This window comes from Leucopleurus acutus (assembly GCF_964270905.1).
Source record: "Leucopleurus acutus genome assembly, chromosome: 16".
In the NCBI taxonomy this organism is placed as follows: Eukaryota; Metazoa; Chordata; class Mammalia; order Artiodactyla; family Delphinidae; genus Leucopleurus; species Leucopleurus acutus.
The window spans coordinates 48,557,212-48,629,300 of NC_139158.1; positions in this window are offsets into that span (position 1 = coordinate 48,557,212).

Below are 72,089 nucleotides of genomic sequence, written 5' to 3' on the forward strand. Positions count from 1 at the left end.
GCAGAAAGGCTTAGGATGTGAATACAGGGAGAAGTGGGAATTTAGGGACAATTTTTCAATCAATCTATCAGAGCAGTGAAATGGAGGGACTGGTCAAACATCACGTGGACCGTTAGAGGCTAAGGAAAGACCAGCTAAGTGTCCTGAGAAGCAGCCATACTTCTTCCACGTACTGAGTGTTTTGTGACCTGCAGGTCACCTCTTTTCTAGCTCCTGTTTCCTTCCTGGTTCAGACTCCCATTACTCACCAATGACTCTTCCTGCCCCTTTTCCTCTTCCACCACTCAAACCTCTTCCTAAGTGTAAATTCTGATAGCCCGATCCTCTTGCTCAGAAGACCTCAACAGTGGTTGTTCACTGTATCCAGAGATTCAAGATTTCCCAGATTGGCATGAAGTCCTCCATGGTGTGACCTCAGCTACACTCCTTGCCACCCTCACTCTCTCCCTGTAATGTTCTACCACGTGGGCATGCGTGTGTTCCCTGACCGTGACTCTCACTTTCTTAGCCTCAGCTGTTGTTATTCCCTCAGTGGTGAATGTTCTTTATTGATGTTTCTACCATTCAAAATCCTTCTTGTGTTCTTCAGGAAACATTTAACAATTTTTCCTCATATAGGAAGCTGTTTTCTCCCCCATCAACACTTATTATTAAAACTTTCTAACATATAGAGAAGTTGAAAGAATTGTATAATGAATCCTCTTATATCACACCTAGTGTCTACCATTAACACTTTACTGTATTTGATTTATCATATATCTAGCATCCATCCATCCATCCTCTCTCCATCCATCAATGCATCTTATTCTTTAAGCATTTTAAAGAGAATTGCAGACATTAGCACATTTCTCCCTCAGTACTGCAGAGGCATGTCATTAACCAGAGTTCCATATTTATTCATAGTTTTTTCAGGTAAAATTTGCATGCAATGGAATGCACACGTATAAAGTATACCTTGTGATGAGCTTAACAAATGCATATACCTGTGTAACCCAAACCCTTTCCAAGATAGAAAACACAAAATGCCTTCGTGCCTTTAAGCAGTCACTTCTGCACCACGGAGGACACCACTGCTCTCATTTTTTTTTCACTATAGATTAGTTTTGCCTGTTCCAGAACACCGTATTAATGGAATTATATAACAGAAAACACTTTTAAGTCAGTCTTCTTTTGCTCAGAAAAATGTTTTGTCTAATGGCCTTGAATAGGAGTAACATGAGCTCTTGTCTTGTTCCTCCTACTGACTGGCTGACTCTCTAAGGCTGAGGTTCTGCCATGCACATCTCTGAATGCACTGCAGCTGGAGCACCTTGCCTTACTCATAATAGGGATTCAATTTGCATTTGATGAAGTGGAAGACAGAGTTCCTAAGAGAATCTGAAATATCAGAAGAAAACATACTTTATGTGTTGTGCTATGTTGGGTTGAACTTAAAGGCAGAGTAAACATTTCTAAATTTCTACATTTGGTGAGAGGTATGTAACAAGTACCTGCTTTTCACAGTTGCCTTTTCTTGTTTTGAAGAGCAGGGAGCTGGGTAAGCTCCTACACACATCCTCAGAGTGGCTACACTTTTGTGGCAAAGAACAGCCAACTCCTGACATCCTTCAGAATCCCCAATAACAAGGTGAGTAGAGAACGTTCATGGTCAGGCTCAGGATCTTAAATAGAAATCTTGAATGAAAACTATGAGTGCGGGAGTTTAGGATTGACATGTCCACACTGCTATATTTAAGATAGATAACCAACAAGGACCTACTGTGTAGCACAGGGAATGCTGCTCAGTATTCTGTAATAACCTAAATGGGAAAAGAATTTGAAAGAGAATAGATACATGTATATGTATAACTGAATCCCTTTGCTGTACACTTGAAACTAACACACTATTGTTAATCAACTATACTCCAATATAAAATAAAAATAAAAGAAAAAGACTGTGAGTACAGGTGGAAAAAAAGAGGACTTAATAAATGCTCAACCATTAAAAATCTGATTTATGTTTCTTACAATTCCTGTGGAAATATCATGATGACAGTAATTCTGTTAGACTTATTTGGGAGGATTAACTTCATGCATTGCAATGCGCTGGGAGGTTTGAAGGATATAAAAACATGGTAGATGGTTTTCTCACCTTCATCTCCCAGGAGCTTAGGGTCTCGTGGGGTGTAAAGGTCATCGGGGAATGCACAACCCCACTCTGGGCTCAGCCTGGTGACCTACAAGAACTGATCTACCTTCCAAAAGGTGCCAATTCAAGTATGTTAGTTCTTTCTCGTGTAACGGATGGTTATTTGAAATTATTAAGGAAAAAGTTAACTACTTTTTATTCCCAAAAGAGTCATATATTTATTGACCATAAAATTACTACTGCAGCAGCTGCCTCATTTCCCTTGTAGAATTCAGGGGCTAGAATTAAACATTAGCCTCATCATTTGATAATCACAAAGCACATTGGGAGCCAGCAAACCAAGAGTGATCAATTTTCATCTTTGGTACTTAAAAGAGCTCTGTATTTCTGTTTGAATAGTTAAACTGGCTAATTTTTTCCCCCAAAAGAATTGACCTTTCTAACCTCCTTTTCACTTTGCTTCAGGCCTTCTTCTAATTATTATTTATCAACAGTGTGGTTTTCTTTTTGTAGCTGTTTGCACTTACACGGAGAGCGACTTTCCCAAAGCAAGCCCACACTGTAGCTACTGTTAGTATATATTCTGGAGGTTGGCCTGTATATTATGTTCTTTGGAAATACAGAAAATCATCCACTGTGTTCCAAGAAAATCATTCACAAGGGCCTCCACAGAGCGATCTCAGAGGGAAGCATGCTTTTTCTCTCTGGGCTCTAATGCTGTTTTGAATTCTTCATGTTTGGGCATTCATATTCATTAGGAGCTACAGTGATGTGCCACCCTGGTTAATTTCTCCATGCAGAAAGCAACAGAGGTTTCTATGACATTGCCTGTGGTGGGCAGTGAGAAATCCCTAGCTCAACTCGGTACTTTTCCCCACTGGGTAAACGATTCCTCAGAATAGTTAATAGGGCATTGAAATTCTGCACAGACAGAAATACTAATGTCTCTGCCAAATACCTATGATTATCAGCTCATTCTTTAGCAGGTGGAATCTGACATAAATCCTCCGAATGTATTAAAGTCAGCTGTGGTAGCTGGCAGAGAGGCTTGTTATGCTGACTTTGGGCAAACCCTTACCTGACAGCAATTCAATAGACAGATGGGTGCCAAGGCACTCTATTTGTATAAAGAAGAGAATAAAGAGGCTGTTTAAGTTAAGCGTCTGCCGTCAGACACCATAAAAGCGAGATTTGGGCTCCCGTGTATGAGCCATATTCCAATGAGACCCGGAGAGAGTGAGACTCCAACGAGAGGGTCATTAAGCCAAGATCAGAGACCGAGGGACATCTAACTTCCCATTATCGCCCGCTTCGCTGTGGGGACTAAAAGTGCCTAATGACTTTGTGTTCCCCCCAGCAGAGTTTTATTGCTGCAAACTGCGATACTTTGGTACTATATGGGCAGAAGATCTTGCCTCTGAATCTGGATGTAGGAATACATTGAAAAAAAATCAATAGAGGTTTTCCAATGAGGATTAACTGGTAGAACTGAAATCCCCTGTATAAAATTGAAATTCCCTGCATGAAGGGAAAAGGGTATCATTTATAAAGTAGCTAAAGACCTATTTCTCTTTCAAAAACCAGTTAAAATTTGTCAAGGCCCAACTTCATAATAATGTTGAAATAAAAATGTTTTGGAAATATTGGATTGAATATAATTAAAATTAATTTTACCTGTTTCTCTTTGCTTTTTTAATGTGATTACTAGGAAAGTTACAATTACACACGTGGCCTACATTGGACATCCTTCCAATGGCTTCTTAGCCTATTCAGATTGAAAGGGCACTCCCTCCCCATGGCTTACAAGGCTCCATGTGACTGACACCTTGACTGTCTCTTCAACCACCTCTCCTAGTATCCTTCACATGTGCACTCCTCTCTAGCCACACTAGCTTTGCTATTTCTGAATACTCAAAGCTTACCTCTCCCTCAGGGCCTTTGCACATGCTGTTCTCTTCACGTGGAATGCACTTCTCTGGATTTTCTCATTTGCTACTCTCTTCCTCATTTAGGTGAAGGATTGCCACTCTTCTGAGAAGACTTTCTTGTTCACTCTACCTAAAATAAACTCTCATCTTCCTGATGCTCAATATCTCCTTATCCTGATTATTTTTCTTCATAATATCTATTACCAGCAAATATATTTTTTAGTAAGAATCATGTATTTATTAATTATTCTTTAACTGAGATATAATTGACATATAACATTATATTAGTTTCATGCGTACCATCAGATCTTTTAATACATATTTTATATTATTTGTTGTTTTAATTATTTAATATTTTGTTTATCTGTTTATTTAAAATATCTTCTTTTAGAAGGTATGTACCATTAGAGAAGAGGCAGTGGTATGCTGTATCCAGCTTGTACTGGGTCATCAGAGCCAACTGTTAAATTTTCAGGAATTTTCAGAGCTGGTTTTGAAACACAGCCATTATTAAAATCAAAGTATATGAACTTATAATTAAATGAATTACATTGAAAACAAAGGTAACAAATGCTTCGTCCTTATCATTTTCTATTTACATTTTTACATTTTATTCTTATCCATGCTCTAGGTGTTATTTATATTTATTGTATCTTTAGGGTGAAAATACTACTACCCATCTTTTGCCAACTTATGTTGGTAGTTTTAAATTGGCCATAGTCTATGTCTTTACACCATGAAAACTGACAAATGTTGCAAATCAGGGCTTCTTTTGCAGAGGTTGGAGGAAGTCCTTAAACACCACCAGAACTCCATTGGGAAGAACCTTGTATTTTTGCTACTGTTCTCCCAGTGTCTGCAGAAGCAGGATCTAACACATACGTATTTCTGAAGAAATATTAATTTAATGGATGGGACTTCATGAAAAGGGCAGAATGCTGTAGGCTGAAGTTATTTAAGAAGATTTGAAGAAGGTGAAATATTTCTTAAAAGATTTGGAAGATTTAGAAATCAGAGAGGAGTGGGATGTGTGTGTGTGTGTGTGTGTGTGTGCACATTTTTGGTCAAAGCAACCACATGAATAAAGGAATGAAAAATGAGACATTTAAAATGAATTTGGGGGCTTCCCTGGTGGCTCAGAGTTTAAGAATCCACCTGCCAATGCAGGGGACATGGGTTTGAGCCCTGGTCCAGGAAGATCCCACCTGCCATAGAGCAACTAAGCCTGTGAGCCACAACTACTGAGCCTGTGCTCTAATGTCCGTGAGCCCCAACTACTGAGCCCACATGACACCACTACTGAAGCCCGCGTGCCACAACTACTGAACCCCACTTTCCTATAGCCCGTGCGCCGCAACAAGAGAAGCCACCACAATAAGAAGCCCACACACCGCAACGAAGAGTAGCCACTGCTCACCGCAACTACAGAAAGCCCGCATGCATCAATGAAGACCCAACACAGCCAAAACTAAATAAATAAAATAAATAAAATGAATTTGGCCCTGCAAATGGAACCATTTGTAGTTCAGAAAGGTAGAGAGGGATGAGATTGATTTCTGCAGGCTGATGTTGGGATTTCAGCACAGCTCTGGGTTTCTGAGCAGATTAATGCATAAGGACCCACATATGTCTTACTGGCGCCATGATCCTTGAATTGACCAGAGGCGGCTTAGCAGCCTCTTCTTCTCCCCATCCTGAGACCATCTGAGTATCTACATGCCTTCTGAAGGTCATTACAGCCCACAATTATGCCCCCCTAGGTGAGCGCTCAGGCCCAGGGCCTTGCCATTCCTTGTAGGTTATTTCTTTTTAACTCATCAGTATGTACTCCGCCCACCTGCCGATTTGTGCAGAAATTTTAGATGCTGTGAAATATTATTCTTCAAGACTTGAAGGAATAGAAGCCCAGGCAGCTCTGTGTTGTACTCAAAAGCCCACATCCCTCCCGTACCATCTTTCAGGCGCTGTAGTTCGACACAGTGTGGAAGGACAACTCCAGCCTTTCTTTTCTAGGCTTTGGTCCACTGAGTCACACAGAGCACAGAGCCCATCCAGAATTAGTCAAAGCCCCACCACAGAGAAAAAACCAGCTGCTAAGACTCAGGGTTAAATTTTCAGAAAACCCAAATCAAGCTAACTTAAGAGAAAGAGAATGTCATAGAAAAGAGCTGGCTTTAGGCACAGCTTGATCTGTGCCTTAAATGATACCAGCAGGACCAGTTTTCACTCTCTTCATGCCTCTTAACTTCTCTTAAATAACAAAACTCCATGTTGGTTTTATTTGCAGACAATTGCTTCCCTAAGTTGACTATGGCACTTCCAGACCTTATATTTTCTGGGCTTCAAATTCCATGGAAAAGAAGGAGAATTTCTTTCCTAAAAGTCTCAGGGAGGGAAAAATGATAATAATAAACAATACTTGAATGGGCTTTTAATTTACTACTTAACATGTTAGTACTTTACATATGGTAACTCCTTTCATCTTTACATCTTCAGTGTGGGCCATGTATTTAGATCATTCCTATTTTAGAAATAAAGAGGCTGAGGTCAAGACCTGTTAAATAACGCATCAAGGCCAAAGAGTAATTAACTGTTTGGGTATTTGAACCCCGGTAACAGCTTCCCGAGGTGTCTGTCTTGAGTGTGTTGGGGGGGGGGGGCGGCAGGCCTTTCTACACCACGTGACCTCCCAGAGGCCCTTTATGTGGGTCTCACTGGCTCTGACTGAGCACCTGCAACAATCCCTGAGCCAATCCCCGAGCCAATCCCCATGGCTATTGGTTGCTTAGTCCCCAGTCATGTGTGGTATGCTGAAGTTGCAGGGTGGTGCCGTGTCCACCTGACATGGACTAAAAATCGGGGATAGGTGGGTCTCCGCAGGGCTACGACTTGAGTACAGTGAAAGCTGCAGTGTTGACTACCGAGGAATCTCAAGCCACATAGGGCTCTAGTCTCCCTTGGTGGTTTTCACTGGGGCAGAATACTTCCCACCCACACACACAGCACACAGTGGGGTTTCCTGAAGCTCTGGGTGGTGGGGATGGACCAGTCTGTCACAGAAGAGGTTGAATCCTCCGTGACCCTGGGGTGGGGGACACTTCCTGCCCCACTGTGAATAGAACCTTGATACCATTGTAGGTCATGATTGGGTCTTCCTGCCAGGCTTCCCTACAGGGCTTTCTTGTTCCAAGCCACGGTTCAGGCATTCGAGAACTCCTTGAACGAAGCCACTTGTGCTGGGCTTTTGAGGGATGCATAGCAATAAACTAGAAGTGGAAATTGCCACTCTGAGAAATGAGGGTGTCACGTTTTCATCAAATATGGCTCCCGTGGTGAGGGTGGAGGACAGACACGACCTCTCTGGCTGTCCAGACCTTTCCACCTTGTCAGCTTAATGAATTTGAGCACCAAAGCCTGCTGACAACTGTCCATGCTTGGAGTGAGACAGTGATGTAATCCTTATTAAAATAGTTAATAAGGAATTAATGAGAGGTTATCTCCTTGTCTTCAATCATTTCCTGGTGAGAAGAAGATTCTCGAGCAGAACTCATTAGGGCTGTTCCTTTGCAGCTACTGAAATTACCCTGTTTTGAAATTACTCAGGGTTTTCAAGAAGCAAACTCATTTCAAGTCATTGCTTCCAAATGTTATAAGATTGTAGTGTGAAAAAATTGTTTTATTCTTTTTTTTTAAGCCAAAGCTCTAGTCCAATCAGGTGGGTTTGAACACTTATTCTGTTGTCTAAATTCCACTCACACTTTATTTTAGTTTATGTTCTGATGGAATTTTTTGCAGGCACATGAAGGAAGGCAGAGGCCATTTGGGTCTCCATCAAAGATAGTAGACTAAGACAAATTTATTCTAATGCGGATGGGAGAAGAACTCAGTTCAATCCAGTTAAACAAATATTCACTGTGTACCTTCTGTATTGTGATAAATGGAGTGTTTAAGATACAACAACAAAAGAGCACTGTTGGTAGAGTCTAGCTGTAATGAGCACAGCCTCTGGGATCCCACTGGAAGCTCCAAATCTCAGCCCCAATATTTACCATCTTTGTAATCCTGGGAAACTAAAGTCTCTAGTTTTCACCTTTTTAATATGCAAAATGGGCATAAATGTAATACTTTCCTTACAGGGTTAATATAAGGAGTAAAAGAAAAAATCTATTAAAAAATATTTAGAAGTGTGTTTGGTGCATATAAGGGTCCAATGGGTGTCTCATCAAGGAGCTCAAATTAGTGCAAAACTTCAAGTAAGAGAACTTTCTGCTTGGAAGTTTGACAAAGTACGTGGACCACTACCTGGTCAGGTTCTGTCAGCAAAACACATTTTATTTCAAGTGATCTTAATGGCTTTCAGGGAAGCTGTTTTCATCAGAGCACCTGGGAAAAAAAACAGAAATTGCATCCAGGAAATTTGGGAATCATGTGACCATGATTGCATTTTAATTCAAGATAGTTTATTGACTATATCTTACTGTAGTAATTGCTACGTATATGGAAGAACATGTGACATCCCTTTCTGACTCCACACACAGATGTCAATTCCAGACGCATTAAAGACATAAATAAAAACATGATCATCTTGGAACAAATTATAGAATATTTTCATAACTTTGAGACGATGGAGCATCCTTAAACAAGGCAGGAATCTCAGAAACCATCATAAAATAGAGATGTTTGATTATATAAATATTTTAAAAAGTGTGTGGTAAATATAACACTAGTAAAATGAAAATCGAACTATATAGATTGTTAACATAATTACAACAGAAATTCCAAGAAAAGAGTATGGTCTCTACTGTTCAAAGAACTCTTTCAGTTGATAAAATTAAAACCAAAGACAAATCATTCTAGTAAATAAGAATAGACAATTCAGAGAAGAAGATCTGGAAAAAGTCAGCAAATTTAGAAAAAGATACTCAAAACACATGCAGGAAAAGTGCAATTAAAAATTGAAGTACCATTTTTTCAGTCATCACATTATCAACCTAATGTGATGAGATATTTTTGTGGGGAGGTGGGAGGCAAGAGAGGAGACACATACGTCTCTGGTGGGAGAGTAAATTGCTACCACATTTAGCGAAATCATCTAGAAACACTGCTGAAAAATAATATTGACACCTTTGCCCAAGAAATCCCACTTCAGGGACTCTTGCCTACAGAAATAAAAGCACAAGAAGATAATGATATTATGTAGCAAAGTGTTTACTGCAGCTTTGCAGAGGAAGAAAATGGAAAGTAAGCTGAAAAATGCATCAACAATGTAAATATTGTATGTACATTCTATTGCACATTATGCAACTTTTTAAAGAAAATGAGTTAGGGATGTTTATTTTTCCCATCTCCCAAATAAGTTTTTCCAACTCTCTCTTCCTTTTATTGCTGGCAGTTCTCAGCCTCAAAAGGAAGGCTTTACTGTAGCGTTGTTTACATTATCTTCCACATCAGTAATAAGAGAACTGTACCCTGGATGGAAATTCACCTGTTAGATTCATATTCTATGTGGCATGAAATTGCTACCTGGGACATAGTTGAGGAAGCAAGAGGGATGGAATCTCAGGGAAAGCATATCAGCACTATCATGGAGAAGAACACAGGTAGCATATAAATAATTCATTTAACCTGGTTGCTTCATAATGATTTTTAAGGCATGGCTCTTTCTACTGGTCGGGGACTTGGCTCTTTACAACACAATGGAAGATTTAGCCACACAACCTGTTATTCTCCGTTCGTGACATCAAGGTTAATCTCTGTCCCCTGGGACCTGCCAGCTGAGGTCATGACTACCTTCTGCATCATTAAAGTCAATTAGTCACTTTTCTAACAGCTACATCCAGGTGCCCTTTGATGACTTCTAATATCTGAAATAATTCCTTCATGCTGTCATTTCTACAACAGGTATTTATTAAACACTGATATGTATCATGCACTATTCTGGACATCAGGGATAGAGTAATGAATCAAGTAGACCAAGTCTATGCTCTTACGAAGTTTGTATTCTAACTGGGGCAGGAGTTGGGGAACAGATAATAGAAAAATAAATGAATGATATACAGAAGGTGATAATAAGTATATGAAGAAAAATTAAACAGGTAAGGAGATGGAGTGTAAATACACATTGTGTGCATGTATGTAGGCAGGCATAAGTGTGCATGCATGTATCCACACTATTTTAATTAGGTTTCCACCTCTCTGTAAAGGTGAAATTTCAGCAAGACTAGCTAAAGGAGGACGTGGACTCTTGAGGCTTCCCAGGAAAGAGTGTTTCTGGTAGAGGAAACAGTGAGAAAAACTGTTCCAAGGTGTTACCGAGTCCAAGTTCATACTGCTTGCCACGCTACAGGCCAATAAATCAAGAGATGAGTTGTTGGAGCAAGGAATAGTTACTTTATTCGGTAAGCCAGCAGACCAAGGAGATGGTGGACTAGTGTCCCAAAGAACCATCTTACCAGTATTAGAATTCAGCCTTCTTTTATACTAAAAGGGGAGGGGGTGTTGTTGGTTGGTGTAAACTTCTTGGTGTCAGATTCCTTTGTTCTTGCAGCTGTCCACGTAGGTCATGTCACAATGTTCCTGTAAACCTCCAACAAGAGAAATGTTATTTTCTGTTCTGCAACTTTTTTATCTCTATATGAACGGAAAACTGCTATACCTTTAAAGGTCAGAGCCTTGAGAATGGACTATCCTGTGTATTTCAGGCTACAGGCAACATTCTTGTAGCAAAAGCAATAGAATACGAAGGTGAAAGCAAAAGAAACAGATCAAATATGGAGTCAGATTTGTTCTTCCCTATTACGAAGGCAGGAGCATATGTGTGCACATGTTCCCAGGAAGAGCGAGGCAGCCAGTGCCCCTGGAACAGAGGGAGTGGGGGTGGTAGAGAGTGAAGAAGATGCACTCACCGAGGCAGCGTGGGACCAGGTCACCAAGGTCCCTCTGGCTGTGATGAGAATTTCGGATTTACTCTGCCTGAAGCCACTGGGGTTTTTGAGCAGGAAGCTGATGAGCTCCCTATTAACATTTTAACAATGATGGCTCTGGCTGCCATGAAGAGGACAGAGAGGAAGAAGCAACAGTATAAGCAGGAAGCTTATTCAAAGGCTCTTCAGAGGTGCAGGGAGAGATTATGGTACCTTACACTGGAATGGAAGCTGTGGAGGCAGCGAACAGTGATCTAATTTGGGACCTTCTGAGGATGGAGCTGACCACATTTACAGACAGCCCAGATGTGAGGCAAGAGAGAGGAGTCTAAGGTGACTCCCCTGGTTTGGGATGGGCCCCTGAAAGAGCTCCCTTCACAGTTATTTCTAACCTCCTGATCTACATCCTGAGGTCTCATTAATGAGAAGGAGGAAGAAAGTATGCACTCTAGACTCCTGGGTGAGCTCTGAAGAAGGCTGGCCTCCTGGTGTTTGCACCTGGCACCAGACCTCTCTCCTCCAGCTTTGCTCTAAGGTAATCGCCAAACACATTTGTATTTCACTTTAGAATTGAACAAGAGTGGACCACATTCAAATAATTCATTTACTATTCAGAAGGATCCCCATGTGGACTTCTTTTTATCCTGAAACTTCTTGTTATCCTGATTCTGTAGATGAAACATCTCTAGGTCAAGGGCTAACATGGTTTCCCCAGTGTAACAGTGCTCTGATTTAAACCCCTCTGATTTCTGTCCCTCACCATGCAGTGTCTTGTGAGAACTTGGCAAATCATTTCCTGTGTCCTGCCTCATCCATGCTTCCCAATGACCTTAACGGTATGTGGGGCAAATGCAAACAGCTCTATAGTGTGAACAGGAAACTGAAGCTCAGAAGTATCTCCTGAGATGCCCAGAGACCACACTCCTCTGGTCATGGTGAGGTTCTGGTCTTCTGGCACTCAGTACAGTGCCTCATGTCCTCGTCCAAGGACCTGGGGGACTGCTAACAACCATAAAAATGAACAGGCAATGCTTCATTTTTTGTTATTTTCCATCTAGCTTGTTCAACCACTAAGTTCCTTTAAAAACAGGACTTTCTGAGAAACAAACTTCAGTGAGGCTGTTTGTTCTTGTGGAATCGGTTGGCTGACACCTCTCAGAGTACATTCTGGAAGAGTCCAGCTCAGAGCTGAAAACTTCCCACTGTCAGGAAGGGTCAGCCCAGGAAGCAGAATCACAGTCTAAAGAAAGGAAAGTTCCCAAGTCTTCTCTGCACTAAAACTCGGAAGCTGTTGCTGTGACCCATCTGAGGCAGGCTGATCAGAGGAGGCACATCATCCAGACAGCAAAATCCTATCCCTTTCAAGGCATCACTGCTCCGTGTCAGCCGGAAACTCAGAAGGCACATAGGCCTGGGGAAGGCGCCGAAACCTTTCATTGCTGCTGCCTCCTCGTGCTGCCTCTAGCCTACTGTGGGAGATGAAGCTGGCTGGCGCTGCTCTGAGACGCTCGGCAGCCCTGTCTGCTTAATTTCCAGTGGACCCTCAGTGCCCACGGAGAACGCGGGGTTTGCTTGTGATGTTGATAATGAACAGCCGCTGGGAACAAATTAATGAGTGTGTCAGAAACTGCAGTGAAACTATATTATGATTCATAAACACCATGATGAAAATGCCAGTTAAGCTCTGGTGTAAATACAGACTCTGAAGAAGCAAACTCCTTTTTCTTCTAATGAGAGAAAAATTTTAAATAACATCATTCTGCCTTGAGCAGTATTGCCAGGGCAGAATTCCTTAGTGGATAGATAGTTTCTCTCATTTCATATTTAACACATAGAGAAACATAGGGGAGTTTAATTTTACTTTTTATATTTGAGTGCACATGTACTATACTTTGAAATACATACAGTTTACATACCATGTATGGATGTAAAATATACAAAAATGTAAATAGTGTCATCTTTCTAGGTGCTGTATCATGTTTGTTAAATGAGATCTTTCTTTTTTCTTTTCATAAAATTTTTATTTTATATTGGCATATAGTTGATTAACAATGTTGTGTTAGTCTGAGGTGTACAGCAAAATATGATTCAATTATACATATACATATACCTATTCTTTTTCAGATTCTTTTCCCATTTAGATGATTACAGAATATTGAGTAGAGTTCCCTGTGCTATACATTAGGTCCTTGTTGATTATCTATTTTATGTATAGTAGTATGTATATGTTAATCCCAACCTCCTAATTTAACCCTCCCCTATCTTTCCCCTTTGGTAACCATAAGTTTGTTTTCTAAGTCTGTGAGTCTGTTTCCCTTTTGTAAATAAGTTCATTTGTATCATTTTTTCAGATTCCACATGTAAGTGATATCATATGATATTTGCCTTTGCCTGTCTGGCTTACTTCACTTAGTATGATAATCTCTAAGTCCATCCATGTTGCTGCAAATGGCATTATTTCATTCTTTTTTATGGCTGAGTAATATTCCATTGTGTATATGTACCACATCTTCTTCACCCATTCATGGACATTTAGGTTGCTTCCATGTCCTGGCTACTGTAAATAGTGCTGCAGTGAACATTGGGATGCAAGTATCTTTTTGAATTATGGTTTTCTCTGGGTATATGCCCAGGAGTGGGATTGCAGTATCATATGGCAACTCTTTTTAGTTTTTTAAGGAACCTCATACTGTTCTCCATAGTGGCTGCACCAATTTACACTCCCACCAACAGTGAAGGAGGGACTATTGTGTTTACATGGCCTTTCATTAATATTCTTCTTTACCATTCTGAGTTTGGAATTTGGAATCAAAAATTAAAACTCAAAAAAACATAAAAAACAAAAGAACAACATATTGGTCCACAGAGACTTATGACTTTAAAACTCATGGCAGGAGGAGAAAAAGAAACTTCCATTTACTTTAAAGTTGTAGAGGCATTGTGTTGGGAGCACCTATAGGCATCTGAGTTTTTGATCTGATCCCTGATATGCATAAGGAAGCTCACGTTTATGGTGGGGATGTTGCTGATAGACCTAACACAGTGCTTCCACAGAGCCCTGACTTCCCATGAAAGCACTGGGGGCTTCTGCAGAGAGGGTGGGAAATGGGGAAGGGATCTCATTAGTAAGGTTCCAGGCTTTCTCTTCCCAGTTCAACTGGAACAACCCCATTTTTTATCTGCTTTGCGTATTAGGGCTCCAGATAAATTTCATTTCATTAAAGTGTGCTATAAATTAAAGCTAGAACACTAAAAGTTAATAGTAGATTGAGTATGGGCTTGAGAACCAATAAGACTTGACTTCATATATTGATGCCAATATTTATTAGCTATTAGATATGGAGCACATGTAACCTCTTGGAGCTCTGATTTCTATCCAAGAGAGTGATAATAATACCTACTTGATCATTGCCATGAGGATTAGAGGTAGTGAATTAGAATGTCTTGAATTTAATTGATTTTTACAAAAGATTATGATTATTGTAACAGATTCTAGCTGGTAACTAAGTGGTTTCTTTTCCTCCTCTGACAACTGCAGAACATGAAGCCGCCTTCCTCCAGCTGCTCTAATGGCAAGGCTAACAGAAGGTAATTTTGCCTTGAGTCAGAGACTATTTAGCTACTCACAATCTAAAATGTTAGACAGATTTTTTAAAAAGAGAACAAAACTGGTTCAAAAGTATTGCTTGTTTGTCATAAGTGACCAGTTTGAAGTTAGAACAATTGTGGGAAATGATTTACTATGACTTGAAGCAATAATATTTCAGTTTTTTTGGCCACCTCATTTTCAGTTATATATTCTTAGATGTTTCTTTAGTAGCTTAACATCATAACCTGTGACTTCCCATCTAAAACAGTATGCAAAAGAGAAAGCACAATGACTAAATCAGGATTAGGTGTCAAACCAACTTTTCAGAAGTAAAAAAAAAAAAAAAGCACATCTGGTTAGACTCCAGTTTAGTCCCTTTGTGTCTAACTTTAGAAGCTGGGTTTTTAGTAGGGGCCATGTTAGGGCCCTATTCCTTTGTCCGCATCAAGTTTGGCATATCATATCACTTGTTTTACTCTATTTACTCATTCAACAAAGTGACTCCTTATTGATACAGAAATCTTTCATTTGAATGGAGATTCAGGTCAGTAGTTAATGATTTGATCAGTGGTCAATAAAGTGGAAAAAGTGACAAGACATGCATTTGTTTTGACTGGAGTTTTAGTCTTTACATCTAGATGAAAAAGGTTATATATTGGAAATTATAGGAGAAAATCCAAACTGAATGATACTGCCAAGATAAAAGGGAAGATTTGCTCTTTTTCCCCCTCTCTTTTGGGAATTCTATTACTCTAGTTGAACAATCTCACATTTATTTTATGTAGTTCAAATCCAGAGAAGATGAGGTATTACAAGATCTTTTCAAACTTACCAACCCAAGGTGAAATTTTGATGAATGGGTCCAGTTTCACGTAGACAAAAGATCTTAAATGTGCCATTCACAAAACAACAGTGAATGTTAACAAGGGCATCACAATTTACGTTCTTACATAACCAAGTATTTCCAGAGATGAGACACCCATTGAGCTCGTTTAGAGCAGAAAAATTGATGTTTTAGATCAAAATGGCTTCTATCTATCATGAAAATTCATCCTTGAAGTACAGTGAATCAAGGCTTAGGTAAGGGCTTTTATGAAGCACTCCACAAAGAATTACTAGAAAAATTTTAAGGACTCATTCATATTCACAGTTTCTGAGGTACTTATGACTATAAGGGACCATCTTAGCAGAGCTGCGGTGTTTCATACTAGCCAACACATTGTCTTAACTCAATATTCTCAAACTGCTTCTTTCTGTAATGCCTGAAATGAAACAACAATGAGGGGCAATGGTAAGTTACTTAGCAAAGAGCAGTGATTTGTAGGTAGCTGCCCGAAGGCCAAGGTGAGTGCCAGCCTGTTTTGTAGACTCCTGTTCAGTCTCCCGGCAAGGTAGTTTCTTTTTTTTTACAAAGTTGTTTTGCTATGGCGTTCATTTTCTCCAGATGCTATTTTAGCAATGACTAAAATCACTATGAAATAAATGAAGATAGTATATAGTATCTTAGTTTGGCTTCCTCCAGAAGCACATTCTGAGAAAAGGATTCAAGAACAAGAGGTTTATTGGGAAGGTAGTCCAGGAAAAACTGAGGCATGGGGAGAAGGAAACTGATCAAACATGGATCGTAAAATAAGTTACCTCTGGAGGCAACTGGAACTCACACTCACTGGGAAGTTTGGGGAAATGGTGTGGAATATGCCTCAGCATTACCCCACATGAGGGACAAGGAGGGTCAGAGAAGAGGCAAATAGGAGGCAGAGACAAGGTTAGGTACAGATGGCGACATTGTGACGAAGGTACAGTGAGTCCCCTACATATGAACGAGTTCCGTTCCGAGGGTGCATTTGTAAGTTCAATTGTTCGTAAGTCCAACAAAGTTAGCCTAAGTACCCAGCTAACACAATTGATTATGTAGTACTATACTGTAATAGCTTTATAATACTTTTCATACAAATAATCATAAAAAACAAACAAAAAATAAAGAAAACATTTCAATCTTACAGTACAGTAACTTGAAAAGTACAGTAGTAGAATACAACAGCTAGCATACAGGTGCACATTCGCACCTTTGAAAGTTCACACTTGAAAGTTCGTATGTAGGGCACTAACTGTACTGATTTCAGGAAAGTTATTTGGAAATTGGGATGAGTTCGAGAAGGGTGGGAGGAAATCCTGCACATAGGAAGAGAAAGCAGAGTGAGCCAAAAGGATATCACAGGGAAAACATTGGATACATTAATTCTCTAGTGAGGAAGGGTACTTTTGTTCATACTGACTTTCCACCTTGATATCCACAGAATGATTACTCGGCATGTAGGTTTTCCAGGCACTGATCCTTTGTTTCTTCCTGTTGGCCTTTATTTGACCATATCCTTAATGACCATCACTGGTGGACAAGCAAAGAAGTAGGAGGAGGAGACATGGAGGAGAGAGAAGAGGAAGCATATTAGGAAGGCAGAGGAGAACAAAAGGCAATGTAAATTACATAACCTAGATCAGAAATTTTGGAAAATGGATGTATGGATCAATGCTAAATTGTGGTAACTTTTTTTTTCTAGTCCACAAAGGAAAGAGAAATAAAAGGACAATGAAGTCAAGTGTTGATAAAGTTTAATCTACTCTGAGATTATATCTTTCCAAAATTTTGTTATTAAAATTTTCTCTTTTATGCAACAATAGTGATAATAGATGAGTATTTTTAAAAATACTCTCTCAAAGCAAGATCATCAGAAACCTCATGCTCTCAGTTTTAAAAAGGTGCATATATTTTGCTGGTATGAGAAACCCAGAGTCCTGGAACCATTAGCCTCATCCACTGAGATATTCTTTACATCATTCAATGTACAGTCAACCAGTAATAATGACTATAGGTCACTGCTTAGCAAGGCTGCATTTGAAAGAGTATATTCAAGTGGATCAGAGCACAGGCTGGGGCTAGAGACTGGGTCTATCAGCAAGGTCACTTACTCTCCATGAGAACTTTTATGGGTTGTTCAAACCTTTGTGCCTCAGTATACTCATCTGTAGAATGGGCAAAGTAGTAATAGCACCTACCTCAACAGGTTGATGCAAAATTAACAAAATAATAAATGTACAATGCATAGGATACTAAGCAAACGGTAAATGCTACCAGTTACAGTGAACTATAGGTCCTACTGTGAGTTAAATGAAACACGCTAATACAGCTGGAAAGTTCCAAATCGAATTTCTTTCTGAAGCAATGCTTTCAAATTAAATTACTTGCTCTATATGCATTACAAGGTGGAAAAGCATTTTCTAAATAAAGCAGCCAAAGAGCTAAACATAATTTTAGACATCAAGGACAGATACATTACTCACTGTAGATAATAACTTTTTCCATTTTCACCTTATGTTAATGAATATTCAGATGGACTCTACTACAAAGAATTTACATTTGTATGAAAGCATTTGTAAAGCTTTTAAGCTTTAGCACTAGTAGCTCTTGACCACTTGTTTTACTCACATTCTTTGCAAGTGTTTCTTATAATTGGTGTGGAAAACAATGGCATTTTCTTCCTAAGTAAGACTCCCTTTGGAAATGTGTAATTGTCTATAGTAACTATATAATAAATACTGTAATATATCATAGCAACTGCATTATAAAATAATAAAGTGAAAGAGGTCATTTTCTGTTTTTAGGTTTTTTCCTAAAGTTTTAATAGCGTTTTACCAGACAAGGTAGTACACGAGAAAGGATTTAGGAGACGGCACTGGTTCTATTATACCACGAGTATAAATTTTGGGTGACGCTCTATGAGAAACACAGAATAAGAAGATAACTCTGCCTTTTTTAGGCAGAGTTCTTTCCCAATATGAAAGCAGCCTGGTGGACAAAAAGAAGAGACATTTTGTCTGAACTCAGCACCTGAAGCAATAAATGCTGACTGTTTTCCCGTTACCATAAGGGAATCTTGGCCAGGACAGCAGGGAGAGTGATGGGAAGAGGAAGACAAATGTGTTTAAGATACATTAGCTTCTTATCTCCTAATGGACAGACTAAAATTTGATTTTATTTCCAAGCAAAATCGCATTAGCTGAGCTCAGCAGAACTACTGAGAGACAGTTATTGGCCATTCCTTCATCGCTTCTCAAGTGGCCACTTGGCTGGGCTTTTAGCAGTCAGCTGGTTTCCAGAGGTGACGGTTACAGCACCTGAAGACAACTACACCATGGTTAGCTTCTCTTTCTTCTGTGATGTCCTTACGTTTAGTGAAGCCACATGCAGCTGCTTGTGGATGTCTACTGTAATTTGTTGGGAAAAATGCAACTCACAGTTATGCTTTGCAAAGTGTCATTCTCCAGTCTGACAAAATACACTTCTGTCTTTATGTAACCGAATTGGTCACCCAGACCCGTGCTGGGGTCCTAACCCTGGCCGAGACCCCCTCTCTCAGCCAAGGAGATGTTTTTTCTGATCAGATTTGCAAAGCCAGTAATGAAATCTATACTAAGAGTGGAACAGCACAAGCTTTGTTGCATGGCCAAAGAATGGGGAAGCAGGATCCCAGCTTGTAAATCAACTTCTCAACCCAATTCGTGTAGAGACACCAAATATATAGGAGGGTCGAGATAAAAGGGAGGGAATTGGAAAGAGTGGGAGGAATATTCACTACAATAGGCCTGTGATTTGAACCTGAAACTGATGCAACTCTCCTTGTCGGTCCTTGTAGGGGCTTTTCTGGTTGTTATGGCAATCATCAACTGCCATGGCGTTGGTGGGTGTGTCATTTAGCATGCTAATGTTTTACAATGAGCGTATAATGAGGCTCAAGGTCTACTGGAAGTCAACTTTTCCACCATCTTGGGCCTAGTTGGTTTTAACCTATTCTTATTTTTTTCTCTTTGCAGTTTCTTCCTGAAACTTAGATAAGAGGGAGGAGCAGGGGTATGATTCTGGGGCAGCAGCTTTTGCAACATTTATTCCTGTTTAGGAATTTGGAAATTGACTTGGCTAGTCCCTGAGTAGCCCTCTCCTCATTACAGATAATTGATAGTGTCAAAGTGTCTACCCTGGATGGCTAATTCTCGATCCAGATGGTTTTATGTATTTAACTCAATACGACTACAGTATCTAATTTTACTAGGAGCACCATGTGCTTCATTTTTTAAACTTATTAAATTCCTACTATGTGCAAAAGATCCCTTTTATGGGGGCTGAGAAGAATGCCAATGAAGTACAGGGCACAATCCACACACACATGTGAAAACATGCTCACATAGCAGGGATATTTGATTAAGTAAATCTGCCCTGAAGAGTGGATTTACAAATTTTGAAAAATGGTGATTAAAATCGGGGCCTGCAAAAATGGCTGAACTTAATTTTGGTAGATCCTAAGATGACAGTGCTGAATGCACATTTTAAAAAGATGATCTGCAAAAACATAATTTGTAGAACTCAGCAGTTTCAACCAAAAAGTGAATATTATGATGTAGACTGAAAGATAGAAAATTAGAGGTAAATAAAATTTCCTCTTGTAGGTTTTTCACATCTAAAATTCCCAGGTTGGTTTTGCTGTGGTGACTAAAAAATGGTCATATAATCTCTCTCTCTCTCTCTCTCTCTCTTCTATGTCATGCTGATACTAGTTCCAGAATTTAAAGCTGATGTAACTTTAGGCTGGAGGGGTATGCACATGTCAGATAGTTTCAGAAAGGCAGTGACCCCTGAGCACAGGCTAATCTGGGGAACAGTGAACCCCTGCCATTTTTCTCACCGCCTTGTAGTAGGACAGGAAGAAAAGAAGACCCCACAAGCTCCCTTAATTTCTGTTATAGGTGGTGCAGACCTGACCAGAGATTCCCGTCTGGTCCCGCCTCCTCTCTGACCTCACATCTTCCTACTTCTGTATAAGCTCCCTATGCCTCTGCCCAACTGAACAATCAAAGAGCTCTCTCTGTAGTTGTTTAGCTGTGGCCCAAGATGCTTCTCTATATCATACATCTCCTCTTCTAAGTCCAGCTTATCTATTTTATCTTCTGGGAAGATTTCCCTCACCACCCCCAGGCAGCAGACTCCAATACACTCCCCTTGGTGCCGTCATCATGCCCAGATAGACCATAGTAGGCACAATTCCATGTGGTGAATGCTCAAAAGATGTTTATTATTAGAGGAAGTAGGATAAAGGAAGACAGTTATTTGAAACACTGGCACCAAGGCTCTTGAAGTCAATCCAAGATTTATCAGCTCCACTGGTGTTTTGTCTTCTTGTTTTTCCAGTTGGTGGAGAGTATAGCCACTTCTGACATGCTTCCCATCTACAATGAATACGTTATGAACACTGGAACTAACAGCAGCATAGAATGGAAAGGAGAAGAGACGCCACCTCATCTGCCCATTTTCTCAGTCCTCACCTGCAATACCAAACCTGAGGCCATTAGCATTTGATGTAGAATCAGAAGAGCTGACTTTGCTCTATTTTGCTCTCAGCTTCCTTGTGTGACTCCGGAATTCAAGCCAATGGGAGGATTATGTGGTAGCAATTGGAAAACCTTTAAACTCAGAGTGAATTTTTTCCCCTCTAATTTTCTGATTGGCAATCTACATCACAATACTCACTCTTTGGTTGAAAATGTTGAGTTCTACAACTTTTCAAATTGACTTAAGAAGTCTGCTTGGAGCGTTTCCACAGAACATAACAATCCATAAAATGCTGTTTGTCTTGTATATATATATAAAGCAAATGTATAATTATTTGCTGAGGAAACTAAGCCAAATACTAAGAAAGTATAGAGCCAGGGAACTGAAACTTAATGGCTATATTGGATATCTCATTGGACCATGGATTTTCTTCCAAAATGTAGGCATTATGAAGGCAACTTACTAATTTCACAACTTACTAATTTCACAACTTACTAATTTCACAACTTACTAATTTCACAACTTACTAATTTCACAACAAGGTATTCAAGGAAGACCCAGTAGTAAATGAACTGACAATAAAAAGAGTAAAGTTCCTAAAGTAATAGTGGTAGAACTGGGGATTGCATTTCCTATCAAAGGCTCAGCATTAACTCTAAAAACCATCAAAATTGGTGTTAATAGCAAATACGTAACAACCACAAGCCATGGAAATAATTAATAATAGTCAAATTGTACTTTAGGCTCAGTAGCCATAAATGTAGGGTAACTAATTATCTAAAAGTGACTCCATGGGGCTATAAACAGCAGGGACAGTGTTTCAATGGGTCTTCAACACTTGGTTGATGCAGAAGCCATTTTTATTGAAATCTTCCACTCAGAACACCAATAGGTAAACCTGAAGAAAACACTCTTGTTAAAGTGCAAACAAGAATGAATTTCACAGACCATCCCACCCTTCCTCTTCTCTGTCTTGCATGGTGGATACCATTTAAGGACTTCCCTAGATCATAACTGTGACCAAAATTTAGGCAGCCTTATTAAGTAAAATTAAACATTTGACTTTTGCTCATTTTGTTTTTGTAAAAATTATTTTTACTTATTTTTGATAATTGATAAGATGTATATGGTTAAAAATTCAAAAGGCTTAAAAGGGAATAGACATTTCTGGTTTGAAAATGATAGCATAAAGCTGCCATTTACCCTCCCTCTTTTCATAAATCACCCCCAAACAAGAATGAAAAACAAGAGGGAAAAACAGAAAAGCAAAGTCCATATTAGACACACTTGGGGTAATTGAAATGGCAAATAGAAGTGGATGGAAAGGGCTTCAAAGACAGTCGAGAGGATCTGGTATAAGTCACCTTCCTTCTTTGTTCTGAAGCTGCAGCTTGCCCTCCCTGGAGGCGATAACAAATACCAGTCAATTGTGTATCCTTTTGGAGATTATCCCTATTATTTTTCTGTAATCACACAAATAGTACACATTTTACATGCAGTTCTGCACTTTGATATTTTTAAAGGTATCTTTCTATATCAGTTCAAATAGATCTATCTTTTAATGACTGTGTAGTATTTTATTTTAATAAATTGCTCATAATTTGTTAATTGGTCCTTGTTAATAGACATGTAGGTTGTTTATAATATTTTGCAGCTACTAGCAATGCTCTAAGGAATGAAGCTGCATGTCCATCATTTGACACATGCTTATCTATAGAATAAACTCCTAGAAGGTGAATTGTTATTTCAAAGGGCATATGCATTTTGAATTTTGATACATCTTTCTAAGTAGCTCTGCATAGAGCTTGTTCCAATTTATACCTTTACTGGAAATCAAAGATATTTACTTTCTTCACAATGATACCAATAAAGTGTGTTTTCAAACTTTATGATCTCTCCTAATCTGTTAATGTTAATATCAAAGTTTAATATGCACCTATTCTATTGTAAGTGAAGTTAACATTTTTACTATTTTTGAAACTTTTTAATGAACTCTATGTCACATGCTTTGCACTTTTTCTATTGGGTTTTTCAAAAATTGATTTGCAGAAATTTGTTATTTGATAAGGGAATTAATTTTCTGTGATATGAGTCAAAATATTTTTTACAAATTTATTGTTTGACTTTTGACTTTGTATATAGTGCTTTTGAGCACAATTAAAGGAAAAAATTAATATTGTTTAATTTACCAACCTTTCTTTATATGCCCTCTACCTATTTTATCACACCAAAGTCTTGTCTGCTCAAAATTATACAAAAATTTTTTCATGTGGTTTTTTTTTTGGCCATTTTCTGTTTTATTTGCCATAAATTTTTTTTTAAATCAGTCTGAAATGTGTTTTACACATTAAATTTTACAGTTAAATTATGGAGTTTAAGGTATATATACATTTTTTTTCCAGAAGGCTATTAAGCTGTTCCAATATATTTGTTGAATAAGCCTTCTTCTCTCCACTCCTGAAATTGAAATGTTATCTTCATGACATATTTAATTGCCATGTATATATAGATATTTCTGGACTTCTACTATTCATCTCTTATTCATGCATAAGCTCCACACTATTTAAATTTCTGTGGCCTTATAACATGCTTCAGTATTTATAGCTCTAGTCCTCTCCCCTTATTGCTCTCCCTGAATATCCAAGTTTATTTTTGCTTGCTTATTTTTCTGTATGAAATTTAAAGTGAGTTTGTCTAGTTCCAAATAAAATACTATTCACTTTTTTTGGATCATGGCCTTCAGTTTAAAACCAACACAAGAGTGCTTAATAATATAAAAATGCTACGAACACGGGAATTTTTTCCCATTTTCTTCTCCTTTTTTACATCTCACTAGTGTTGCAAAATATTTTTTTTTTACAGATTGTGCATATTTTTGTTAAATTCATGTATGTATCATTCTTTTGGTTGCTACTCTAAATGGTGTCTCTTATTCCATTATATCTTCTGACCATTTGAATGCATGAAAGCTACTGATTTCTGTGCATTCGTTTTGTGCCTAGATACTTTTTGAATTCTAGAATTGTCTGTGGTAGCTTTTAATTAGATTCTTTCAAATTTTCCATATTTACATCTGCACATGATCATTTCATTTCTTGGTTCCTCACTAAAATCTTTTTTCTTTATTTTGTTTAATTATACTGGTTGGTATTTCTAGAGCAACATTAAATGATAATGGTGATAGTAGCACCCTTATTTTATTTCTAACACTAATGAAAATGCTTTTTAGTGCTTCCCTAATAAACATAGTGCTGACTTTGGATTGTGATCATTTATATTTCAGAACATTATATTATTTCTACTTTATGGGTTTTTTATTTTGAAATCAAGAGTGGATTTTGATTGTTATTAAAGACCTTTATAGCAAATATGATGATGAATGTCCAATTCTGGTCTGTTTATATGGTGAATCATATTAATAAATTTCCTAATATTGATACATTCTTTCATTTTTGTATTAAATCCCACCTGGTATTCTGTCTTTTTTTTTTTTTTAACATATTGCTCCATTTTCCCTTACACTATTTTGTTGGGCTTTTTGTATCACTTCTCATTATGGGATTAACCTGGAAGTTTTGCATGTTTCTTTTGGTTTTTTTAAACTGTACTAATTTTGTCGGGGTTTGGTAGCAATGTTGTAGTATTTCCAAAGAAAAATGTAGTTTGAAGTTTATTTTTTTTTGTGCTTCAGACAAATTTAAAATAATGAATATTAGAATGATCTGTTCTTTAAAGGTTTAGTTGAAATCCCCTGGGAAACCATCTGTGCTTGATGCTTTCTGGGGAAGATAGTTCTTTGAAGTATTTTGTTTTTCCCCTATAGCAGTTGGATTGCTTAGATTCTCTATCTCTCCTAGAATTGGTTCTGGTCAAGTTTTGCTCAGCAATGGCTACTGAGAGTCAGTTAACTATAGAAAAAATCATATTTCTGGAAGCATGTGGAGAGCTATTTGGGCAGTATCCATTTCTTTGGTGAGATTTTATAGCATTAGAGATATAAACATTTAAGTTCAAAACAAATTGATAAAATAAGCAGAGCCTTTGACTATATATGTTCTGCAGCCTTCCAATCATGGAAACTGGCAGGAATATCTGAGTGACAAGAAAAGGCAGGGAAGGTGTTCAGATTGTAGAAATCCTTTAAGATGCCTCATAGCTCCCCCAAATAGAGTGTCATCTGTGAGAATGTTGCTTGGTAGAAACCAATCTCCCCACAATCTACTGCTCTACAACTCATCCTTGGGGATCACTAATTTCTGATCTCCTTCACAAAACTTTGGTACATCCTTGTCAATGTAGAAAACTGACCCCCTATAGCCACAGCTGCCTCTGCTTATCATCTCAGATATACCCATGTGTCGTTTGTGTGTGTGTGTGTGTGTGTGTGTGTTAAAGCGTGTTGTGTTGCACAGGCCTTGAACTGAGAGTTAATTAGGCAACAGGAAAGGAAAGGAAGAAAGCAAAAAAAAAAAAAATCGATTTTAATCGCCTGCTATGTATATGACCTGATAACAGCTCTACATATGCTATGATATTTAACTTTTACGTGTCACTTTATTTTATTTCAGTTTCACCAAAGAACTAAGTGAGGTCCAGGAAAGTTAAATGACTTTCCTAAAGTCACATAATTAATGCATAACCGAGTTGCAACATGAACCGGTGTTCTTTCCTCTACACTATCCTGAAACTCCAATGATAAAACGAAGAGCTGCGAAGAAATAAAAGTGTAGTTGGTAGAGTATAATGTTAGTGACCCCAAGGTAAGGGGTTAAGAAATCCCATAAGCAACAAAAACTGAGGTCACCAAAACTTCACATCTTAGCTAATCATTTTGATTACTCTTTTATCAAGCCTTTTATCACACCGGGGCGGGGGGGAATAACATTCTTAGTAGTTTCTATTTTGAAGTTGTCAGAAACATTAAAAAAAAAAAAAGGAAGGAAAATTATGACTTTGTTCTTAGCAACTTCCTGTCAGAGAGGTAATTTTCTAAGTAGGCAGTAAGTTCCTGAGTGCAGGTGCTGCTATTTTGGTCTGACCTAAATTTCCACCCACCATCCATAAGAAATTGGCAGACACCTCTCAGAAGGTGTTCCTGTGAAAAGGTAGGCTTTACAGCAATGTCAATGTCCAACAGGCACTTAACCCAGGATGGTTTCAAGAACTAAACTTCAACATGGAAACAATTCCCACTTGTACCACACTAACCAGAGCCCACTGCTGGCTGGACTAAAAGAAGGTTGATGTTTTAGCCTTCTCATTAGTCCGTGTATATTCCTGTAATTTTCTTAGAACTCAGATTTTATTCCATAAGCTAAATGTGTGTTTCCAAGAGAGTTTTATGGAAAACACTGTAAACACTATTCCCTTAAGATAAACTTGCAAATGTTATTTCTAAAGTTAAGAATGTGTTTAGGAAACGTAGGACACCGCATCCATCTCTTGGTGATTTGCGATACACATTCATATAGTAAAGGATCTGAGAGGTTCTGCAACAAGAAACTTGCTTAACTTTGCTTAATCCAGCATTTTCAAAATAATATTTGACCGACACTATATTTTTTAATTCATGTCACATTCCTGTGCATACAATTTTTTTCTAAATCAGTGGTTGGCAAATTATAGCACATAAACCAAGTACAGTAAATCCCCTACATACAAACGAGTTCCATTCCAAGCTGTTCCAAGAGCACGTTCGTAAGGCCCATTTGTTTGTTAAGTCCAACAAAGTTAGCCTAGGTACCCCACTAACACAATCGGCTATACAGTACTGTACTGTAATAGGTTTATAATACTTTTCACACAAATAATACATAAAAAACAAACACAAAAAATAAAGAAAACATTTTTCATCTTACAATACAGTATCTTGAAAAGTACAGTAGTACAGTACAACAGCTGGCATACAGGGGCTGACATCGAGTGAACAGGCAAGAAGAGTTACTGACTGGAGGAGGGAGAAGAGGTAGGAGATAGTAGAGCTGAAGGATCATCAGCAATAGGAGATGGAGGGCAAACTGCAATTTCACTCATGCCTGACATTGATGGAAAGCACGTTCACGTCTTTGAAAATTCTCAACTTGAAGGTTAGTATGTAGGGGACTTACTGTACATCCACAAGTTTCCTTTTGTACACCCTAGAGATAAGTATGTTTAAACAAAACAAACAAACCAAAAAAAGGTTGTATAATAAGGGTCTTACATGACCCTCAAACCCTAAAAATATTTATTCTCTGGTGCTTTCCAGAAAAGTTTTCCTACCCATGTCATTCTAAACCAAAAATATTAACACATTTTAAGTAAATAAAGATACACCACTTATTAAAAATTATATAAAGAAATGAGGTAATCATTTTTCATTTAAAATTCCTCTTCTAAATAAATCAAAATTGAAATATTCAAATGAAAAGCATGGCAATGAAAAGATTAGAAGGTTCAGGCAGCTCCTACAGATTTAAACCCTCAAATTTACAGTCAATACCAAGAGGCAACATTTTATGGGATAAAATAAAGATTTGTTTTAATTAAATAAAATAACTCAAAAAATAACTTTTGTGTCATACTAACTGAATACTTTCTATCCTCATAGAATCACATACCCTCTCTTGTAGTCTCTTATTTATATATATTAAATAAAGCAGATTGGGTTCACTATTCTTAGCTTAAGGAGAGAGTTTCAGAATTATATGGTAAATTATATACTTAAGGTTTGCAAGCTGCAAAACTGTCTCATATTAAGTGGGTCATGTCAAAACCTCACTGAATCTTGGAAAGCTTTTCAAAACACACATTACTCCATTAGATCCTCCCTCTTGAGATGCAAATTTTGTAGGTGTGAGGTGGGTCCTTTATATGTAATTTGATAAATCTTCCAGAAACTTCTTTTTTGCTTTCTTCCTTCCTCTTCCCTCCTTACTGTTGTGTAACAAACCACCCCAAAATGTAATGGCTTAAAATAATGTAAGATGACCACATGTTAGTATGCATTATGGTTATACGGGTTGACAGAGCTCAGTTGGGGGGTTCTCACTTTAGATCTTTTACCAAGTTGTGGTCAGATGGCTCTTCAGTATACAGACGTCTGAAGGCTTGGTTGGGCTGGACATCCAAGATGGCTCGTCACATGGCTGGCAGTCGATGCTTGCTGTTAACTGGAGCTCATCTGGGACCATCAGCTGGAATACCTACAAGTGGTCTCTCCATGTGGTTTGGGTTTCTCACAGCATGAAAACTGAGTTCAGAGGAGGGAACATCCCAGAAACCCAGCTGAAGTCTTTGAAAGACCTAGCCTCGGAAGCTCAGAGCCTCCCTTCTGCAGCATTCTATTGGTCAAACAAGTCACTAAGGCTAGCTCAGTTTCAAAGGGAGGGGAATTAGGTCTTATTTTTTGATGTGAGGTACAGCATGAGCAAGAAGGAATTGGTACCCATTAGTTTTGGAGTCTATCTACCATACTCTACAGCTAGATGATACCTAGTCATTTAAGAAGTTCTTCTATTCCAAACCTATGGTGAATAAAAGGATGGTACTTTCTCTATTTAATATCTCATTGGCAAGACATTGGTGCTACTCACTGTTTCTGAGGAAAAGTGAAAACTACGAACTTGGATGTATTCTGGTAGCCTTTTAAGAGGAGCTACATTTAGGGTGGGCTAAGGTTGTAATTGTTTTATTCTTCTGTGGCATTTTCTTGTCAAGTAACTCAATGTCTTATGTAACCTCATCCCCTGTGGTTTATCATACAGTCTGGATGATATGATGTAGAGTGTTTCCTTAGTTTGAAATTGATGTGATTCTGCAAATGCATGCAGTATACACAGCAAGCCATGTACTTATTGGGGAGGTTTCAGGGGTTATTTGTTTACACAATTGAATAAAAGCAATAATTGGACAAAGTGATTCATTGGTTAGGGGCAATCCTGAAAGCAACTGAGCTGTTTAACATGTCTTTCCATTTATTTAGTCGGGTTGTATATTTTCCCCTTAATGCTGTCTTTTATGTATGTCTTCCCATCTCTTCATTGTTATATATGTAAGAGATGCTTTTACTCAAATAAGAATAGGTTTTGATGCTTGGGCTGATACATACCCAAGGCACATTATAATGAGTTAGGTAGGGGAGAAGAAGGCCCACTTAGCACTACACATTCATAGAGAGCCTGAAAGTTAGAAATGATATTTTCTCAAATTAGGTCATACTTATACTCAGAAAGATACGCTGGCCCCAATGAAAAGATAGTCATCATACACCTTTAAAACTGAATTCATGATCTGACCACTCCAAAAACTTGTAGTACATGACAATTTTTATAACTTAAATAAATCCTATGACTGTCATGTGAATAGCATCATTATATCGTGATGCATTTGTTTGTATACGTATACGTATGTTAAAGGTGCTGAGGTTTTTTTCATTACAATCACATCCCATTGACCACAATTTTTGGACACTGTTTTGATCTTTCTTTACTTTGCTTCATATATGGAGCGTCTCAGGAGGTAGCAGGACCTTCTGTTGGCTTCAAGAAGCCATATGTCTCCCTCATCTGCATTTTCTGGGGGTGAGGAGGATAGTATAAATGCTGCTCTGTTTCCCCAGTTGAGCTCTCCTTAACATTACATAAGGAACGTAGGAAAAATGTTTATCTTCTTAGCAACAGATGCAAGAAATTCATTTGTGGCAAAAGGCTAGCTCTTCTGAAAAAAGCCTTTGATATGTGACTATAGTCTGGAACTCAGCTTCAGACCGGCTTCCACATTTATACAGCAGACCAAGGAGGACTTTAATAATTTTTTGGGAAGAAGGGGGAACAGCCAGTTGAGCAGTGAGTGTGGGGAGAGTTCAAGAACAGAGAAGCCCCCAACACCTATTACATTGTTTCCTGTATAATTGCTGCTAAGATACTTGCTTCATTAAATTCTATGTTGCCCCAAAATGCTTTTGCACAAGCGTTCTTTTTGAGAATCTCAGAAAATAAGAACAAAACAGCTGGTTGTTTGGACTACGTGCAAGAATAATGCAATTGGGTGAGAGCGAGTTACTGAGCAGGGTCCCAATGGGGCAGAAAATAGACGGCCTGAGCTCCAAGCTGTTTCAGCAAGGCCGGGGGCTTAATAACAGGAGACAAGAGGCAGGACTGAACTGAGTTTAAGGAGTTTTCAACTACTGGGGAAAGATACCGAGGCCTTAGTTTTGTCCCATCAATGGCAGGAAGCCCACTCTTCCCTATGGGGAGACACAGTCAGCAGTGGGATTAGAACTAGTTTTTGGTACCAAATGGGAGCCCATAGCCTGGCTCTTCAAAATGGTAGCAGTGTGTCTTTGGGCAAATTCCTTAACTCTCATTGCCTGTTTCCCCCAAAGTGCATTGGAGTGAATGATACTCACCTAAAAGTGTTTCTCTGAGACGTAGATGATATTGCATAGAACATTCCTGTCAGAGACCCACATCTAGTAAGTGCTTGATAAACTGCTGCTATCGTTGTCTTTAGTGGCTGTGGTTCCACAACTCTGAATGACATTCAGATGTGGGCTAAGGAAGCTACAGGGGAACGATTTGCTTTGAAGAAACATCATGCTTCTGGCAGTTCCACATTTGCATGGAACTTGGCAGTAACAATTCAGAGCAGAAATAGCTAAAGAAATAGATGCAGACTTGGTGATTTTTCAGAACTGAACTCTGAGGCTTGGAGATGCAATGTCATCTGGAATTAGAACACAGGCTCTGGATCAAAATTAAACACTAAGACATCAAATAGTAAGGATGAGCGTGGGGCAGGGCCCATTGGAGCTTCATAGTAGGGTAGGGAAGGAAAAAGATGGAATCCATGATATTTAGAGCTAGCTGGAGAGTTCCTTAGCTCAGGTCTTTGAGAGTCAGACCCTCAGGTCAGGATTCATGTCCTCCCAGAAGAAATTGGTGAGAATGAGGGGGAAGCAAGACAGAGGAAGGGACAGGCAAAGCCAAACAATAGCCCAGTATTAGAAATCCCAGCCTCAGCCGATCCCATGGAAGTTCTGAAGCTGCTTCCCTTGAGATAAAGAGGCTGGTTTTTGGTACTCAACCCCTATCAGTCTTGGCACTTTCCAGCTTTCATCATATAGCAGCAACCAGGAGCAGAGCGGAGAGCATTGGCTGGAGGCCAGTCACTCTGGTCAGAGCAGGATATGGCCTTACTTGTGGCATAATATTCAGTTGGTACCCACAGCGATGGTAAAACTAGTCATTAAATATTGAAATCCTTCTGTATAGTAACAGTGTGATAAAGAGCCATTTCTCTGATGCCCCTGAGTGCCCCATGACCACTCCTAGGAACCTTCAGATTTCCCCACAGGCTGTGGCTACTAATATGATTGTTCGGTGTTCTACCATAGAAGGAGAAGATTGAGATTAGCCCCCATGGATAGGAGTCTCCCAGATCATCAGTATATAGTTTTGTAAGTTATTAGTTAATCCTTTAATGAAATTGTATATAGTTTCTTAAACTCTTCCTTCCAGGGAATAAATTCCAAAGCACTGTGGGAAGCAGCAAAGACAGTACGTTGTGGGACTTTCTTGGTTAATTTCTTTTCCTTATCTAAGAAGCCTCAGACATTTTTAATAATGTCTTTGGCCTGAGTTAGTAAAGTGAATTTAATGGCAAGTAGGCTTACTTCTCTTCTAAACCCAGGGAACCTTTAGAGAAATAGTCTATGAATCACTGTAAATTTCCACATCCTGACAAAGGTGAGAGAGGTAGTGTGTCTCTATTTAGTACAAGGTTTGTTGTTACATTTACTACTGTGAGTTCCATTGAGGCTCCTATAATGACTATTTTGACAAGCTAAATCTGTCTTCCATCCAATTGTAAATAGAGCTGTTTCACTGTACACTGGGAAGAGGATAAACCTGTAAGGGGTGATGGAATAAACAAAGATGGATGGATGGGCTTAACTCGTACCATGAGGCATTTGCCTCCTAGTCATATTCCCATGGAGCTTGGTTCAAGACAGGGTCCTGTTCAGTCATACTCAAGAATAGATAAGACATTTGTTCTCCAGTTGGCTTCTGGATTACTTCTAACTGAGGTATTAATGCATGATAACACAACTTCTGGTCTTAGGGGTGTGTGTGTGTGTGTGTGTGTGTGTGTGTGTGTGTGTGTGTGTATGTATGAAGGGGTTGTCATACACTGGGTTTCCTCAGAAGCAGACCCCTAAATCAAAGTCATGAGTGCCAGCAGCTTATTTGGGAAGTGATCCCAGGAAGCGCTGGAAGGGAAGTAAGGAAGTGAGTAAGGGAAGGAAGAGGGGTGTCAGTGAACAGGTTATCACTGTGGGCTCCTGGAGCTCAAGGTTGCTGGGAAAGTTAGGTAGTGTAGAGCCAGTGTAGACATGCAGCTCAGGGTAATCCTCACCAAGGCACTAGTAACATTACCCTATATCCAGGCCACTTCATGCCTGTATTTAGCTGTTTTCTCAGGACATGTGTGAGTTTGGAAACCTGCGATTAGTTGATGAGTCAGATCAAATGGAGGATGGGTGTAATTACTTGGTGCCTCGACTTCCTTGACACTGGGCATTAAGAGGGATATCTTTGTAACTCAAACCATAGAAACATGAGAGGTTTTGCTAACTGCCACATTCTATCTTTACAAAGTCTTCAATGTTATCTTTTTGTTAACAAACTCATAGCAGCCATTTTGACATTTCTGGGTTAATATTCGTATTAATGGCTCTTCTAGGGAGGACTCAACTTTGCAAAGCTTTAGACATCTTCACAGCTGTGTCCAAAGCAAAGGAAAGATATGAGAAAAGAAGATCTTTGCATAATCTCTCCAAATTCCTTTTCTTTAACTTCCATTATCAAAGAATGAATCCAAGGAGGCAATCTAAGGAATACCAAGCAGTAGGAGTCAGGACATTAAATCAACTGCAATACTGTTACTTTAAGGAAATCTCAGGGACTTGGTGTGATAAAATGAACCTTAGATTGGGGTTTTGAAAACTTATTTTTGAGTCAAAAACTTATTTTTGTGTCTAAAAATAAGTCTAAAACCTATTTTGGGGGGTTAGAAAACTTATTTATTTCATCTAGAGAAATAACCATGGTTTACTCTTCACCTATTCTGGTGTCAGTTTTAGCATGTAAATGAGGAGAAGCCTGAATTATGTGATCTCTCCTTTTGCCAAATATTCAGCAAATTTATTTGTTTCTCTTTCTACTTACATTTTTTTCCGAAGGAAAGATGACATTTTCTTTTTCATTTTTATACCCTTTTCCCCCATTACCTAAACAATTTCACAAACTTAGAAAACATTTGGAAAACATAGAAAAGAAATAAAGATTATGCTTATCATTCTATTTTAGTGTCTCTTTAATTCTTTCTCATGAGAACTATTTTTATGCAGTCAAAATTATAATGTGTATATATATATATATATATATATATATATATATATATATATATATATATTGTACAGCAGCAATGGGGAAATAAAAACACCAGAAAGGAAGGCAGTATAGCTCTTTTCAAATACTTAAAATATTGCCATATAGAAGAGATGACAGACTTGTTCTGTGAAAATTCAGATTATCAGTGAGAGGAAGGAACAGCATCCATTTTGGCTTATTACAGGGAAAAGCGTTCCTTTTCTGTGTCCCTGGAGGATTAGTGGTACTTAATGGGCGTGCAGCAGGGAAGAACCAGAGAGGTGTTAGCACAAGGTGATGTCACTCCATTTTGGGGAAAATGCAGTTCTAACGTCTTACTATTTAAGGTCATTTTCTGATACCCTACTTGGCACTTTCCATCTTTGTAAAGTCTTCATTGTAATCATTCCATTAGCAAACTCATAGCAGCCCTTTGGCCATTTCTACATTTCTGGGTCTACGCTCTTACTAATGAATGATTCTTCCAAGGAGGATGCAGATTGTAAAATCCTTTAGATCCCCGCATCTGTGCCCAAGGCAAAGGAGAGGTGTAGGAAAACAGAATCTTTTCATTAACTCCCCAAATTCCATTTCTTTAATTTCTATTCCCAGCTACCTTAAATTGTACTAACTTTGCCTTGTACATTTCTCCTAATTGGTTAATTTCACCCCCTTTTCATATTCTGTTTTCGTAAAATTATATTTCAGACTCCTAACATTCTGTTGGATTAATCACTGATGATTTGGCTCATATTAACTGTGAGTAACACAAGTGGCAAAAGTAGCAAGGCAAGGAATGTCACATCCATTAAACCTTGCTCATAAAAGCAAATTTGAATTCTTGAGAAATGGGTGAAAATAAGAACTCTAATTCTTACAGATTTTCTCCATTCCTTTTGTTCCCCCTACTTCTTTTTTTTTTTTTCTATTTTAGTACAGTTCTTAAAAATACATTTTAGTGTGCGTGGGAGTTAAATTGATCATCAGCTGGAAGTTAACTCTGTTCTGCTTGAGGAGCCTTCCAGAAGGGGACATTTGGATATTCAACATCCTTGTAAGATGAGAGAAGCATACGCAGGAGGAATTAAAACCTCTAGACATATCATTGCAGAAGGCATTTAGCTAAAATATTTTTCTACCAAATTGCTTCCTGAAGGCTTTATTGAGATTTACAACTGAGAGATTTTAGAAGGCAAGTAGAGAAAGGTGGAAATTCAGGCATGATCTGGAATAGATATGCTTAGGCAGGAGGCCCATTTTTTATTGGATGTCTGGTGCTTTAATTTCTCTCAATTGCAACAATTATTAATGATAGATGTATCTTACTTTTGGTGCCTTTAAATCTTCAAGTTGCATCTATTTGTTTTATTTCATATGCTCTTAAAACAAGAACTCTAACAATAGGAAATGAAGACATGAACCCCACTCAAAAAGCCCAGGTGTCTGAAAGATAATGGACTTTTATTAAAGTCTTACAAATGTTAATAATAGTAATGAGACTTTGTTCCAGGTGTTCTGCTGTTCATTTCTTTTGTTTGTGTCCTGTACATCAGGGTATGGATGATTATACATATACTTTACCTGTTTATTTTTAAATAAATTATTCTTAAATGTGAGGCAGTAGAAATTGAAATAAGGTTGACACAACAATGGTATATGACCTACTCTTGCCTCTGGAGAGAGACAGAATGGTATATATATTTTCTATATATAGAAAATATATACTTTCTATATTTCTATAGAAAGAGCATATGAATAAAGACAGAAACTGGGCTCAAATCTTAGCTTCCTGCTACTTTGATTGAGATGGGTAAGCTGACTATTTCCACATTTCTTCTGAAACATATTTCCTTAAATTCTATTTTGAAATAAATATGTTTAGTAAAAACCATTTCTCTTTTGGATCTTCCTTTTATTGTCCATCTGAGCCTCAATGTCTACATATTTCTAAATTCTTTCCAATATGATCCTTACTTAGATGGTACCAGCTAGCAGTTCCCAATAGCTTGGAATGGCTAATAGCTGTCCTGTGGCTGCCAAGCATGGTGTCTACTTTTCTGTAAAGTGGGTTTTTCTAATATTCCATGAAAGAAGGAAATGTGGAAAATACCTATAATGTATACAGTTACTGAATCCCTGTTAAGTACTGAATTTCAGTTACAATCTCTGTAAGTTGTCTCTAGGTTGGTTATTAGATTCACATCATCATTTTGTGTGGCTACCCTGTAGTTTCAATGATGTCTAAATTCCCTAAATTCATTACTTCTAAAGAGAAACTGCGTTGTCTACTTTCCAAGTTTTGGATATTTTCCCGTTATCTTTCTGTTACTGATTTCTAGTTTGATTCCATTTTGCTCAGAGAATACACTCTGCATCTTTTCAATTATCTGAAACTTGTTGAGGTCTGTTCTTATGGCCCAAGATATGGTCTATATTTGTATGTGTTCTGTGAATGTCTGAGACAATATGTATTCTGCTGTTGTTGGGTGATTTGTTCTATAAACGTCAGTTAGACCCTGTTGGTTGATGGAGCAGGAAAGTCCACTGTGCTTACCCACATTTGTGCTTACTGTGTTTCCCCAAGATTTCTTTTTTTATCATTTCCTTTCTGTATATAGAATTTTTTTTATTTTAGGAAATGTCTCCTGGCAACAGATCTCTTAGTTTCCCTTCATCTGAGAAGGCCTTGGTGTTCCCTTCATTACTGAAGGATATTTTCACTTGGTACAGAATTATGGGTTATCAGTTCTTTTCTTTCAACACTTGAAAATTGTTGCAACTGTTCCATATGACTTACATCATTTCTGATGAGATATCCATTGTCATTCAAGTGTTTTTTTCCCCTATAGGTAAGGTATAGAGTTTTGGGGGTTGTTTTTTGGTTTCTTTTGTCTTCAGTTTTCAGATGTTTAGTTGTGATATGTCTCAGTGTGCATTTACTGAGTTTATCCTGTTTAAGATTCACTCTGCTTCTTGACTCAGTAGGTTTATGTCTCTTGTCAAATTTGGGAAGTTTTCAGCCATTATTTATTTTTCAATTTTGCCCTCTTTCTCTTCTCCTTCCAGGAGTCTAATGACACAAATATTAGGTATTTATTTTAGTGCCACAGGTCCCAGGGGCTTTGTTCATCTTTATTTTATTGTCTTTCTTAGTTCGGTTTTAGATTTTCCTGGTCTTTAGTATGACAAATGATTTTTTGATTGAAACCTGCATATGTTTGTATTATGTTCAAATAAGACTCTGGATCTTATTTAAATCTCCTGTTTCAGTTGGCTTTCTCTTACACAGTTCCAGCAGTGCAAGGGGCTAGGAGGACCACCTCATTACTGTTAGATGGAGATTGAATTCCCAGTTCTCCACTTGGCCTCTGTTGACTACTGAGGTGAGGATACTCCTCGTTATTACTGGACAGGTGTGGGAATTCTAGCTCCCCTCGAGGAGTTCACTGACACCGCACTGGGGGTGACACTCATTTGCATGGATAAAAGATAGAATATATAATAGTTCCTTCTGGAGTATTCTGGCACTGCTTCCTTGACTAGACATTATGCTCTAACTTAACTGTCCAGGATACATGCAAAAGATACTAATGATTATTAACAAGTAATTCTCATCAATATCCTGATATTTAAATAAAGTGGTTTATTGACTTTATCTTAACACCAAAGAAAGAGGTGCTTTAAAGCTAAAGCCTCAGTAGCCTCTGAAATTCTGGTGACACAGAAAAACAGATATTGTAATAATGTTGTGTATATCTTACTTTGTCTAAATAGAAGTTTCTCAGTTTTTATTAAGTACCTAAAGGGTTCTATGTACACCAAATTAAATACAATTACCAGTTTAGAGAATTTAAACCAGTGAAGAAACTTCTGCACTTCAGCAACTGGCACTGGTTTAGTAAAGCCTAGCTGTTAGACATTTTTTCAAATCATGTCCTCACAAGGAGCAGAGTAGAATCCTCACGAATTATCCATGGTCAGAAGCCACGTTTTAGCTTTCTTAGGCAAACCGAGTGAGCAAATCCTTTTACGATGCTACCTTCCCCAGGAAGAATTTTTCATTGTCATTCTGCCTTATGTTGGGATTTTTACAGTTCAGTCTCCCCTCCACACAGTAGCTTCTCGAAGTAACATCCACATCTGACTAACTTCTATCTCTCATTCCTAGCAGAGAAAAAAATTGTTATGTGTCAGGGTTCTCTTCTTGAGTAACCTGGTGCATTGTACACCCTCTTATAGCCAGTGGTGTGATCCAAATACCAGCCAGCTATCTTTGTAAATGTCTGTCACTGATCACAAAGGAGGGCTTGAAAGGGAACAGGATAAGGTTGTGTGGTATAGAGATTAAGAGGCAGGGTCTGCCTCAGACCAGTCAAGAAATCTTGGAGAAGTTGCCTTATGTCCCTGAGCCTCGGTTTTTTCACCTATAAAATGCGGATATTAATAGCACCCATCTTACAGAATTTTTCTAAGATAATGAATTGTTTCATATAAAATTCTTAGCACTGTGCCTGTCATATAGTAAACAATCAGTAGTTTCTTTCTGTCTTTCTGTTTTTTTTTTTTCCACTGGTGCAAATCCATGCTGCATATTTGTGGTAGGCAGCCTATAAGATGGAATCTAATGGTTCTTGCCTCCTGGTATCCATGCCTTTATATGGTCCCCTCCCGTTATGTGGACTGGACCTGGTGACTGACTTCTAACAAACAGAATATGGCAAAAATAATGAGATGTCACATCCATGATTTAAGTTACAAAAACCCCATCTTCCATCTTGCTTGCCCTCTCTCGCCCTCTCAAAGGCTTGTTCATAGGGAGGTCAGCTGATGTGTTGTAAGCTACCCTATGGAGATGCCAAGGGGGGAGGATTCTGCCCAAAATCTAATCTGCAGACGAACAGCCTGTGAGAAACTGAATCCTGCCAATAGCCACAAGAGTGAGCTTGGAAGTGAATCCTACCTTAGTTGGGTCTTGAGATGACTACAGTTCTAGCCAACCTCTTGACTGCAACCTTTGAGACACCCAAAGCCTGAGGACCCACTAAGCCACTCTCATACTTCTGACTCACAAAATAAATGTGTGTTGTTTGAAAACTCTATATTTTCGGGTAATTTGTTACATGGCAGTAAATAACTAATAGAGTATTGGAAAAAGGACTAAGATCGTAAGACCTGTTGGTGATGATTCATGAGAATCTTTATATTCAGAAAGCTGCCCATTTATTGCCACATTTGTACATTTAGCCATGAGAGAAATATGGATGGTAAACACGTATGCCTCCCGTGCTATGCCCCTTACCTGATACCCTACCTGATGTTTACCTGGTTGAACATCATTTATAATAAGCACAATATCTGAGGCTGAAGAGCAAAATAGTAGTGATGCGGGGCAGAGAAAAGGAGGGAAAAGAATTAGGACTGACATTTTATGTCTCTTAAAAAATCTGACCTTTTGGAAATATCACTGTGTACATTTAAAATATTAATAAAGGCTCTTGCTGTTAGTAGGCGAAGGGGGTTGTTGTCATGTGTGACCTTTTATTGAAGTAAAAGAAAATTGACAGTTTTATTAGCAGTAGAATATCACACGAGAAAATGCATAGGAGGAAGAAAAGCTGCCACAGTAGTATTTAGTTACACAAGGTGAATATCGTTAAGCAGCTGTGATTTTATACAAGGGAAGCCTCAATGTGACTTTTGAGCCTCCTCCATTGAAGCCAGCATAAATTATGGCTAGAGTGGAAAGGCACTATTCCTATTCTAGTCTTTCTGGAAGGATATATAAGTGTTTTTATATTTCCTTTCTTAAAAAAAATTTTCAACCAAGTCATTCTCCCCGAGATGAACTTATATATAGAACAGACATAGACCCACGGACATACAAAACAACTTATGGTTGCCAAAAGGGAAAGAAGAAGGACATTAAATTAGCAGTTTGGGATTAATATATACACAGTACTATATATAAAATAGATAAGCAACAGGACTTATTGTATAGCACAGGGAACTATACTCAATATTTTGTAATAACTCATAAGAGAAAAGAATCTGAGAAAAATAGGTATATATGTATGTATAACTGAATCACTTTGCTGTACACCTGAAACTAACACAACATTGTAAATCAACTATACTTCAAGTTTTAAAAAAGGAAATGATAAAAATAATTTTCTTTTTAATTTTTAAAAAGCAACATCTGTCCAAGTCAGGAAATGTGGACTTAAAATCCAAAGCAATTTCTGTCCCAAATAAACTTAAATTTTCTTGGCAAAAAAGAAAAAAGAAATAAAATAAAATCGTGTACAAAATTTCCTAATCCCCTATGTCCAGCTACCCACTTGTACATTCAATCAACAAATATTTATTAAGAACTCACAACGTGCTTGGCATTTTTCTAGGCTCCGAGGAATCAATGATAAAAAAAGAGATAAGGTCCTTGCCCTTGGGGAGCTTATGTTCCAATGGAGAACGTAGGAAATCAGCAAGCACAGAAATATGTGTAACTGATGTGTTGAAAGAACAAGCTCTAGAAGGAACAATCATAAAATAACACTATTTTTTCTCTCTGCAACTTAGTACAATTCTCTGTGAAATTAGTTCTTTCTTCTGGATGAAATGTTGGTCCAATTCCAGCACTTCTTCAACTCATATCATCATTCCAACAATAAAAAATTTCTCCAATCACTTTTAGGCACAAAACAGTTTCATTTAAGTAGTAAAAGTATCCAGTCCCAGGCACTACTCAAAACTCTTACTTACATTTATAGCTAAAGCTTCTCACTTTACCAACTAGTAGGGGTCGCCACAGTCTGTTTATCTCCATGGGATTTTCCCACTGAGTATTTTGCACTGCATAGGGGACATAGTCTCCAAAAGCCTCCATCAGACTGGGGACAAACCCTGGATGAGGGAGGGGAAATTCACAGCAAACCAACAACTCTCCCAAATTCTCTTTCTGAGATGTTTTAACCTTTTCTTACACTTGAGGTGAGTGTTGGGCTCAAGCCACAAAACTTCTTATTCCCAGGGTCTTCTGCATGTTGTAGCCTAACCTACCTCTCCTTTCTAAAGGTGCAAGTACCTACCACCTACTGTTTTCTTCCCAGCTTTTTATGACCTTAACCAAATTAGAGACAGAAAGAGCCCCAATTAAATGTCTATCTATCTATCACTTAATGTATTTTCAAGGTCATAATAAAGTAATCATAGCAATAATTAAAAATAATAAAGCAAGTTATGACATAGTGTATTATTGGTATGATAGGAAAGGCTTTTAAGGAGGGAACCCTGCTCCACTGAAGGGATTTTACACAAAGGAAATAAGGAGGAACAGTGGCTCAAGGTGACCTTGGGCTTATTTACCAAATACAATTTAAGCAATTTGATGGAAGGGATCATGACTTACGTTCCTGCAGCACTATCTATTGTTCCTCACCCAGCACTGCACGGTAGAAAATGTTAAATAATTTTTGGTTTATTGACTAAAAGATTAGAGAGATAAAAACCAAGAGGTCCCTTGTTGATATTCTCAACCATGTGGACTCATGCCCATTAAATATGCCATTAATGTTGGTCAGGTTGGTAGGTCCAGTTTTGGGGTCTACCAGCCACTGAGAATTCTTCCTTTGGCTCTCATTTCCCCTCCTTTCAGACCCTGAATTTCTTTGTCCAGAAAATCATTTTTAAAACTGTGACTTGTATTTTAGAGATTGTTGACTTCAAAGAGAATCGCAGGCTAAAGTTTGAACCTATCTTGGCTTGATATATGATTCTTCTTTTACTGATATATTTACAGATATAGAAAGTAAACTCAGGCATTTACAGAAAACTTTATGAATATTTGAAGGGCTCCCCATCAAGGGGAGTTAAGAGTCTAAGTGCTTTTATAGCAGGAAAAAAATAGCTGTCATAGGGCTCAGAGTCAAATGGGAGCTGTAAGTGTAAACTACATGAAATCCATTTACTGGAAAATAAATATATGTTCCTATGAAGGACCCTGAGGCAGCCAAGGACTGTTCTTACAATGCTTTCTAGGTTGTCTCTCTAACACTAGTCTAAACATCAGACTTACTCCATGTCTAAGGAATTTGTGTCATCTGATAATCTATTAAGTGGAACTCAGGGACAATGTAAGTTGTTCATGTAATTGAAGGATTAAGGGTACATGATTAAAATAGTTGGGATGGCCTAGACACAGAGCATGCAGACAGGACCACGACATACTTTATGCCCTCAAAGGCCAAACGAGTGTCACACTTTATTGACAATCTAATATTTGGGATACACAGAGTTAAGAAATATATCCTTAAAGTTAATTTCACCTATTCCTTTTTACCTTTAAAATGTGACTACAAGCATACCTTGGAGATATTGTGGGCTCATTTCCAAACCACCTCAATATAAGCAAATATCACAATAAAGTGAGTCACATGAATTTTTTGGCTTCCTAGTGCATATAAAAGTTACATGTATACTGTATTGTAGTCTATTAAGTATGCAACAGCACTATGTCTAGAAAACAATGTATACACCTTAATTAAAAATAAGTATTGCTAAAAAATGCTAACCATCATCTGAGCCTTCAGCAGGTTGCAGTAGTAACACCAACCCTGGTCACAGATTCTCATACCAACTATAATAATAATGAAAGATCTGAAATATTTCGAGAATTACCAAAATGTGACACAGAGACATGAAGTGAGAAAATGCTGTTGGGAAAAGGATGCCGAGGGATTTGCTCCACACAGTGTTGCCACAAACCTTCAATTTTTAAAAATGTAATATATGTGATGTGCAATAAAGCAAAGCACAATAAAACAAGGTATGCCCATACTAGAAAACTTAAAATTCTGCAGGTGGCTCACATTGTTCTGCTATTGGACAACACCCGTCTAGGAGGATCTGCCCACACATGCCCACAAGCCTGCATTTCAGCCCCCCACTGGTGAAAGTCCACAAGGGAGTTTCACTACTGATGCAGCCCAAGTCCGTGGCCAGGATGTCTCATAAGTAGCATTTAGCCTCCCTGTTTGGACATGTAAGACCCTCAAGTCCTTATCCAAGCTTGCATCTTAAGTGCAGTACTGTTTATAAAAACATTTTATAAATTTTTTTTCTTAGACAAGTGTGTGCCGAACTTTATGGATGGTGTCCCATAGGGGAGCATATAGGTCTTTTATTAAACCCTTAGAGTTGTAAAACTTCCCCATCCAGGTCAAATATCACAAACATTTGCCACGTACATCAACTATCAACTATCAGAGTAAAGTTTTATACAGCAATCACCAGCAATCGCCCATTAAGTTTTTCTTGTCTTTTTTTTCAAGAAAACCAGAGAAGGTGGAAGAGATCAGGTGTGACTAGAACAGGGACAGGACTGAGTAAGTAAGTGGAAAATCTCTTCCAAGAGAAACAACAGTGAGTAACTTTTTATTAATTGATAACAATTATGGATGACGACCCTATTGTTTTCCCTCAGGAATTTCCTGGGTAAATTTTCCACCTACTCTTGTGGGATTTAATTACTTCGAAGTAGGAAAATGTCTTTGTGGTAGATTGCTTGCAAAAATGGCCACAAGTGTTCCTGTCCATGTGTCCATGCCCCTTTGCCATGTGGCTTTGAAGTTCTTCCTCAGAGAGGTGGAACCTATTTCTCCATCCTTTGAATTTGGTCTGACCTGAGACTTGCTTGGACAAATGCAGCAGAAGTGACACTGTGTCAGTTCTGAGTCTGGATCTCAAGAGACATTTCGTGCTTCTGCCTTTCTTGTGGAACCCTGCAACCGCCATGAAAACAAGTCCGGGCTACCCTGGGCTTTATTTCCTTCCCACACGATAGAATATAAGTTTCTGAGGTTGGATGACTACCAATTAGCTCCTCTGTAACGTCTAAGTAACAAGCCTATTTGAATATTGAAATCATACCTCTGATCCAGAAAATGTCTTAATTTTAGATGATACTGCAAATTTAGAAGACAGTTAAGAATGTAGGAGGCTATAAGTAGTCTGGTTCTACATGTTTTTAATAACGTCAGATGATTTTCAAGATTCTAAAACAATTGTATCACCAGACAAGTTCTCACGGAAAAGACCTGTTGTATTTTTTGAAATCACATCTTCAGTGATTCTGATCATTTCAGAATGTTTTCCACTGTTCTATTATGCCCTCTGAAGATTTGAGTTCAGTCATTGAACTCCATCCCCTGGCAAACAAATTGCCAATATCATTTCCTTTTGAGTGGGATAATACCATAATCAGGGTGCTCTTTGGAGGCACATTTCTCTTCAGGGAAATTGTGCTGGCTTTAATGTAGCTAAGCTTAAATGTGAAGGTGATGTGCTCTGTGACACTTGGCTATGCTAGTGACTCAAAATAAGCATCCTACTTCAAATACGGACAAAAGAAAGAAGGTTCTTACAGAAATAGTTCCTTTAAAAAATATCTGATTCAATGAAAGGAGTTACAGTCATGCAAACTGGCTCTTGGCTGGACTACATTTTTTCTCCTAAAACAAAAACAAATGTGAAGTAGGAGTTTTGGACAAGAGTCCCCACGGAATGGTGCTTGGGGGGAAGGCCACAGGGAAAGAGTATAGGTCTTTGGAAGTTCGCAGAGAATGGGCAGAAAGGAGGGGGTGGAGAGCTGAGCCCACTGCTACAGAATTCCAATCCTTCCGTGACACCACGAAGCCCCACAAGAACCTCCTGAAACATAAGCAGGTTTGATTGTATTTCTTGAGGAGGCTAGAGAGGGTGTTGTTTTATGCCAGTGAATCTAAATGACTGATGTGGTCATGGGTGTGGACAGATAAAAGAAAACAATGGGATGGTAACATTGGGGAGTTTGTGAAATTGTTGGGAGAGACTAGAACTACCTACAATGTAAAATTAAATGTTCCAATTAAGAATTGTAAATTTCAGACAGGCAGGAGGGCGTCAAGTTATTTACAAGGCATTATGTTGTAGAGGGTTTCCCAGGTATGGGTCATAAGGAGCAACATACAGCTGCATCATCCAATCACTCTTCTTAAGCTGAATTATGTATGCCAAATCCAGACCACCAAAGTGCAACTCATTGTACAGGAAGTGAACATTGATCACAGGGGGCATGATGGTCCTTACTGGGGCAGAAATGTGGAAACCACTCTGACACTGACATCAGAACCTCTGGGGAAGCCCTTTTAAGACTACATGTTTCAGAGAGATCCAGGCTCATGAGCCAGCTAAGCGAATGATGTGAAATGACCAAAGTGACTTTCTCATGAAACTTCAGACTGCAAGTTGGTGAGTATGATGTTTAAGTTTTTTTCTTTTCTTTTCCCTGCAGACCACTCTAGAAGGGAAAGGAGCTCCAGCTACATAGTGGGCTCTGATTTGTTGAGATCATGTTCCCTGCACACTAGACACTAGAATGTGTTGATCCCAGGGCTGGCTGTCAGCACAGTTGGAACCCTGGTTGAGGCTACTCACTTCCTGAAATTGAAGATTTTTGTAGTGTAGTGCCAGGAAGTAGGACATTTTTTAAAGTGATGTTAGAACAGTATCTATCAAACTGGAGTTTATGAATTCTCTAGGAGAAAATTTGTTTTTAGGATTTTCATTGGATGAATGGAATAAAAGAACAATATTTTAAAGCCTGTTCGGGTCCCTTAGATGATCCCTTATAAGCCTTGTCCTGCAAGTTTAGGACCTGCTTTTTTGTTCATGGAGTCACACAAAGACTCTACAATGTAATTACCTGGGACAAATACAGGTTTTGTGGGTGTTTAATAATGGAAAAGTGGTGGGAAAATTGAGCCATCATGGATCACATAGTACCAAAGGCAAATCAAATTCAGAGGCAGTACTAGGGTCCAAGAATTTTTTCTTTTAAACAATACCTATGCATTACTCATATTTGGAAATATTGAGTTAGAATCTGCCACTGGAATGCTGCGAGAGTGGCAGGCTTCTGGGGAGAAGGTGTTAGAAAAGCTGTGTGGTCTCATTTGTGAAAGCTCCATGTGGGCTGCACTGTCCAACACAGCAGCCCCTAGCCACATGGCCATTTAAACACATATGTAAATGAATTAAACCTTTATTTAAGTAAAACTTCAGTTCCTCAGCCCCACATTTCAGATGTTTCAATTGCCACATTTCATTAGCGTGGCAAACCCAAGCATTATATAGTAATTCATTCAATTCATAGTTATTGAATGTTTATGTATGCAAGGTACATCCTAACAATTACGTTAAGAATCAGCCAAGCAGAAGGAGAACATGGACCCAAATAAAATACAAATATTCCTGAGTCTCCAATTTTTGTCAGTAACTTCAAAATCCATTCCTATATAGCCTTTGACCAGGTATATTAAAAAGTGGCCAAACTGATGACTCTGAATTTTATTACCTCTTGGTATCTCTCTTCTGACATGATGAGAAATGAAATGGCCAAATTGTGGATGAGTGAAAAGAGAAGTAAGAAAAGGGCAGGATCCACCAGCTAGTTAATTGCTACTTGAAAAAGTGTGAGCTGAAGATATGCCCCTTATCTTGCTATCTATCTTACATTCTAGCAGCAGCTAAAAATGTAGAAAATTGTCAGTGCTTCAAGTTGGGGATGGATACCTTTTGAATGTCTACTGACACCAAGCAGTTATGAATAAACATAGTGCATCACCCGCATGACTATTTTTCTAAGAAAAAATAAGCATGAAAATGTTTCTATTCATTGTGATGACAAGAGAGAAAATGTTTCTTTAGTTAGAGTATGTAATTTAGAGTTATGAACCGAATACTGCTCTGGAAACCATGTCCATCTTCTTTTTGAGGAAACATATCCTTATGCTGTGAAGCTTTCTTTACAGAGACCATGGATTTCTGTGGTATTTAGTAATCATGGAAAAGAATTCCTCCCGTTTTCTCTCTTAAGACTGAATCTGTTGACTCTGTTGAATCTTACATACAGCGTTTTATCCAGAATGACGTTCGAATTTGGAGTGTTACCCTGGGTGAGGGATGGAACTACTGACTACTATTCTCTCCTCCAAAGAGAACAGAATACCTCTTCTTTGTGTGTAATTGCCTGATGGGGCAAAAGTCTTGAGTTTCTTGTTTGATAGAACATATCATCAGACCATGCTGTTTTGGGGCATGGTCACCATATAATTCATATAATATAAATTCATACAATTCACATAATTCATCTGTACATATTTCACCACCTGGCTATTCCTTTTGGGTAAGTTTTGGTGAGGAGGGATTTGAATGAAAAGACCAATATAAGACCAGTGCTGCTTACAGCCAGGAATGTATACTCAAGAGACAGAGAAAATGTACATATGTACACCATATGTAGTGTGGATTATATCCAGGTTATTAGCAAATGAAAATGTGCACAACTGGGACAATGCTCTGTCAGAGGTTAAATTTCTCTTTTTATTGAGTGTGTTCTAGATGGAGATGATGGCTCACTTTGGGACACAAAATCTATTTCTTTACATCACATGTGGCAGGAGGGGGAAATGTATGTGTGTGTGTGTGTGTGTGTGTGTGTGTGTGTGTGTGTGTGTGTGTGTAATCTGTCTTTGTGGGTCAAAGGAGGAAAGTGTTCAGGGATGCAACTTCAGAGATCTAATAGGAGGACTGTGGCATCCTAAGAAGGGAATAGAGGCATTGATAAGTATTGAGAAGGCTGGGGTCATTGAACCAAATGAAGGGTACTGGATGATGGGCAGCCTGTCAGAGCCTGATAGCAGCGCCTAGCTGAGAGGCCCCATCCCAGAACTCAGCTCTGAACATGGCTCAACAGGCAGTAAGACAGGTGGTCAGCCTGCTACTGCCTCCCCCAATCTACCTCTACTCTGGCCACATCATCTGAGTGTCCTCCAGGTACCACATTCTATGCCACACAGATGCCCCAAGGCTGTGGAAAGCTCTATAAGATTTGTTAACATTTAATGAGGTGAAGGTGCTTGCTGCATTGATATTGATGTCAATAGCTAGCTAGTGGTTTAGAGATCCCAGGTCCTGACACTCTGGTGATAGATTGAGTTGTACTGATAGACAGAAGGGAGTGGTAACCTCAGTTGCCTTATGCAGATTCTGAAGGCAACAATGTGCATTTGTAAAGATTCACAGATACATGTTTTTAAAAATGCAAAATTTAGAGTTTAAAAAAATAAATAGGTGACCGATATTTCCCTACTTTAAGACTTACCATAAAGCTATAGTAAAGAAGATGGTGAGCTATTGGTGAAAAATAGACAAACATACCAATGAGACAGAAAAGAGAGACCATAAATAGACCCACACAAATACAGTGAACTGATCTTTGAAAAAGGAGCAAGAGCAATTCAAAGGGGAAATGATGGGCTTTTCAACAAATGGTGCTGGAACAACTGGACATCCACAAGCCAAAATTAAAAAAAAAAAAGAAAGAAAGAAAGAAAGAAAGAAAAGAAAAGAAAAAGAATGTAGACACAAGCCTTACACTTTACACAAAAATTAACCCAAAAGGGATCATAGACCTAAATGTAAAATGAAAAATTATAAAATTCCTAGAAACTAGCATAGGAGAAAATCTAGGTGGCCTTAGGTTTGGTGATGCCTTTTAGACACAATAACAAAAATACAATCTATTAGAGAAAAACCTGACAAGTTGGACTTTATTAAAATTAAAAACTTTTGCTCTGTGAAAGACACTGTTCAGAGAATGAATGACGTCACAGATGGAGAGAAAATATTTGCAAAACACATATCTGATAAAGGACTTGTATCTAAAATATACAAAGAACTCTTAAAACTCATCAATAAGAAAGCAAACAACCCAATTTAAAATAGGCAAAATATTTGGACACCTCATCGAAGATAAGCAAATAGAAAATAAACATATGAAAGTATCTTCAATATCATGTCATTAAAAAATGGCAAATTAAAACAAAAATGAGATACCACTACACACCTGTCATAGCGGCTAAAATCCAAAACATGGACAACATCAAGTGCTGACGAGGATATGGAGCAACAGGAACTCTCATTCATTGTTCGTGGGAATGCACAATAGAACAGCCACTTCGGAAGATCGTCTAGCAGTTTCTTATAAAATTAAACATACTCTTACCATTTGATCCAGCCATTGAACACCTTGGTAATTACTCAAATGAATTGAAAACTTATGTCCACATAAAAACCTGCACATGGATGTTTATAGCAGCTTTATGCATAATTTCCAAGACAGATACAACCAAAAACACACTGTGGTATATACATACAATGGAATATTATTAATTTAAAAAAAGAAATAAGCAATCAAACTGTGAATAGAGATGGAGGAATCTTAAATACAAGTTGCTAAGTGAAAGAAGCCAATCTGAAAAGGCCACAAACTGTAAGATCTCAACCATACAACATTCTGTAAAAAAGGCAAAACTTGGGAGAAAGTTAAAAAAAAAAAATCAGTGATTGCCAAGGGTGTGGGGGAGGGATGGATGAATAGGCTGAGCACAGAGAAAGTTTAGGGTAGTGAAACTATCCTATATGATACTGTAAGTGTTGAAACATGTCATTATACATTTATTAAAACCCATAGAATGCACAACACAAAAAATGAACCCCAGTGTAAACTATGAAATCTAGTTAATAATGCATTAATATTGGCTGATCAATTGTGACAAATATACCATATTAATGCAAGATTTTAAATTAGGTGGAGGGGAGGGGAGGGTATGTGGGAAGTCTCTGTATTTTCCACTTATGCTTGTTTCTCTGGAAAGCTAAAACTTTTCTTAAAGAATAAAGTTTATTAACAACAGCAACAAAACAAATCTTATTTTTAAAAAGCCAAAGTACTTGAATAGACATTTCTCTGAAGAAGGTACACAAATAACCAATAAGAACATGAAAAACTGTTCAGCATCACTGATCTTTAGGGAAATGCAAATCAGAACCAACTCACACCAATTAGGATGGCTACTGTTTAAAAAACACACACACACACACACAAAACAACTAAAATAACAAGCATTGGTGAGGATATGGAGAAATTTAACCCCCTGTGTGCTGTTGGTGAAAATGTAAAATTGTGTAGCTGCTATGGACAACAGTAGGACAGTTCTTCAAAAAATTAGAAGTAGAATTACCATATTATCCAGCAATTGGACTTTTCTGGCTTACATCATCTGCTACCATAATTCACAATTAGAAATCTAGAAAATATTGTTTGTCTACAGACTATCAGACTTCCAACTGATCTCCAACCTCAGCCCCTGATCTATTGTCCAACAGAACACGAAGATAACGTAACACCAGTGACTTCAGAGCAATGGCTCTTGGTTCAAGTTCGGGGGAGTTGGGGCTTTGGTTAATCTTATAGGGTGGCAGTAACTGTGGTGGTTACCAGTTCAGAATCCATGTACAGATCACTGGATTCCAAACCTAACCCTATTATGTTACTGAATTATGTAGAACAGATGTTTTCTTTTCTCAGCCTTTGTTTCTTCATCTATAAAACAGAGCCAATAATAGTAACAAACTCATGGGATTGTTACAGAGCCCAGTGAAATAATCCATGCAAATAACTTGGCATGACTTTCACCATCATCTTTTCCAACTTCTCCAAGATGAAGTCACCATGGCAGGTGAGAAGTCATCTGTATCCCAGAGCTCTGGGTACACCTTCCTGCCTCTATGTATTTGTTAATGTCGTACCCTCCGTGTAGAACTTTTCTTCTTTTTTTTAATTTAAGTACAACTTACAGTAGTTTTAGAAAACTCTTTCCAAATTGCCCTATGTGCTGATGCAGATATTATATGCTGCCTTGTATTTTTAGTGCATTCTCCTTCTGTTATTAGATGTCAGTGGAATGCCTACCATTTGTCAGTCTAAGCTTAGACAGAAAGGGATATGTGTTGGCTTATGTAAAGTCTAAAATGGCTTAACTTCAGAAATAGTGATTACTATGACAGTCTTTTCTTCTCTCAGTCCTGTTTCTTTTCTCTGTTGAATTTATTCTCTGGCAGAATCACCTCAAATGATGGCAAAGATGGTCTCTAGCAGCTTGAGGCTTATTCTTCACCAGCATAGGGAAAAGAAAGACCCTCTTTCCTGGAACCTCCATTAAAAGCCCTGGTTAGGGCTTTCATTGGCCTGCTTTGGCTCATGGTCCTATTCTCTAGCCAGTTGGTGAGGCTGATGCTGAGCTAGCCTGGCCTAGGTAGAGACAGTGCCAACCAAGAGAACCCAAAGAAAAGGGAGGGGCTCTGCCAGGTGGAAGGTAAGGGCCCTGCTGCCCAGACAAGAGATAGCAGGCTGGCAAAAATAAGTGATTTCCATTACAGACTCCAAGAAGACATGTAGAGCCTGAGGTTTCAGGATAATGCTTCTTTTGGACCCTGCCATTTATACACACAGTAGGGGCCTTTATTTTATTGCCAGAGTACACATTCAGGGGCAAATCAAGACCATTGAATCCAGTATTGCCCAATAACCTCAAATGTCATTTTGCTGTTCTGTTTATGAATAATGTATATTCATGTGGTAATGAAACCAAGGGTAATCATCAGTTAGATCCATCGCACCTGTAACCTGCCTCCACTGATCAAGCTCACTTTAATTGCTGCTACCAAAACTTGCATGTTCTCCAAGCTGCATGCAGCCTAAACAATAAAATGTTTGCCTGAGTTGTTTCTCAGGAACTTGGAGCAGTGTCAAGTTCAAGCTTGAGTTGGTTAAGACTTATCCTGTGTTCTTGGGAAAGTTAAAACAAAACAAAACAAAACAAAAACAAACAAAAAACACTTTGCACCAGATCCCTCATCTCCTCAATGAAGGCTCAGGTATGGTTATAAGGGTTAAGAAAGACATGATATGTCAAGTGTGTATTTGATGAGCACTCAACTGCTGAGTGTTATTATGAGTAGTATAATCTGAAATAAAGTTAAAAAATAAAATATAAAAGAACTAAGCAAATTCACTTGACCAATCACATCACTTTTTCACCAATTCTGGAACTTTGCCATAAGTAATCTCAGAAATCCACTCAAGCTTTAGAAATACATACCCTAAGTTATTTCTTAGGGATTCTTTGAAAATTCAGATTTCTTTATTTTCAGTGTGTTTTTTCCTTAAGTTATTTATGATTGCTTCATATTTTTTTGACACTGGTAATAAACTAGTTTTTATGCTGTCTTAAAATACAAAACTGTTTTTTTCAGTAGTTGTCTTTTTAAAGTTAACGTATTTTCAGTTTGTTTGTAAGAATACTTCTATCAGTATTTGAAAATAGAGCTTGAGAAAGGTTATTGGTAAAAATATTTTCTCTAAAACGTTGTTTTAATTTACAAAGTCAAGAAATAACTTGACACATTTTGCTCAAGATTCTATTAAGAAACATTACCTTTCCCTAATATATATTAGTTTTCATCTTACTTTCATCTATTATAAAGTTTGTGGGTTCAAAATGAGCATGCAGTTTTGAAGTAACTAGTAAGAAAGCATTCTGAATTTGGTTTTAGCAATGATATGAACATAGACCATAATTACAACAAAAATAGTGTTTCTACAGTGGTATAAATAAAAGGGAAAGATTTGTAAGGAAAAGAAAGGGAACTGGGAAATTCATCTTGTTAAGACCACAAGAAATATTAAAAGCAAGAAAAGCTGCATTCATATCTAAATCCTAATATACTTTTAATTGCAATAGATAGAAAACTATGCTCAAATTGGCTTAAACAACAAAAATAAAGGAATTTATTATTTTATTAGCTCACATATGCTGAGAATTCTTAGGGGTGAGTCAGGCTTCATGCTTCATTTAATCAAACCTCAATTTCTCTCTTTCAGTCTTTCTGTCTTCTCAGTTGACTTTTTCTTGGGCTCTACAAACCAGGAGAAGAAGGAGAGCTCTCCTCCCTAACAGCTGAATATTGGGCCTCTCATATCGTGATTTTGACCAAGTTCTCATGCCGGAACCAGTCCCTGTGGCCACGGGGATATGATGCCCTGTCTGGGTAGACCTGAGTCTTATGGCCCTTCCTGAAGTCAGAGGTGTAGTCACCATCATAAACCACATGTGGTAATGGTGGAGGAGGCAAGAGTTCCTCAGGAATAATCAAATGCAGTTATTGGAAAGGGAAAGATGACTGGGTACTCCAATGTCCAGTTTAAACTCTATTTTCTCTGTGGCATCTTTCCAGATCACTGATTACACACTGACTATTTCTTCTTCTCAACACCTAAAAGATACTGGAAGTGATGTACTTCACCGGGGGACCATTCCTTTAATTCCTTGTACTGTTTTTTTTTCTTTTTTTAATCTTATATCATTCCAGTAGATGCTGTTGGTGCCCTGTCCAGAATCCCATTAATGGCCAGGGCACCTGCTGCCCCAGCTGCTGTGAGTGTTGACTGCTAATATCTCACAGTTACCCTCCTTTCTACAGAATTGGTCTCAGCAATTTGGCCAAGAGTTTATGTCCTCTACTCCCAACCCAGGGGCAGCCCACAGCCAGATACTCTCTCACAGAGTACAAAAGGCTGATTCCAGCTAGGCCCACATCCTTCCTTAGCTCCTTACCCTGGCCCACCCTGCCTCTCTCACTCCCCTTCACCTGAGCACCCTCCCCCAATAAGTCATGTGTGCCAACTTTCTTTCTCAGGCTCTACTTCTATGGAACTTGGCCTATGATAATTATTCAACATATCACATTCATTTACCTCTAAGTTTTAACATCCTCAAAGGCGAAGACCATGTTTTGGTCCATCCCTAATTTTTAATATTATTTATCTTTTCATATACATATGTAGTGCTTTTCCAACTGACTTGAGAAGAGAAGACCATGTCTTCTATTTGCAGTGTTTCTCAACCACTAATGTTTATACAGGTCCCCTGAAGATGTTACCAAGGGGACTCAGTCAGCCTGGGTTGGGACCTGGGACTGCATTTCTAATAAGTTCCCAGAAGATGCTGATGCTGCTGGTCTGGGACTCATGCTTCGAGTAGCAAGTTCTACTATGCACAAGTTATTTTAAATCACCTATGGTATTTAGTATCATACTTTCTAGCCAGTAAGCATTCAGTAAATGTTTATTATTGGATTATAAACTAATTGAAGAACAAAAGAATGGAAGGTATTTTAATTGAACAGAAAGCTTATTTAAAAGTATGATCCCTGGGACTTCCCTGGTGGTCCCATGGTTAAGACTTTGCCTTCTAGTGCAGGGGTGCAGGTTCGATCCCTGGTTGAGGAGCTAAGAGCCCACATGCCTGGCAGCCAAAAAAAAAAAAAACAAACCCAACACCTAAAACAGAAGCAATATTGTAGCAAATTCAGTAAAGCCTTTAAAAAAGGTCCACATCAAAAAAAATCTTAAAAAAAAAAGTATGATACCTAAATGTATACAGATTCTCTGTCTTACTTGGAGGATTCTCAGTAGAAGTTACTAAAGGAGGCATTTTTAACGTTTCCAGATAACCTGCAATAGAAATACTTCTTAAACCTAATTTCTTCTGTTCTAGGACCCAGAGCTAAGGGGCCAATTAGTAATGGGCCAGTATTTCTCAGATATGCCAATAGAGATCGAAAATGGCAATTTTGGGAAGAAATAGAATGTGATTTCTTATTTGCTGTGGGAGATCCAATGTCCATGCAGGGCATCAGCTTCTGAGTTTAATCTTAAATTCAGTTATGCTTGGGCATTTGATTTATTTCTAAGGCTAGGATAATGGCTACAGTCAGGCTTCTGCTGGGATGCACGTTATGGGTCCTGGGGCTTTGTGTGCCTTCATACCACCGCTCACAGCTCAGCCATCCCTCTGACATCATATCCTACTAATTGTAGCTGAGATACCAATCAGTCTGTCATTTCTGGAATCCTGCAGTATCAGGCTGTACTCTTACCAGAGAATGTGATTCTTTACTTTCAGCCCCAGACTCTTCTTTTAGAACAAAAATTGGTGTTCATTATGTTTATGTCTCTTGTGAGAGGGAGAAAACTCTGTAAGGTTAACAGATCCTGATGTCCCTACACTGGAAGTACATGAAGCAGGACAGTCTACTTAGAATAAAAATGTGGTTTTCAATCCTGAGTGCATCAGAATCGTCTGGAGACTTCTGTGAAAATACAGTCTCAGTAGTTCTGGGGCAGGATCCAGGCATCTCCAGTATCAAACTCTCCGGGAGATTCTGATGCAAGAGGTGGAATTATTGGTGTTAAGTGGTAATTATCAAGCAGTCATGTGCATCAGAATCATCTGGAGGGATTTTATAAACACAGATTCCTGAGCCTCACCCCAGACATCCTGAATCAGCAGATCTGGGAAGGGGCCTGAGAATTTGCATTCTAATTAGCTTAGTGATGCTGATCCTGCCGGCCCATGGATCACACTTAGCACTGGTATAGATGCATATTAAAATCATCTGGGGGAGATTTTAAGATACTCCTGTTCAGCACAATTACCAGCATATTTGGGGGTAGATATGCATCAGTACCAAAGCATCAGTATTTTTTAAAAGCAGGTGATTTCACTTTTCAGCTAAGGTGGGGAACTACTGGTAGAGAGTAATGGTGCATCAATTTTACCCTCAATTTGTAAAGCCAGATGTGGGTGCATGCAACGGTGAAGAGCATCCACTTTGTGACAGGCAAACACAGACGCAAATCCCAGCACAGCCATCAAATAACTGGGGGACAGGGTACACATTACTTAATCCTTCTAAGCCTCAATATCCTCACCAATGAAATGGGTATAATACCAATAGTAATTTCCTCAAAGCAATGAGATCATGAGTTAAAGATTTTGGCTCGAATCTTGACACATAGCAACTGTTCAATAAATGCACATGGACATTATTATTGTACAATTTGTTATTATTACTATTGCTATAGTATAAAGACTTTTACTGAGAATTTCTCCTTGCCACAAAGAATGCTTCTTGGAACTACTTGCTTATGTATGATTCTCTTTATTTTAGAGAGTCTATGTTGTTTGTGTATGTTGGGGGGTGAAGTAGACCTTTAGCATTATTTTCCATATAGACAGCACATTTATCTTTAAGAGGCATTCATCTCTCTGTGAATATGTTTCTCAGATGATTTCCCAAGCACAGGTTTTCAGGACAAAAAGGTATGTTTGGGAGGGTGTAAACTGAAAACATTGAAGTTATATTACACCCGAAAAGCTAAGGAGAGAGACTGCTTTTAAAAATGTCCCCAGCCCTATGCCTTTCCTGTGTCCACACTCTTTGTGATGTGAGTGTGGACAGTTCTGTCTGTGATACAGTTCTTCCCATCGGGAGGAGGGGTCTCTAGGCCACCCCTGGACTCTGGGCTGCCTTGTAACTTGCTTTGGCCAATAGAATATGGTGGAAATGATTGGGAACAAGTTCTGAACCTGGACCTCAAGAGCCCTTGCACACTTCTGTTCTCTCTTTTGCTCTTCCGTCTTCATCATGGAAACATGCCAGTCTTGCCTGAAAGAGTATGAGACATAGACAGCAAGGTCAAATCTGCCCAAATGTCCTGACTGAGGCTGCAGATACATGAAAGAACCCAGCCAAGATCAACAAAGTCTCCTGGACAACCCATAGCACACAACAGGTGCATGAAAATTCAGTTTGGGTTAGCAGAACCACCCATTAAACCCATCGAATTATGATAAATAATAATTTAAGCCACTAGATTTGGGGGGTGGTTTATTACATGGCGAGAAGATTGAATAGAAAGAAGAAAGAAAAAAGAGTAAAAATGATGGGGATGGAAAATAATGGAAGACACATTTCACTACTTCCAAAAAAAGTGTTTAGTGTTGGTCTTCTGGACATATTACATATAACATTAATGAACAAACATTTACTTACTTCCACAAAAATAAACTATATTTTATGGCAGCAGTGGAATTAGAATGTCCTGGTCATTTAATGGAAGAATGGTCTTTATTTTGTTTCCTTGTTTGTAATCAGCAACCTGCAGACAAACTCAGGAAGCCTCCAGGGGGAGAGACCTCCTGGAGGATTCTGTCCCAGACAAAAGCCAGATAACGTTTCTGGTGTGTCGGTCACAGATGAGGCTAAAGCAATAATAGATTGTGCCAGTTTCCCATTTGGGGCTTATAAGACTTAGCAGGTAGTACAAGTTACAGATCTATATACAAAGTCATCCCAAGTAGTGGGAATTGAGGACAGAGGGCAGTGGGCAAACTATTAATTTTGCTTTTCAAAGAAACTGCCACCAGGAACATGGACACATAATGTTTATCTTCGTAGAGCCATTGGCAAGCCCACAAAGAAAGGTACTTTTAGGTCAGGAGCTAGGGCCACCGTGTCCTTATCAGCACTGAAATCCCAGATCCACTCCTCAATAGAGAAAATAAGAACAGCCAACCTCCTCCTGTAACACAGCTGTTCTTTTGTAAATATGCTTTAACTGTTCAACCCCATAAGACTTCAGTGCCTACAAATGTATCATCTAATCATTTCACACAAAACTAAGTTGGTGTTGAATTTCTTTAAAGTGCCCGAATAAATTTGGCAAGCAAGCTTACAGATAGCAATTTGACACATCAAATATTCCATATCGGTATGTGGTCTGTGTGTGCGATTTGACGTAGATAATTTGTGATCGGCAACGTGGAAGACAGGGACAACAAACAAATAACATTGCTCTCTTAGATTAGTTAGGTCACAATGCCTATGACAAGAATGCCTCAACCCCAGGAGTCATTGATTAATATACAGGTAATTTCTAAGTTGTAATGGATAATTTACTGAGCACCTTCTGTTATGTAATGGGATTCTCTGGTGGTCAAAGTAACCAAGATCCATTCCTTCAGAAAAATTGACCTTCAGAAAGGTCAACATTAGAAAGGAAGTCAGACAACATTTAAACAGTTAAACTATAATGGACAAACATTATTAGAGGTGAAGGGCAGAGAGCTAGACTGCAAAAGGACAGCATTAAAGAAATGGTCACTGGGATGTTGGAAATACTTTTGAAGGAAGAGTATGAATTTGCTGACTTGAAAAGTTAAGAAAGGCTACTTCTGACAAGAGACGCAGCTTGTGCAGTATTATGATGCCCCGATGGACCTTTGTATATTTGGGAAACAGTAGTTGCTTGGTACAGCTAGAGGTTAGGCTCACTGGTAAAGGTAGGAGGAGCTGGAGCTGGAGGATCTGGTCTGGGTCAGATGGTGGATGCCCAAGGTGCCAAGATAAGGATTTTATCCTGGAAGAAATGGAAGAGGGGAAGACTGAAGGCAGAGAGGCCATTGAATGGAATATGGAGGTCGTCTACATCATAGAAGGAGAGAGCCTGCAATAAATTGTTGGCCCCTGCTTGGCAGGAAGCAAGCCCTGAGCCAGGATTTGTGTGCAACTGATTTACAAAGGCATTGCTCACAAAAGAATGCATGAGGAAATATGGGAAGCAGAGCAGAGAAGGCAAAAAACCAAACAAGGATGTGTGCTCAGGAATGGGCTCAGTCTCAGCTTAATCCCCAAATGAGATCTGTAGCATAAATTACACCTCACTCTGTATCACATACCTGTTTGCCATTGGCTAGAAGCTCTACTGGAGGAGACGTGGACTCTGATACACCTCTGGATCTCTCTGTAGGGGACGCACACAGATCCCTGGCTTAGGGCCTGCTTCGCGCTGACCAGGAGCACAATAAGAGTCCATGCCCAAGGACCATCCTCTGAAGGTCAAAAGTGTGAGTTTTTAGAGGCGAGAGCACAGAAGCTGGGCAATGGTGGCACAATGTTGGTAAAAACATGCTTTGGAATCTGGGCAGAGTACCAACAGTATCTATTACACAGTGACAGTGGAGAAAGGGGGACAAAAAACAATCATTTTCAAACTGTGTTTCCAGGAACATTTAATTCTGTGAAATTTCTATAAGTGTTAGCAATGGGAGTGGTGGTTGTAAACTTGAACGTTCTGGATTATACAAAATTAAAGACCTTGTTTACCGTAGTAATTCTCAGATTCTTTGATATCCCAAGAGAAAAATAAAATATGAAGCATTTTCAAGCTCACTTTGGGAAATGCTTGATTGAGGAGGCATTAGGAGTTTGCACTGACTGAAGTAAGGGGGTGATTATAATTGGTGAGGGTGAGGAAGGTATTTGGGGTGACTCTTGTGTTTCTGATTTGCACAGTGGGATGGTACGTCAGGTTGGGAGGTGGTCAATAAGATGATTAGTTCAATTTTGGATTTGTTGGGGTTAAAATCTTTATAGGAAGAATAGAAACCTGTGCTGGGGATTTAGCTTTAGGAGGTATAAATTCAGTCACATTTGTAGATGAGATTATTCAGGATGAGGGTGTAGAGTATAGGGAGAGAAAAGCGCTGAGGATGGATATATGGAAAATATCAGTGTTTAATTGGAAGAAATAAAAGCAGCTCACAGAGTAAATGCATAAAGAAGAAGTAGAACTATTAGAGAACCAAGGAAGAAGAGGCCCAATAACCCAAGAGCTCAAAAATGTCTTTTAGGCTTGGAAACTAGGAAACTAGGTCTCTTGGCATAATTGGAATATTGAGTATGTTTGTTATATTGCAGAGTGTAGAAAGTCTAAGGGGACGAGAGGAAAGGAAGCAACTGCTCTGAAAACAAATGACTGAAAAGAAAGCAGAATAAAGCAATGAATGGGGGTTTCTCTACAAGGAGAAAGTTGTGTATATGCATACACTTAGAGGAAGGAGATTTTGGAGAATAAATAGTTGAAAATTTAGAAGATAAAATGAGTGATTAATGGAGTGATTAAGACTTTTGAAAAGTGCAAATTAAAGAATTAACTTTGGGAAGGTGGGTAGAAAGATGTTGATGATAGATTGAGGTGATTGCCATGGGAGAGGAACAGGTGAAATGGTTGTAACTAATCTCTTGGTTTTATTTGTGGGGCATGGAGAATTATCCTCTGAGACATTCAGAAGTGTGGTAGGTCTTCTTTCATTCATCAAATGTTTATTGATTTTCATAAAAAAATGCCGGGTAATATGCTAGGTGCTGGGGTTGGGGGCATTGCACAATATCTTGCACATATAATGATATTTCTTGTTCTGGTGGAGCAGACCTTTTAGAAGAAGAGGCAGACTTTATTGGGAAACTTGTGATAGTTTGGAGTAGATGAAGGATGTTTAGTAGGCTCATTGCATGTCAATGAGCTGAGTGGCATGAAGGATCATGGCAGGACTTTCCCGTGGTGTTCCATCGCACGTTGGCAGGAAGGAAGAGAAGGTTGGAGGGATATAGCTTTAGAATTTTACATGACAGGTTGATGGAACTAAAGATAAGAAAGGAACGTAGCTGAAGTAATATATAATGGTGTCACGGGAGGGCAGGCATAGAGTAGGGAAATGTCTAGGGCTAGCAGAATAATGAGGTCAAAGGACTGATACAGAGAGGTTCAGGGAGTATAAGCCTTAATTTTGTGGTTAGGGAATAGTATTTTAGAGGCAGCTTAACTTCAGGTTCTTGGTATTGTCATGGGAGTGTATGGTTGAAGCTCAGTGGAGGTGAAGATCATTGGAGTTAAAGACGTTACAGAAATGAAAAGTTCAGACATCAGTGTCACCTGTGATGCTGGCAAGAGTTGGAGCAGGGGGTAAGGTCCTCAAGAATGAATGAATGAGTCAATCAACCAATCAAATCTGTCTCATAGGACTCCAAGAATACTAATTTTAAAGCTATATCAGACATGCATATCTAAGACCCTTTAGTCAGTATGAAATACTTTTCTGATTTACCAAACATTAGGCAAGAAATAAGCAGCAATTTTCCAGAAAGCAAAACCAGCCTATGGACATTCAAGGACATACCTTCCTTCTTCCTGTATTGTCTGAGTTTATGAACACTGTCAAAAGGTTTGAATTCCTTCCTCCATTGCCTGAAAGTGATGGACATGGGTTTGCTGAGAGGCATGAGAAAACCACCTCAAGCCCTAGGGCTTTGATAGTACCCATGTCTCTCCGGTCACTGACAGATGATCAGTACTGCTCTATGCAAAAGGGAGGCTCACTGAATTCTGGTTGAAAATAAATGACTTGAGCCATTTGTCAAAATAAGGCAAGAAGATTTCTCCCATCTGAGATGGATGTCTGGTTTATTCATCACTATAATTTAAGGGAAGTCATTTCCTCAGGAAATACCAGATGCTTTGCATATTACAGTTGACCCTTGAACAACACAGGTTTGAACTGCACAGGTCCATTTATACATAGATATTTTTCAATAGTCAATACTACAGTACTGCAACAGTCCATGGGTGGTTGGATCTGTAGATGAGGAAGAACAGTGGATACGGAGGGCCGACCATAAATTACACAAGGATTGACCCCCATGGTTGTTCAAGAGCCAAATGTATTTGACTATTCCCAACAGTTCAGAGAGGCAAATTTACATGACAAGGGGCAGGGAACACCAAATACACACCATATGGAATGAGATGAATAGTGATCTATCTATTGTCGCTTCATGATACTGATTCTTGTTTATATCTCTCAGAAGCTTCTTCCATGTCATCCATACCATCCTTTCCCACTCAGTCTGAAGGACCCTCATCAAGTGACAATAACAGCTAACAAATTCTTGGATAAGATCACCCAAATTCTACCACCTGACCGAGGATGTGTGGAACTTGAGCCAGGTGATTTTGTTACATTATTTTGACCTTTCCAACAGCCCTAAAAAATGGTTATTACTATCTCAGTTTTATGAATTAATAAATTGAGGCAAAAGCAACACAAAAATTAGCAACAAACAAACAAATCACAATTCCGTCCACTGTTTCATCTCATATAAACAATTGGCTCCAGAAAACAAATTTAACGGACGTACGATGGGTCTCAGTACTCCACCATGACACGGGTTGGAAACAGTTAATGCTTGTCAACATGATAGGAAGAAATGATGACTTGGAATCTGTAGGAATCAAAGACCATAAGAATTTAACATGTGTAAGGAAATTCCAGCAGGAGGCTGCCATGAATGGCTCTCTAGCCACCAGCCATGGAATGAGAAGAGGGCCAGGAAAATTTGCCTTTTCATGACTGCCTTCAGTGTTACAGCAAATTGTAAATAGATTTGGAAAGCTAGTGGATTTATTATTAAGCTTTTCTGCAATATTTTTTCATAGGGGAAAAAACATAGACTCTAATGTCTCCACAACATACATGGCTGTGCTCCCAGGGCCACCAGCTTAGCAAAATCTTTCCTGCTTCTCTCAGAAGCTGAGATTGATTTCTCTCCTCAGGGTGCAGTGCAGAAAAAATATTTTTAGGCTGAAAAATTCTTTCAATTCAAAAACCAAGGGCTAGGGCTTCCCTGGTGGCGCAGTGGTTGAGAGTCCGCCTGCCGATGCAGGGGACATGGGTTCGTGCCCCGGTCCGGGAAGATCCCACATGCTGTGGAGAGGCTGGGCCTGTGAGCCATGGCCGCTGAGCCTGTACGTCCGGAGCCTGTGCTCTGCAATGGGAGAGGCCGCAACAGTGACAAGCCCGAGTACTGAAAAAAAAAAAAAAGCCAAGGGCTGAATAAATAGATGGGAGCTCTTTGATATGCAGCTTGATATGAGAAGGAATAAAAGTTTGGGAAGACATTTCTCTGGTCAGAGAGGAGTGGCTGTGAAGAGTGAGTTTCTTTAGGGAAAAAAATTCCAGTGAAAAATAGTTCCATTTCCTAAAGATCAAATATAAAGAGAATCACCAATAGTAAACTGCTGGGCTTACCTTGTATTTTTTTGTTCTTGCCGCGTACAGATAGAGACAGATGGAATATTTTGAAAGGTTGGCCTAAGACCTGAGGTCTAGAGCCCTCAACATTTGATGCAATTCCCAAACTCTACATTTTCTTTTTTCCACCCAGAAAGAACGTATTATTCTTGAAATCTGACATGTTTTCCATTTTATGAAAAATAATACTGAAAACCCATTGTATCAGTCGTGGTTTAATCAGAGAAGCAGAACCACTAGGATTATATATATCCGTAAAAATGGGAATTTGTGGTCTTCCTTGGTGGCGCAGTGGTTGGGAGTCTGCCTGCCGATGCAGGGGACACGGGTTCGTGCCCCGGTCTGGGAGGGTCCCGTGTGCCGCGGAGCGGCTGCGCCCGTGAGCCATGGCCGCTGAGCCTGCGCGTCCGGAGCCTGTGCTCCATGACGGGAGAGGCCACAGCAGTGAGAGGCCCCCATACCGCCAAAAAAAAAAACAAACAAAAAAAAACAATGGGGATTTGTTATAGGAATTTGACCTGTAACAACTCATGTGGCAGCTCATTAAACTGTCTCTGTTAAGACTTTGTTTTTGTATCTGATGCTAAACTTCCCAGGGCAGGCAGTTGGGAAAAGAAGATGGAGGTAAAGTGGCAGAGATGAAGGGCAAGCAGAGCTCACAAGGAAAGACTGGGACCATGGCAGTCTTCTTGGCTCTCATCTTGGTGGTGAGGGTGTCCTGCAAAAGCTGGAGTTTTGTCATGAGCTAAACACACATCTGGCCTAAGAGTTGGAGAGGTTGAAGGAAAATCCAGAAGGTGGACCAGTTGCTACCCCACAGCAATAAGGTGAACTGGTACGTTAATGACAAGGTGTGAATCACAAAAGCATCTTTTCCAACCTTCCAAGAACAATAGCATACAGCTGATGCATCACCTCTGACCTCCAAATCTTGTATGAAACTATCTCTGATGGCCCATCTAACTAGGAATATAGAGGAAGGGAGTTCTGGGAGGTGTAGTTCAGCCCAGCCAAGTGGTTACATTACAAAGCCATCACACCATCTTCACGAAAGCACACTGACCCTTGCCGCAATGTAGACTATAAAACTAGGAGCTGAGCTATAGAATGAGAGGGAGTGATTCCATAACCGAAGGCAAGTGGCATGGCCAAATCCAAGGAGAGACCCACAGTTTTATCAGGCAACCGACTCTACACAACTGTTCTCAAGATCCATCATGCCTCTTCCCACAAATGCTTCCTCAATTTTCTCTCCAAAACCAAGGGATAAAAATACACACCTTTAGCCATTGTCAGACATGCACAGAGTGAGCCAATATAAAGAATAGGGAAGGAGACAAAACATCTAAGTTCTCTGAGACATGACAGCAGTTCATTTTTCTTTAGCGACATTTGTAGACATTACCCATTTTTCTTCTAGAGGTTTATAATTAGACCAAGTTCTAGTTTCCTCTTCTGGTAAAATATTTATATCAGTTGATTTGAAGGCTTTTATAACACTGCCCATTAATAACCCAAACTCTGTCAGGCAGTATAATCCATTAGGAAGTGAATACACATTTGATATACGTATAATATAGGATGCAACCTGAGGTGTTTGTGTCATGAAAATACCAAAGACACGTTAGGAAGCAAGACTCCTATAGTCTGGTTGACCAGGATGAGTATATGCATGCAACACAACCCCAGTTGTGATGAAACATTTCAGGCATTTAAAATATCTCCTAAAATGACTTTGTAAGTACTGTGTGTGTGTGTGTGTGTGTGTGTGTGTCTGTGTTAGTGCCAATTAATGTATGAATGAACGAAAGGATTTCCTCAGGGTGGGGGGTAATAACCTCGAATCTTGTTTGAAAGTGGCAAAGAACTGGAAAAGGAACCAGGTGGGACATTATAGTAGAAGTAAAGGCAAGAGAAGGAGAATCTTACTGGGGAAGAAAAGAATCTGGGCTGAAGAGAAGGATTAACAAGTGAGTAAATGGTACCTCCTACAAGGAGGCTAAGAAATCTGGGTTGTATATAGCAGACAATAAGGAGACATTTGTGGAGTTAGGGATGACTTGCTGAAAATGTCAAATGAATATAGCAGCTGATGATAGAAAGGAAGTTCCAGAAAACTAGAAGCTGAAGAGATAGTGCTAAAATCCAGTTAATGAGGAAAATAGGGGCTCTATTTAAGGATGTGACATTGAAACAGTAAAGTAAGCATCCATGAGTCACTAAGCAGAAAAAACTTGCCATCAAACAGTCAGCAAATAACACTGATCTCCAGTGCTCTCAACTCAGGAGCTGGGGGATGCACTTCCGAAAACATAGCCTCTCTCTATTTGACGGAGGTCCAGGCTAACAGACCTCCAGTTAAGAGAAAGACCCTCCTTTCTCCAAAGAAATGGACTGTGTTAGAGAAATAAGGAGAACTTCCAAGGGAAAGAGTGGTTGTTCTCCATGTTAAAGATTGGATTTGATTGGAGCATGACAGATTTTAGTTTCCAAAGATGCTCACACCTACGCCCACATCTATGTCCACACTTATGTCTCTCACGTCACATGCTCTTCTTACAATAAGACACTGACACTCTTCCATGACGAGGTGGGGTCCATGCTCCCCTTCCGGGTCTGTGACCATGACAGAATTGCTGCTGCGTGACTTCAGAAGCAAGATCACAAAAGGCAATATAGTTTCTAATTTGCTCTTTCTTTTGGGACACACGCCTTGGAATCCCCAAGTTGTTATATAAAATATCCACCTGTCTGAAGCCACCATACTGAAGGGACCATTTGGGCAGATCACAAATTTGCAAAGAGATGCCCAGGGAGCTCCAACTGTTCCAGCCCTCAGTTGTTTGAGTCTTCTCAGGCCAGGTGCCAGGTGTGTAAGTGAGTGAACCTGGACGATTCCAGCCCCAATCTTGAGCTGCTCTAGCTGATGCTCTGTGGGGCCAGCCTTTGAGTCTTCCAGCTCAGAACCCAGACCTGAGCAAAGATGAGCTGTTCTCACAGTGCTTTGCCCAAATTCCTGGCCCAGAGGATCCATGAAAATGTTAAAATCTTGTTTTACAACACTAAGTGTTTGGGACAATTTGTTACACAAACTTTAAGGACTTTGGGGCTATAGGGAGAACACAGGTTGATAGAGAAGATGAAATTATATGTCCAACACAAGTTGGAGTGATGCAGAATAGTTTTACACAAATAGTAGTAGCTTTCGTAGTAGTAGCATTGCTCGTGATGGTAGAAGTTGTAGAATTAGTCAGTAGCTAATGCATCTAATCTAAGTGTCACAGACATGTTCTTTCACCTACTCCCTAAAAAATGAGAATGAGGATAATATTTTCATTAACTTCATTTTACAGAGGGGAAAACTGAAGTGCAAAGAGATGAAAGAACTTGTCCAAGGTACCTGTAAGTGGTGGAGACCAGTTCCGGGTAATCTAGTTTCAGAATCCGCACACTTGAGTACCTGGGTAAAGGTTTGGAGGTAACAGGAATCTTAACACTACCAATAAATAAAATAACAATTTTAAAACTAATAATAACTAGCATGTATTTAGCACTTCCTCAAGCTGTCTGCCAGGTATCATACTAAGAGATTTAAATGAATTGTCTGAATAAGTGATGCAGGTTGGATAGCTGGCTAGGAGTAGAAATGAGCCCAGTGGCCTGAAATAGACTCTTTATTGGGAACAAAAGAGACAGGCTAGAGAAATTACTTCTCCTTAGTCATGAACTTTGGAATCTACTTAAAATGATGCAGAAGAGAAATGTAAGGTCATCAAAAGCTCCATAATCAGAGGTGCAGTTGGGACTATAACAGGATTAGCAGTGTAGACTGTGAAATAAATCCAAGTGCTCCGAATCACAGAGAATCTATGTGGCACGTGAGCATTCATCACTCATGAAAGTCCTTTTATTTTAAGCAGACATTCTCAATAACTTTGAATCTCACTGGAAGAGAATCCAATAAAGACCCAGCCTGCAGGCTTACTTTATAAAACGTATTATTAATATCCAGTGATGCAACGTTCCTTGTGAGTCTCTCATAATAATTCTCAGGGCTAGAATAAAATTAAGTTCTTTCTCTCATTTAGTACAGGAACTCTCAAAAATGAAAACAAGTGCAAATGTGTGGCTTGCCCACATTCTCTTTCTGCTATCAGATGTTTATTGGACAAATCAAAGCCTTCTCACGAATAAGCGTGTACTGCAAGATGAAATCTGGGAAGAAGGAGTAAGGGATGTTCTCCCTACAATATATGCAGTTTTTCGTAAAACGTTACCATAACGGCGATTTCATCATCACCTGTGTTTCATCTATGCAGTGCCATTTGGATTTGGATTAAATTCTGATCTCCTAGAAGACAAGTGCTGTCCCACTGAATATATTCTCTTTAGTCCTCAACCAAGGACTTTATATGGGAAAAGGCTTGATATTGGGGGGAATAGTGACGGTGGTAGACACAGTAGCACTTTTACCCACAGCCATGCCCTCCTTCATCCTTGTAACATAATGCAGACTCTTTCCAAATCAACTATGTACCCAAACCTAGGAAACAGATCTTGATGGCCTGGAGCCAATTCTAATTACCCTCTACCTCTTTACTCCTCTCCGCTCTACCTACCAATATAAAAGGACATCCAGGAAAGATTTATCCCCAGATAAAAAGACAACCCCTTTCATCCAACACAGTTCTTCCTTCCTTCCTTCTTGGCATGCTATGGCAAAGAAATGCTAGAGTGGCCACCTTGCAACCATCTGGAGAGAGGATAATAAGTGATGGTGATGGGTTGGAGGACCATTGTAAGTTAGAAAGAACCTGGGCTCTGGATGGCATCGCCAAGCCACTGACTCTGCCCTGGACCATCCACCTCCAGACATCTTGTTTTCCACTTCCTGACACCTTGTTTTAAGTCACTCTTGGTCAAGTTTAACATTGCTTGTGATCAACCACATCCTGAAGGATACAATGCTGCCCTAAGCATACAAATAAAGATTTTCAGTGAAACGAATGTTCATGAAACATGAATAAGAATTGTATCTCTAAGTATACAGCCCCTATAGGTTTTCATGAAATATCAGGAACTCAGAACATACACTAGTCCTTCTTATAGCATCACCTTCACTCCTGGGGCAATTTCCTTGTACTGGGAAACTTTAACTTTAAACTTTAACAAGTATGCAGATTTTCCCTAGGATACAGTGAATAGAGCACATCACTCCTAGCCTATTTTGTGGGGTGTTGTTATGTTGCTAGAAGATGGAAAATGAGTCAGGGGAAAGAGATGTCGCCAAGGAATCTCAAAATCATCATGAACATATAAGGGAAGGGAGCACCATACCGCAGTGGTTAAATAGTTGAGATGGTAGGAAAGAAAACAAATTTAATTCCAGCTGTGTCACGTACTGTCTTCTCTATGCAAATTTCTTTACTTCCGTAAGTTTCCATTTTCTCCTCTGTAAAGTGCAAATAATAGTAATGATTACATAATTTGGTTATTCTGAGGATTAAATGAAGTAATGTTCTTACTACAGTGACTGGCCTATAACACATATTCAATATGGCAGGCGTGGCTTTACAAAATCAAAATGTATTTCCCAACAAAGAGGTGTCTCTGCTAGAATTAGTCTTTTATCCTTTCATTTCCAGGCAAAGGCGGACTCCTCTCATTCTCTTTTTTTAAGCCCTTGAAATTTGACTTGGGCAACTTTTCACTTTCCTCTCGGTGTTTATGATGAATGGTTGGCTTGACCTGATGTCATCTTTGAAAAAAAATATTAGGGAGTGTAGAGAGTTTCCTAATATTCCTTGCTGTAGTCCTTGCCTCCTTTGTGATACAGACCTGATAGCACCAACTCTTAAATCTCTCACTGGGGCTTCCCTAGAAACCAAGAAAATGATCAAAGAAGGCAGTTCCAAAGTAACATTGATTTGTTTTAGGCTCACTGCCTGGTGGTTCATAACTCCCCTGCCTAATTTTGTTTATATCAGTATTTGTAAACAGGAAGCTAAAGGATCTAATCGCCCCTGCAGATATTGTGTGTGTGTTTCAGAACTGTGTTTTGTTTAAAATTCTTAGCTTTGTACACTGAATGCTTTTGTGAAGCATTGGCTTTCTGGTTTGTTCTGCTCAAAGGGTGGTTCACGGACCAGTAGCATCAGAATCACCTAAAACTTGCCGGAAGGCAGGTTCCTGGCACGCCCCTCACCTACTGAAGCAGAATCTCTAAGGGCTCTATCTACCTGGGTTCTATCAGGGGCTCCACATGATTCTGATTCACACTTAAATTTGAGAACCCCTGCTCTCTTTCACTGCAGTGTTTCACTTTCTACTCTTCATACTATATTTTTCTCCTTCACATCACCTATAGGCAATTGACTAGGAAGATCCCTGGTTTAATCTATGAACGTATAATGATTTTTATTTATACATTTTCTCTGTACCATTCACAAACTTGCCATGTACCTACAGTATATAAATAATTCCTTAGTACACAGCCAGGCACAAAAATAGACCCCAATCCAGCTAGGAGTCATAGACCAAGTCATAATTCCAGAAAGAAAGAAAGGCCTGTTTGAACTTTCTTGGGAAGCGAAAGTGCCGTAAGTTAGAAGAGAAAATCTATTACGTTAAATTAATCGGAACTACAAATATGGAAAGAAGAGCAATGTACGGGATTTGAGGGTGGACAGAATTTCCTCTAACCTGACTAAGCAGATAATTTTATCTAAAAGTGGGTAAATTGTAGGGTACATTATGCTCTGAACCTTTAACACATGTTTATTTCAAGAATCTGAGTCTTGTCTCTCCCACCCCCTCACACAGATGGAAGACACGTTTTTCTCCCCTCCACCACATGAACATTCTCTGAAAACACCCTGTCACCGTCAGAAGCTCCCAATTTTCAAAATAATATTCCATAGGCCATCAGGAGCTACCATTGTGCTTTAAAGACACCTCTAATTAATAAATGGCTGTTTCAAAAAAGTCTTAAATAGCTAAACAGATACAGGGAAGATCCAGTGTTTGCCACACAAGCAATCAAACAAATTGATGAACAGGAAGAAAATGACTATGGAATGAAAATTGTTCTATTATTAACCAGCAATCTGCATATTTTCCCCCAATTAATGCTTACAATGGGATGTGAGTCAGTTGAAACCTAATTACTGGCATCTCACTTTGTTGATTAGCCCAGCAACAGTCACTGTTCCTGCTTCATTTGCATGGACCCTGCAAAAAACACCCAGCAGGATGTCAGTCACTGCTTTGCTACCAGAAGTCTGGGCTGTAGCTGGAATTTTCTGGTGAAATGTACACCACTTCCCTGTCACTCTGCTGAGTAAATATTCTGTCATTCACAGCTCTAACTCACTGAAGAGGAAGGCATGTCTCTTGTAAAGATTTTTCTGGGAATTATTCCTATACATGGTTCAGTGAAGTACTTTGGGGGTAGTTTCCAGAACGTGAATAAGAGTAAATCCCTGGGGCTTCCCTGGTGGCGCAGTGGTTGAGAGTCCGCCTGCCGATGCAGGGGACATGGGTTCGTGCCCTGGTCTGGGAAGATTCCACATGCCACGGAGTGGCTAGGCCCATGAGCCATGGCTGCTGAGCCTGTGCCTCTGGAGCCTGTGCTCTGCAACGGGAGAGGCCACAACAGTGAGAGGCCTGTGTACCGCAAAAAAAAAAAAAAAAAAAAGTAAGTCACTGGTGGTGCAGTTGTTAAGAATTCACCTGCCAGTGCAGGGGACACAGGTTCAATCCCTGGTCCAGGAAGATCCCACGTGCTGCAGAGCAACTAAGCCCATGCGCCACAACTACTGAGCCTGCGCTCTAGAGCCTGCATGCCACAACTACTGAGCCCACACACCACAACTACTGAAGCCCACGCACCTAGAGCCTGTGCTCCACAACAAGAGAAGCTACCGCAACGAGAAACCTGCGCACCACAACAAAGGGTAGCCCCTGCTCACCACACCTAGAGAAAGCCCACACAGCAACGACAGACAAAAAAAAAAAAAAAAAGAGTAAGTGTAGAGGACCTGAGTTCTATAGCTGGTGTCTATCTTCTTATTAAACGAACAAACAGCCATATAAATAAGCAAACAAAAACACTTCCCAATGAGCAATGGCACTCCTAATTTCTCCACAACCCTGGGAATAGCTAGCTCAGGTAATGTTACCTTCATGGTCTAGGATAGGGGTTGGCTAGTCTGTGACACAGTGGCGGGAACACCGGCCTTGCCTGCTTGTCTGAACTCCCATTGCACTTAACTGGGGTAAATCCAAACAGCCTCCCCTGAAATACTGCATCAGGAGTCCCAGCTCCCATATTAATCAGGCTGTTCAATGCTTTTGTTTGTCCACTCAGCTCTCCCGAGCTTTCCCCAAATTAGCTACTCTAGCCTGCTCCATTTTCCTCCCCACAGGAGAGCTCCCCGCCCACTTAAATGAAAAAATGAAAATTGGTGGGGAAGCAAAGGTATCTTACCTTCCTGTATGTGCTCTGATGATATCCTCAGTTGCACTCTTCTGTTCCTCATTTCTTTCATCTAATCATTCACGCAGGGCTAGAAAGTCTGTCCTTAGTTTCTCTGGAATTTACCCACTGCTGACAACCCCCTGGTTAGAGCCATAGATATGAACAGAGAGCTGGCAGGTGTGGGCAGAGTTAGGTGATGTCTAGGGCATGAGAAGTGTGTCAGCGCATCTGATAAGCAGGGCTACTCCATCTGAGCTGTCTATCTCTCAGGCTGGGAACTTGCCAGCCCCCTCATCCTGTGCACCATGGCCCACCTATGGCCCCCTGCTGGCATTGCTTTTCTGTGCTGGGCTTGCCATGACCTCAGCGGCCCCTGGACTTGTGCCTTCTCTGCTTGCAGTCCTTGTCTTCAGCTCCTTACATCCTACTCTTCCTTCAGGACTCAGCTCAGATGTCACCCCTCTGAGAGGTCTTCCCTGACCCTATGGGTCATCTTAGGTGCCCCTCTCCTGTGCAACACTGAACCTTGGGCTCACCAATTCCAGTAGGCTTGTGAGCCACTTGTACTCCATGACAACAGCCCAGTATTTTGTTGTTGTGAATTCTCTTCACCTAAACCCTGATTCAGGGCAGGATCTTTTCTTCTAAATCCCTACGATTCCTACTAGTAGGCACAGTGCTGACCACCAGATAGGATTCAGTACATAATTCATTAAGAAGTAGGTAGATGTGGAGTCACAGTCCCAACTTTGCTGTTCTCTAGTTGTGTGGACTTGAGAAATTCACTTCATCTTTCTGAATTTTAGTGTTTTCATTTCTGCAAGAAATTTCTAAACGGTTTTCCATCCCCATTTCATTGGTTTTCCATCTCTCTCTCAAATGACCTATCAAAAAGACATTTAGCCTGAAGCCAGGCATAGAAAACTTTAGTTCAAAACCAGGGCAGTCTCCTTGATAAGATCATTGGTGAGGTTTTCTCAATAAGGTTGTGGAATCAAATTCTTTTGAAGAATTCTTTATCCGTCTTGGGTTCGATTCACAAGAAAATGCATAATGGGTTGGAGGAGAGAGTAACTCTTTATCTTCCCAAAGATCATCTTGAAAAAGAACTTGAAGTGTATTCTAGTTTAGCCCATTTCATTTTACAGGTAGAAGAACAGAAGTCTCTGGATCTGGAATTTTTGTGAACATTTTTGTAGAATCTTGCACAAAATGTACCATTGCCAGCTATAAAGGAAAAAGCCATGCCCCTTAGTGGTGAGGAAAATGCTGCCTTTGTGGTTTGCAACTTCTGAAGTTTATTTTGAAAAGATGATCAGAATAAAAGAATAGGGACCATCAGAAAGGCTGCAGAATGTTTACTCATTTAAAAAAAAAAAAGTACAGTGTCTATCTGGAAAACAACATAGGTATTTCATCAAAGAAAATGTATTCGTTTAGTAAAATGTGGGCCTCTATAAAGAAGTATAGATTTTCTTACCAACTGACCTTAAAAAAGAGTGACTCCAGGGAACAGAATGTAGAAAGTAATGATGTCA